We start from the raw sequence: 60,948 nt of genomic DNA, 5'->3' as shown, positions 1-60,948 counted from the left end.
AAACCTAAACCGGAAAAAAAAATAAATAAAAATAAATAAATATATATATATATATATATATATATATATATATATATATATATATATATATATATATATATATATATATATATATATATATATATATATTTTTTTAATGAGCTAAAATATAATCGTTACATATATATATATAAAAATAAATAAATATATATTTTATATATATATGAGCTATATATATATTATATATTATATATATCATATATATATTATATTATTATTAAATGAGTATTTTTTTTTTATAATTATAATAAGTTATTCTATAATTACTGTGTTATTTTCAAATAAACACACATGGGTTATTTTCATTTTTTACGTTTATTAATGAAATAATTTTACACAGATAACACTTTGGTAGGAATTACACCGTTTATAACATTGTAACAACTTAAACTACTACTACTTCTTCTTCTTGTCCTCCTCCTCTCTCAAAACAATCACTTATTTCATGGTGTTCATGCATGGGCCGGTTTTCAGAACGAGGGGGAAGGTGTCTTTGCTGATGGTGGTGGGGGGTTTATTGCACAGGGCGTGGTGTCCGTCCAGCCAATCGGAGGCCTTTCCTCGTACAAACGCTGGCCTTTAACCACCGGCTCAGATATAAACAGACTAGAGACAACAAGAACCAAACAAACATCGGCTTACGGCATTGACTTTTAGGCACCATGGCAAACGTGGAGGTATCATCAAGCAATCTGGAGCGCCATGTTGCACGGAGGACCTTTCCTCTTCTCGCCCGCACAAAGGTCTGCCGTAACCTTTTCGGACCCGTGGATCACGAGGAGCTGCAGGGTGAAATGAAACGCAAACTCCAGGAGATCTCCGAGCGAGACCAGAGCCGGTGGAATTTTAACTTTGAGACCAACTCGCCCTTGCCTGGAGATTACGAGTGGGAGGCGATTTCGGAGGACACTATGCCGTTTTTCTACAAGGATACAGTGCAAAATAAGAGAGCGCGCGCCGCGGCGTCTGTTAACGCGACCGGAGACGCGTCCGCCGCCGCCGACTCGCACGGGCTTCCCAGGGCTCCGCCGGTTCAAGAGTCCGAGGACGTCCCGGGACGAGCCGACGAAATCAACCAGGAGAACTTCTCCGGCGCTATGAACTCGCGACCGGCTCGTGCTTCGGGGCTCAGAAACAGGCGAAAGAGGTCGCTCGTCCCGGAGACCCCCAGAAACAGCACGCCGCAGATCACAGGTAAATGCTTTGAAGCTACAAACAAACAAACGCGCCGCGCTCGCGAAACGCGACAAGACTCTAACAGTTTCTGATATTGATTTCCACCAGACTTCTTCCCGAAGAGGAAGAGGAGCCTGGAGTCCAAGCAGGATGAACGTAGCTCGCTCCAAGCCGGCGCGTCCACGGGCGTCGAAGTAACGCCGCGCAAAACAATAAGATGATGGTAAGTGTCCGCTCCTTGTCTGCATCAAGGCGGTGTTATTATCTCTTATTAATGGTAGCAAGCTTTTAAGTGATTTATAACAACGAATGAATTCATTTAAACGCTGCAAAGCTGTTGTTCATCTGCTAATTGCGTCGTTTTCTTTGCTTTTTCAGATGTTTGCACTCCAAGCAGCAGTCCACCTGTGTTTATCTGCAGAGCGGATGAAGAAAACAAGTGGACAAGACTTTTACTCTCGACTCATGTAGCAATAATGGCTCCGCCAACAGAGACTTTGTTGCAGTGTTACAATGTCTAAACGGTGCAATTTTATATTTCTTTTGTTTTAACTGTTGTAGGGGGCTAGGCCACACCGCTCCGAATAGACCGGAGCGGCGCCTGTTTGTTTTATTATTTTTTTAAATATACTAACTTATTTTATTTATGTTCCTAATAGTCGGTTCCTCTTTATTATTTACAGCTATTGTTATTGTTTTTTTATGATTTCGGCCATATTTTATGCTGTGTTTTATTTAAGTTTTCGTTCGCAACAACATGCAAGAGTGTTCCTGAGCCGTGTTTGTCGAAATATATTCCGTAGCTCGCGCTGTACCTTTGAATCAAAGTGTAAATTAAATTATATTTTTGATAACCCCCTCGTGTTCACGTGTGTTCCTGTGAAAGCCGTGCGCGTCGTTCCCGGATCACGGGATGTGGGTAAACGGCAAGGGGAAGAAGAAAAAAAAAATGCGTGCCCTTCACTTTTGAGGCGTCAACATTTTGCCCGTGACAAAAAGAGTAAAGTTTGGCCTCTAAACAGGAGGGACTCAGCTGTTCCGCCCTCAGTGTTTGTGGGGAGGGATATGCGGGCAGCTGCGTGCTATAGGGAGGATTTAAATGCCATTTTCTTTCCATAATGAAGGAGGCAGGTGCCCTTGGAACCCCGCTTTGTCCACATAAGACCTTCATTTTCAGCACCCTCTCAGCTATCCCGCTAATGAAACACTTACCAAGACTCGAACAAAATGGGCTCCTTCTATTTACACGCCAACCACCTGCCTCCCCTCCCCCTTACCTACACACTATCTGTGAATAACATTTACTATAGATACCACCACACGCCAGATCTTTATAATGTCATTGAGACAGGGGAGAAGCTAAAGGGAAAAGAAAGAGAACAAAAAAAAAAGGGGACGGACAAAATAGCGGCCAAAATTAAATATAATGGTGGGCAAGAAAGGTAAACCGCAACCAAAATATTAAGGCTAAAATGTAGTCGGCCTGTCCGGGTTTGCCCGATTCGTTTTAATTCGACCGTAGACTTTATTTAGAGTGTATTGTAATACGCAGATCTCGTTGATTAAATCTCAAATGACGAAAAAAAAATGCAGCAGCAATCGAAGTAAAAATAAAAATTATTCGTAATAAACTTTGATAATAAACTCGGAGAGGAGCGGGGCGGGCAGCGTTCACACTAGAGGAAGCGTTCGTCTTATTCGTTGGATTTTTACGCAAAATCGAGAAGCTTCGGGGTTTTCGAGAAATCAAATTTCATCTGGAAAAAAAATGCATATTACAAAAATAAATAAACGCTCGTCAGTTGATCGTACGCGTTTGCCCCTTTTTAACTCGCGTCGTTCACGTTTGGTGTAGGTGAAGAGTGCCAGTGTTTCGCCAGATATAGCCTTTCTCTAAAGAAGTTTCCCATTTCCATGACCATCTGGCACCAAAAAAGGCGAAATGGAACAAAGGCCGCTAAAGGCGTAAGGCGAAGCGAGTGCCATCGCATTCACCTGCAAATGAGGCTTTGTGCTCTCACAGAAGCACTCGGTGCTCACAAATCCTGTTTGCTTTTGTTTCTAGTCCGTATCTAGTCGTGTGCGAGAAAACAGAGATACTCCAGTCCGTCATGCCAGCCACTGGCTGTCATTCAAGTGAAGAAACGAGTAACGTTTAGAGACGGGGAACGCAATTGCAGAAAGATCGTTTGGGCCACACTTGATTTAAATGTAAACGTAATTAACTAGAACAGTAATGCAATAAAAAATAATTTCATTAAGTAGCTATTGTGTACACCAAAATATCCCAAATGGGGTCTTCTTGATGTAATAGCTTCTGTGGGAACAGGTGTAGGCCTGATGTGAGATTTGGTTAATAATGGCCAAGGAGTGAAATAATTATATTAATCCGAACGAATTTTGAATCTTTTAAATATTAGGCCCATATATGTTCGCGTAAACAGCCTACGTCTAGCGGACACGCAAATATTATCAGCCCAAACCACTCCGCTTCATATTTATCAATGAAAAACGAGTGTTTTAATAAACGTAATCGTGTTACTTGTAATGCGAGGAACCCCCCAGGGTTTATCTGCACCTCATTATTTGAGCTTTTACACTAAAATCATTATGTCCAGATTGACAGGGTTTCCAATATGTTCCGTTATAGCTCGGCTGGGTTTCCTGACCAGATGGATTACCTCCTCAGGCTCATGGGACCTCGACTTTTATCAGCAAATCCCACAGAGACGCATTCATTCAGCCCGCGCAGTCTGTACATCATTAAATGAAGTTAAGAGTTCAATTCGAACCCTTTCATTCGGACCAAAACATAATTTAAACCGCGCTCGTTTATTTGGCTAAGAACTAACGCGAGATGTTGCGCAACGGCGGAGAGAAAAACTTCTGAGTTCAAAAAAATCTGCGCTGGTAGTGAATCAAATAATTATTGTAATCACATCAGGCTTTTTTCGTACCGGTTTTATCCAAAAACTAAACTGATTAAAAAACAAAATCTAATGAACTAAACAAATAACGTAATAAAAAAGATAAATCATATCTAACAATTAATGCTGCTATCCATTTATTTTTCTTCCTATAACAGGGACATCGCTTTCCCAACGTCTCCGCCCTTTTTTGACGCACACATTTGCAGCAAAACCATCAAACCATTCATTCCTGTGTTGTAGCCCTCTTTATTTCAGAGCTGTTTCTCTTTCACCAATAAAACCCATAAAACTAGCGGAGGCACTGGCAAGCTGTGTCTTCAAGGCTGGATACACCTCTATGGGTTCACTAGCTTGAATTAATGGCATTTGGTCCCAAAGTTTGCTCAGCGGTCCCAGAGACAGTGACAGCAGTACGTCCTTTTAAACGAATAACAAAGGCTTATCATTTATCTGGCGGCATATGGGCCAGACCCCCTCTGTTGCAGGCCTGCTCTCTGTGGTGTCTGCCAATACTGTTGTCCTGTTGATTCCATTGTTGACATAGTTGTCCTGCCATGAGGAGGTATAGACTAAGGCGTAGCAGGCACTTGTTTTATCCCTCAACCCGTTCGAGGCCGTTTAATTCCATTTATAAGCCAGATATGTTATATCTGCTTTGGTTTTATTGACTGGAGAGTAAGTCGGCGCAAGTGGTTAAACGGGAAGCTGGCATCCTGGTTTGCTTCTTCAGCATTCCCGACATGCAACCCTAAGCCTCCTAGAACAGTAGCGAGATAATAAAGACAAAATTGTCCTGCTTTCCAGGAATGCGCATGCGACGGAATGTCTGATTTGTTGCACATATTACAGGTGACAATGGCCCATACGAGAAGCTGTGCGCGGACAAAGGCAGAGTGGACAGCCGTGTTCCTGCCCAGGATAAGGTCAGAGGGTGCGCATGTAGTCATCCCCATAGCAACAAAGCCCCTCACCCCTGAGAGCAAATGTATTGTCATGAGATCAGAGGTCACGGTGCTCCCCATATGGTCGTGTGCTGCATAAGTCATTGATCTGTCGGGATGCTCTAAAGGAATTCTGAAAGTGTCACTGAAAGACTTTTAGAAAAAAGACAACAACTGCTCCCGAATGCCATAAATGCCTCCACACCAGCATAAATAGCCAGCATTCTGGCCCGATGGCGAAGGAAAAGAGCGGGAAGCCCACACACTTGTGTTTGAACAGCCAAGATGTTTGACCTCAACCAAACACGGCGGAAATTAAAACGCTGCAAACATGAGAAAGAAAAGGCAAAGGCGTTTATTCAGGGTAGGGCTTTTTTGACACAGCACTTCATGGAAATCACAGTTTGGATTTCACTGGAGAATCGAACCAGTGGCGTTTGTGGGATACAGTTTTTATTTTTGCGAAAACTAGCACTTTCATATTAGTAAATGAGCATAAATAAAAAGCCGGAGATTGTACGCGGCTGAAGTTGAACAGTATTCACAAATTTGTGCATTAGTGATCCAGAGCAAGGAGCGCGCATTTTGTTCCTGTCGACAGAAATAAATTAAAAACATTCAGCAATTCATAACTCTCCAAAAGAAGGTCACAATGTTCACATGAGCACTCTTAAAAATAAAGGTTCTTTTTAAGAAACCATGGAAACTTTACACAACACAAAAATGTCTATATAGTTAAAAAAAAAAAGTTATTAAAATATTCTTCACACTAAGAAAATAGTTCTGTTGACTGAAAGGTTCTTTAGGGAACCCACTAGGTTCTTCTATGGCACCACTTTTTAGGAACTTAATTGAACAGAAGTATTCGAACACTCACAAAAACTTGAATAACTAAATAAACTATCAAAAATTCTAAATCCTACTTAAACAATAAAATTCAAAAAAATGGTATATATGTCTCATAGCTTCAAAGGAATTCAACCGTCTGAAAAAATACAAAGATAAACAGGATTAGTCAGACAAGAAGATATCTTGAACCCGATCTCTTAAATTCATTCGGGCTGAAACTGACCCAGTATCAGGCACTCTGTGGTTTAGTGCTGCTTTAGCAACTCAGCTGTCCTCATGAATAACAGTTGGTGTGGACAGTTGCTCGGAGCTGGTCAGGCTGTCCTGTCTGCTCGGCAGTGACAGGCTGAAGGTGGCTGATTGGCGGTTAAAGCTGCCGCGCAGTTCCTTCCCTCTGGCCAGGTCTCCTCGTCTCTCCCTCGCCAACATGAGGTTGAGAGACTCCGCGATGCTGTTCAGAGTCCTGTCCATGTGTGTGATCTGTGGGGAAACGAGTGTGTGGCCTCAGCGCATCTTTAAAAACTGTGTCTAAAATAACGTCGTCACAGCGTCTGTGTAAATAACGTCAAACTGTCAATACGAGCTGTAAAACACCAGTGACTGATAAAAGATCCCATCTGTATAAACAGACCAGAAAAGGTAATGAATCCATTCTTTTATATGTCGTAAATGGGATTAAAGTTTGATCAAGTAGGTGATGATGAATAGGCGAAACGTGACTAGATTAGGCCAAACTCATTTCTTAAAAGTGAATTGAGTAGAAACTATCATCTAGTCAGGACTAAAGTTACTCAAAATGAAAGTGTTGGCCCATTTTGATGATACCATAAGTCATATTTGCACCGAGAGGAATTATTGAAATAGAGCCACAAGTAACACTGGTTTAAATGTGAAATTTTGAAGCAGAAAGACTAAAAATAGTATTTTGCACTGTGGTAATCTTTGTTTTATTTGATATAATATGTTTTTAGAGCAGTTTATGTTACTGTCTATGTGCATAAAAAACACCAATGGGGATTCTTGTTAAATATTTAAAAGGATTTATGTTGGGGAGGAAGAAAACTGTCAGAGAAATACTTGTTATTCTTCTTTTTACAGTCGGTGAGCCAAATGTCATGAGGTTCTTTCCCTTGGGTTGAGGCTAAGTGACGTGTGGAGCCAGTGCTGTCTACACCCCATTAGAAATAACCAGACGAGTGTCTCCGTGCTGAACCACAGTTTACACAATGATAGTGGCACCACAGTCACATACAAACACATGCACACATGCACAAACACACAGAGTGCGGCAGGAGATTTGAGCATGTAAACATATACAGCCGTTCCCCATATAGAGACGTGAATGCAAACATACACACTGCTAACCAAAGAGAAAAACACGCTCTTGAGTTGAACCTTAAAAAGAAAATTTAAATTCGGTCATCATTTATTCACGCTCATACAAGTCAAATACAAGTTCACTCTTACTAGTAAATATAAATATAAAACATCTAACTATTCTCAGTTGAATATTGTAAATGTAAGCTTTACATTTAATGGTAGTCTGAATAAACAGATTAAGGCCTGGTTTCACAGACAAGCCTTAATTTGAGATTTCTAATCATCCTGAAAGAATTCTGGGAAAAAAAGTGTCATGGTTTCCACTGGTTTCAATATTGATAATTATAAGAAATGTTCTTTGTTCATTGCATAATGGCTGCTGAACCTTATATATTATTTAAAAAAATTAAAATTATTTTAAATTGTAATATTTCACAGTATATTTACTGTATTTTCAATTTAAACCTTTAAACATTTGTGGTTAACGTTTTGTTTTAAACAGTAGTGTATAAGATTAAATGAAAAAAGGAACATTAAGAAGAGGATTGTTTTTTACATGTGAAGAGAGTTCAGACAGAGTGTAAGAAGACGACTGTGTCAGCAACGCAGTAATGAGTTACTTCAGATGGGTGTTTGCATAAATATTAAGGCTATTTGTTCCTGTTTATGCCAGACACTGCCTGCTTCCTGTTTACCTCAGAATTATGGGAAGAAGAATGACACTGTAAGGGGCAGGGTATCCTGTTCACAGACTCTACAACTGCTGACACATTTTAAACAGTTCTTTAGAGAATAAAAGTTAAAGACGACGTGTTTGACATTTGTCTACTCGCTGCATCAATCGATAGTATTGCCAGGAATGTGCTTAACATTACAAAAGCGTGCGAAAGTCATCTGCTTCTTACTTTAAAAAAAAAAATTTAAATAAACAAATGAAAGTCATCTCTTCCTGAAGATATGTCAATTATTAAACCCGTAAAAAAATTAAAATTCCTCGTACAATATTTTTGTACTAATTCAGTAAAGAATTTAAAACGTGCCGAAAAGGGCTTTTTTTTCAGACATTTCATTAAACGAGTCAATGCGCCGCTTTCTCAAACATCTGCGAAAGACAAAGGGGGAGACAGAGAGTGAGTGAGTATGAGAAAGAGAGATCATGTGAACAAGTGCGTACGCTGTTTTGAGTTCGTGTCTGGGATGAGAGCTGTTTGTAAAAGGATTTATGGCTGGAGTGGCAAATGAACAGGAGCAGAGTGAGTGTTTGTAGAGCTCCTGAATCCCCATCATTCTGAGAGGCCAGCAGACCTCTCACTTTTACACACACACACACACACACACACACACACACACACACACACGCATAAGCCAGAAAGCTGTTCTTTTTAGAGTCTTAACACTCTTATCAGCACACATCACTCACAGAGAATGTTTGAGAAGTCTTCAGAAAGTGATGTTTGACTGAAGGCAGAGAAAGAGAGAGGCTCCTTCTGCCTCCAGGTTAAGGCTTGATGAATGAAGCTTACGGATCCTTATCAGTAGAGTACTTGCTGAACCGTGCGCATTTGCTAATAAACTAAAGAACTGAAACTTTCTGTTGTTACACTGATGAGCAACCTCTTGGAAATGCCAGGTTTCTGATTTTTTTGCTTAGTAAAACTCAATGGCATGCGTTATTAACCGAAGAGATATTTCAAATACCGGACTCCTCAATAGTTAAAAAGTTTTTTCCCTGTGTATTTCACAACGCAAACACGCTATAAATGTCCAGTAATATTCAAGGGCCTACCTTCTCTTCCATCCTGTTGAGTCTGGAGCCAATAGTGTTTAGGCCTTTGTCTTTCATGCGCTCTAAAAGGAGACAAAAAACGGTGCCAAGAAAAACATCATAAAACGCTTCATAAACACAAATGTGCACTAAGGCTACAAGTCAACAATAAACAGCAACATTAAGAGCAACGAAGGGGTCAAACTGTAGCAAAACAATGTGTGGGGTTGAGGAATGAGAGAGAGTGAGAGAGGGTAATGAATGACCTAGCTTTACCTGAACTTGTCTGGAAGAGGGACAGCTTCCCTAAGGACTGATCCAGTCTGTCAGGGCCAAGTATGCAGTATGGAAAATGTTGACGTACACAAATGGCAGATGAAATGTGAGAGGAACAGTGACAGGGATGGACGTACTCTAAACGTCTCAGCTTTATTTACGCAAAGGTCACGAAACAGTCATTCATTTTGCTATTATACTTATACAATCCATGCATAGCGATGTTAAAAGTAAACACTTTTCCCAAAACACGCTTAACTGCTGCTAAGTGATTTAAAGTGAGTCCTCGTCCCACCTTCTCTGTAGCTCCTTGATGCGCACCATGAGGTTGAGATGACCCTGTGAATACTGCTCAATGACATCCCTCACATCGTACGGCTTACGTGCTTGCTGCAAAGACAGCCAAAATGATATCATATTTGAATTGCAATGAAATAGTAATGGTACACTACTGCTCCAGGGGGGTCTGTACATTTTTTATGTTATTAGATAAAGACTATACACATACAAATTATTTAATGAATAGTTAAATAGCACGCTCAGCATTTACTTGAAAAAGAAATCTTTATATCTTTTTTCTACTCTCACTTTTCTATGATTAATGCCTCCTTTTGAACTCATACTGATTGCTAGAATGCATTTGTACTTTTCTATTTAGGTCTATTTAAGCGAATCCTCTTGAAAAAATGTAAAAAATCCTAAATTTCTACATTTTAAACTTAAAATCTTGATAGGGTCTTGCCTAGGGCCCTACTGGTTGAAACTTGAAAAAATGATTAATTAAATCATCATCAGGGTGAACTCTTTTTACTTCACGAAACCAGCCTAAAAAAAAAATCTAACCTGCCCAGAGGGGAAATATTTCTTTTTGATTGTCAACTTTGAGGAAACCGATTCACATCAGCTGACACCAAATGTACCTGATCAAACACTTAATCATCGCTCTCAGAGCATATCGCGCTCAGGTGGTGATGCTTGTGTCTATTTAAATTTATTTGAGCTTCCTGACTAACACGGGGGAAAATGTGTGAAGCTCCACGTTTGCTACAGGACTTAAGCTCGGTTTGATTAACGTCAGTGAAATAACCAAACATTCACACATCTCCGGCACAAATTACACAATTCGGGAGACGCTCAAACCGTTCAAAAGAAGGTAAACGCTGTCATGACATCAGACACGGCAAATCTAGCCAGCAGCATCTGTCAAACACTCAAAGTGTGTGTACTGTGTCGCAAGAGTGTGTGAGAGGAGGGGAGAAGGGCTTGGAGAAAATAAGGGGATTGAGAGATGACTGGGGCTAGCGGGTCAAATGAAAGGCTGGCGAGAGGATGGGAGGGCGAAGAGAGAGGACAAACAAAGTGCAGTAACGAGTATCAAGCGTCACACAATCGCACAAAAGAGGAGAAAGTGTGTAGGACAGCTATTAAGGTAATCCTCTGACATTAGAATGTATTTTTGAGGGCTCAGGGAGAGCATCTGCTGTTGAATGAGTCCCAACTCAAGACCTTCCCTTCTATACGTTTCAAAAGACACCTTATTCGCTGCTTACACTGAAATTCAATAAGGAGGGCTGGTTATTGGAAACGTGAATTTAAAAGCCACTGGCAATTATCATCAAATGCACCACAAAATCGCATAATATCTCTCATACTACAATCAAGTAAAACAAACCTGCATGTCTGCCCATATTATCCCTCTAATGTCATGCTGGTTTGATCAGATTTTGGCTGTGTTGGAACACGGAAAGAAGGAAATCTTACCTGGAACTTCTTTTTGGCCACAAAGTAGAACATTCTCTGGATCACACGAATGGCAGCTCGATGGGAATCCCTCAACCTGTGTGTTCACGTGTCATGATTAATACTGAGAGGGAGACTCTCATTTTGAGCCCGTATTAAACAGATAGTTCACACAAAATTAAAACGGTGTCATTTTAAACATGTATGACTTTCTCTTTCAACTGTGCAACACAAAGATCATTTGATAAACGGCTGATTTTTCCCTCACAGTGAAAGCCAGTGATGTTTTGGACCCCACTGACACTCTTCAAAATATAGTTTTTTTGCTCCACAGAAGAGGTAAAGTCATGCAGGTCTAGAACGACATGAAGGTGAGTCAGTAAGATACATTTTTGATGAACTGTCATTTAAAGCGGCAGCTCACGCTAATATTCTAATTCTGCTGTTAATTACTCATGTTGTTCAAAACCTGCTTTTATTTCCCTGAAAGCACATCAAAGAGTGACATTGAAGAGAACAAATTGTTGAACAAAATCATTTATTTTGTTACCTTCATAAAGTAAAGGCTGAACCAGTGATATCACATGAGCTTACTACCTTTATGGGCCTTGATATGGTGGTTGCATAGCTGTCTATGCAGTGTCAGAAACCTCTCTGATTTCATCAAAACATCTTAATTTGTTTTTCGAAGATGAATGAAGGTTTGGAATGACTTGAGGGTGAGTAATTAATGACAGAGCTTTCATTTTTTGGATGCACTTTCCCTTTAAGTCTTCAGATTATTGAGGAATTCTAGAAAATGAAAACTGTATTTCCTATGTAGATGTTTTATCTATGCTCATAAATGTGGCATGTGACATTATGGGTGTATATTTCACCTCTAACAAACTAGGCACATTCACATTTTCAATATCATTTGCAAAACAATCCTATCAGCCTCCAGCAGGCCCTTCGGGTTCAGCCCAAAGCCACTCCAGATGCTGTTTATGTGATCAGGACTTTTGCAAGTGACCATTGAGCATAGGGTCACGAGCAGGACACAGTGTCTAAGAGAAAATACAAGGCTCTCCCTGCTTTTCAAAAACCGCAGCGCTGAGATTTGGTGGGGGGGAAGGGCGCTGACTCCCAGGAGACCCAAGGTTATCTAGAGGAACAGGACACTGTCTTAAAGAAAGACGAAGTATGAGAGGTACACTTTCCCTTGCAAGTTGGCTCCCGCGTGGCGCTCTGTATGGGATACGTGCCTGTATCATGTTTGCATGCTAAGGCTCGTGTCTGTTGCATGTCACTTTGACAAAAGATGGAGCGCACTCACACAAGTTTCTTTAAAATGCATTAGCAGTAGACTGGCTGCAGGCTATCAAGCCTCATTGACTTAATGGACATGGCTTGCTGACAGTTTCTGGTTTCTCCCTGGCTGCGGGCTACAGGGAAATTAGGGATAAGGCATATGCCGTGCTCCAGGCAACTGCCAATTTACTGCTCTTTGGTGCCATACTCTAGACTTCAAGCAACATCCCTCTGGGTTATATTGCCAGTGGTTAAATAGCAAGCCTTCATAGCTTTGGGCATTATCATATCCACAGCAATGCAAATGCCTGTTAAGTTAGAATTAAACTTGGAGGAAAGGAGGTAATGGAAACTTCAGATAACAACTTGGTACTTGCTATAACACAGTTGATGATCTATTTCCATGTGTACATATGTTTGGAAATAGCTACTTATTATAATTATTACAAATTAAAATAACGGAACAATTATAAAAAAAAAAAAATAGAAGTTTGTAGTTGGACTGTAACCAACATTTTTGATTTTGCAAATACATACTATTGATTTTTTACTGCTTTTTCTTTACTCTCCAGTCCAACGTATCTATCTTAAAATTACATAAATAGCATTAAAATAAAAATTTTGTAAAGAAATTAGCATTGGCACAACATATTTGTTGAATTTGAACAGTTTATTTCTAGTCAATAAATATTAAATTATTGAGCTTAAATATAACAACCATGAAAGGTCTCTCATGTTATTATTTATTGATGAAAAATGCAGTAAAATACATTAACACTGTGAAATATTATAACTCATATAACTAAAATGATTGTAATGATTGGTGTCACCTTCAGAAATCATTGCATGTGCTGATTTGAAGCTCAAGAAACATGAACGAATCAAAAGAACATTTACTACATTAATAGTTTGTACAATTCTTTACCATCACGTTTGATCAGTTTAATGCACCCTCGCAGAATAAAAGCGATTTATTTTTAAAACCAGTTCACCAGACTTTTTAACAGTGGTGTATAAAGTCATATTTATACACACAAAAAGAGGTTTGCGTCATGTCAAGCGCTCAATGACTGAATGAGCAATAAAAGGTTCATGGTACGATGATCAATCTGACATGCATCTCAGAGATCAATATGCTAGGAAGATCACGTTTTGGTGGACCTTTTTTTTTTTTTAAACTTACAGAAGCCAAATTGATAAGCTCAGGTTGGTATTTGCACAGAGTTCTGGAATCATACCTCCCTGGGTGTTTGCCATTCCAATGGAGCATGCGAATATGACAGAGAGAGAGAGAGAGAGGGTGGGGGACTCAAGAGATAGAACATGGGAACCACCCCATCTGTCTCTGAGGCAGTGCCACTTCCTCTCTCCAGTCATGGTTACCAGCATAGCAACGCTGGTCTCATGACCTCAGCAGGGTCACCATCTGCCTCTAGTGCTGGCACAAAGCCTGGCTAATGGCGAACACTGGTGGAGACGTACGCAAAGGGAGAAAGACTCCCACTGGGACAGAGAGAGAAAGAAAGAAAGCAAAAGATGGAGAGAGACGGACAGATAGGGAGAGAAAGAGAAAAGGAGGCGATCATATGAGGTCTTCTTTCTGCCAAATGCAGGCTGCAAATCTCTCTTCCGTTCCCATTCTCTCTTTTTTTTGTTTTGTTTTGGGATTCTGCTAAACAATAGCAGCCAGATGTGAAAGAAACTGCATATCCACTGGAGGGCCACAGATTACTGGAACACGCACGAAGATGTTTGTCTAGACAGCATTCACACTGCACTGTGTACTTTAATGTACTAACATTGTGTTTGTTACAAAATAATACCACAACAAGCAAGACATAATCGCCACTTGCTGTGAGAAAAATGTCAAAGGGATAATTCACAAAAAAAAATAAAAAAAATAATCCTGTCATCACTTGATGTCGCTTTAAAGTTTATATCAAAAAATATAAATGAGAAAGACACTCAGAATTGCAAGCTTTGAATGTGCAGTGCTAGCTTTTTTATTAATCTAGTTAGTTATGTAGTTTTTTTATTCTATCTAAAAATAAAAGTTATAGTTGTGAGATATAAAGTCATCATATCACATACATTTTTTCTGCTTTACTTTGTATAAGAAGTAAAAAAATAAACAGCATGTAAATAAAAAAATAACATACATTTTGCTATCACTTACCAGTCTTATCGATTTAACATATACAAAAAAGCAATAATGAACTTTTTTTTTTCTTTTTTTTTTACTTTTTAATGGTACTTTAAACTGTTATATTAATGAAGCTACACAACAGTTAACTGATAATAAATCAACATATTCAGCTTTGCATTACAGGAATAAATTATATATAAACTATATATAATTTTTTTTATCCTTTATTTTGGATCAAATGCTGCCTTGATGAGCATAAGAAACTCAAGCAAGCAAAACCCAAACCAAACCAAAACAAAAATAAACACAATGTAAACATAGAGTTCAAAGAAAACTTTGTGATGTTCAGCACATTAGAGAAATATCTGAACCTCAAACTTTTTTGAGGTTGACAGATGGTTAATTTTTGAATGAATTTTTGAATGAACTTTTGGAAACCCTTGGTTTACATGTTAATGTAGAGATGCCAAATGAAATCTATTATGAACTAAAGATCCATTTTCATCAAAAGCTGAAGATCTGAGTTTGCGTGCTCGTACATGTAAATAGCGAGTGATGTCTTACTTGTGACAAAGACATAATTGCACCAAATAAAGATCAAAGAAGTGCGTCATGGGACAGGAAATAAACACGCCATTAGTACCATCAACACATCAGGCCAAAGGCTCAAACTCCCCACCTCCAATTATCTCTAAAGGGGTGTGTTCAACAACATTTGGTCTGAGGAGGTGATCTCAGCTTGGCCCCATAATGACATCCACCCTTCTGTGCGTCTACTAACCCTCATTAGTGGAGGCTAGATGAGAGAACACCTGATCGCAGGTCAGCCACCGCTCCTTAGGCTACATGTGCAGCAATTTTGTATTGATCAGTGCGCAGAACTGATTCGATTCAGAGGGGAATGAGAGGCTTAAGAGAGATGTAGACACATCACTGACCAAATTAGTTATCATATAAACAGCATAAAAACAAGTGAATTCGCAAAGGTGCTAGAAATTCAGGGGCATTTTTATTATTTTGATTGTTTGTATGTTTAAGTTAGGAAAGCTGGGCCTGTTATTTGACCTCCCTCTGCTAATCTGAGTGTAATCAAATGTAGATAAACAGGAAACAAAACAATCACCGGGCTTCTCTCTAATCTTATCACTGGAAAGCATCCATGTACACACACACAAACACCGTCTTTCACACCAATACGGCCTCAGCGGTACTGCAAAAGACAAACCCAATGCTAAAAGAGCATGCTAAATTACAGAAGGATAACGATAAATTTATGTCCAGCACTTAAACAGTTTATTTACACAGAAAGAGATTTACCTACTGCATACATTTTCCTAAGCCGCTGTGTAACGTTTTAATAATTATGTTCGCAGTTGTACTTTACATTTTTTTACAATAAATTGTACTTGATTTACTTTTTTTGGCAAAAGCTTTTATCCACTTATTAAAGGGATTGATGAGTTTATTCAGCAAGGGTCCATTAAATTGATTTAAAAGTGACAGTACAGATTTTACATTGTTGCAAAAACATTTTATTTTTACTTTAGAATAGGGACTGATTCTCACTATTAACTAGTTGCTTATTAGCATGTCTATTATTGTTGGCTGTTTTTTAGTACTTAAAAAGTACATATTCTGCATGACCATATTCAACGTCACTAATCCACTTAACAACTAACAGCAAATTATGAGTTTATTAAAGCCGAAGTTGTAGTTAATGGTTTGTTAATATTGAGAATTGGAATGAAAATAAAGTGTGACCCGGCTTTCTATTCATTAAAGAATCTTGAATAAATATATCATCATTTTATTGATATTACTTGATTTATCAAGATATTACTTGGAAAAAAACACTTTTAATATTGACAATAATAAAAAGTGTGTCTTTAACAGCAAATCAGCATATTTAAATTATTTCTTAAAGATCATGCCTCACTGAAGACTGAACGAAAGACTGTAGAAGATTCAGCTTTACGATCAAAGAAATCAATTATAATTTTTAAATATATTATAACAAAAAATTTGCAAATTTTATTATTTTACTGTATTTCTGATCAAATAAGTGCAGCCCTGGTGAGCATAAGAGACTTCTAAAAATATAAACTTAAACTTTTGATTGGTTTGTGTGATCGTAAATATGCAGATTTTCACTGACTTGATTTTAAAAAACAGCCAATAAAACTTCAAGCCCATGATATAACTTACAACTCAATCATCCCAAAGGAGCAACCCTCATACTCAAACCCTCCCTAATGTTTTGTTACGTCATATGATGAATCACAAACACATGTCAATTACCACAATGTCCCCCACAGAGGCCATGTGCACTCTTGTGACTCGTCTCAGTGAGTCAAAGGATGAAGACCTTTGTGTGGCGGTGTTGCGCCACAGGCTGCAGGATCGTGGCACTATGGCACTAAAAGGCTCATGGGGGCCCTGTGTGTCTAAGAATAGCTCAGTGGAAGAGGAGGGGAATAGCGCTCTGATTAGCCGCGGTCTGAGAATCACAAGGTTTAGAGGGCTGTGCTGCGCGGTACAGGACATTATCCCAAATATCAGCTCCGTCTTCCCCTTCAAGCTCAAATACCTCAATGACATTTTAATAAGTGGTCAGCTGAGATAAGGGCCACTGAGGCAGTAATGACTGATAATAGCTGACCAAAAGCTGGACGTTATCCGCTGGGGTAAAGGGTGGAGTCTGGGCCGCTGGCTAGAAGCCATCTCACACACACACACACACACACACACATATGTGCGCACAAAGACGTGCGGGCGCAAGATGCTCGCACACACACGCAGCAGGGGTCCTTCTGGCTTCAGCCAAGCAAAGATCTCTTTCATCCCGAGCATCAAAGCGCCAGGCGAATACGGAGAGTATTAAATGTCCTTATGAGGAGTGACACACAGCGAAGCAGCATTCACTTTGACATTGAGTCCTCCGCTGTTATACACCATGACTAAATAGCTTATGTCCCAAACTTGTGGCCTCATATGATCCTAAACATTACAGCAGCAAAGAAACTGACAGCGTTCATTTCAACATAAGTTCTTATACATCACCAGGGGCCTCTGAGCCTTTTGTCATATCGTGTTGCCAGCTAACAAAGTCACTAACTTCACGGGCCGTCCTAAAGAAACCTGATATGGCACAATGATATTATTTTCACAAAGTGAAACGGAAATATTGGTGCTCGGAGACAACAAATGTATTGTTAAGGAGGCAAATGCATTATGTGGGAATATTTGAATCGAAAAAGCTGATTAAAAAAGATAAACAAATTCTGTCATCATTTATTTTCCTTTGTGTCATTCCTGTATGACTTTTATTATTCTGCAGAACATAATAGAGGATAATTTGAATAGCTTTTTTTCCCTTCATACAGTAAGTCAATCGGGTCCGAAACAACACTGACCACACTGACCACATTGACCTTATATATATATATATATATATATATATATATATATATATATATATATATATGATATATATGTGTGTGTGTGTGTGTGTGTGTAATAAATGTGTGTTCATTTAGAAGTCACTTTTATTCAAACAGCCTACAAATGATTCATCAAGTGATGCTAGCAATACAAGATTAAGAACACTGTTCAGAACATGACAAGCTTAGGATGTAAGAAATAGTGAGCAGAAATCATTAAATTGAATAATAATAAGAAAAAGAAGATTTTTATTTTATTGCCAGCAGGATGCAATTAGGCCCGATGAGTTTTCAGCCATTTCTTTAATGCTGTCATGGACTCGTCTGTAAGGAGACAGGTCAGGTTTAGAACAATAAGAGAGTGAGTAATTGATGACAGAATTTTTCCATCAGCTTTTCATAATGTCCAATTTAAAAAAGCAGTGCTGCTGGCAACCGCTGCTCGCAGGAATTTGTCCGATTAGTTGTCAAGTTCACCGTGTGCAGTGTTCTGTTACAAACTTCTACAGAGAGTCTTGCTGGGCTTTTGGTCTGACAGCAAATGAGAGAATCATCTGGGATGTGTTCTTTCTTGCTGAGCAACTCTCCCTCTCTCTCTGTCTGTCTTTCACTGCTTGGCTGACTCTCGCTCCATGTCCCTCGTTAGCTCTAACACACTGTAACGAAACACAATTACTGTTAAGGGGGGAAGAAAAGGGGCCGTGACGGGCAAGATAAAGAAACTTGTGCTGGCAAGCCGCGCTGAAGAGGCATTAGTGAGCCAATGTTTCTGTCCCATTCAGCACGCCTCACACTCCAAATCACACAGGCATACTCCCATCACACACACTATACTCGCTTCTAACAGTCTGTGTGTGGGAAATATTTCATATAGCTCCCTGTTGAATCAGAAATACTATTAGGAACGCGGTCACCCTCAAAAATAAATCGCTTAGTGTTGTGTTCGGCTCTTAGGAAAATATGTATATATTGCTCTCGTACTTTAAAATTATTTCTGTGAAATTACGAGCATGAAGATTATTGCTCTGGAAGACAAGAGTGTTTCTAACAAAAGTCACTGTTGCGCTCTTTAGCCCAGAAGCCCATTACGACTAGGGCCGCTTGTCAATCAGACTATTGTTGGCGTGTGTAGAGCCGCAGACAATGGCTCTTTGTCTCTGCACCAGTGTAGACGGCCTGGCTTGGCCTCCGCCACTAGAAGTCCTTCTCTGTTTACTGAGAATAAATCAATCTTTTCAGCTCGGGTCTCCTTTGGTAAACCTCACACCACAGCCCTACAAGACTGAAACAGCAGATACGTGCGAGTACAAACGGGCACTTTCAGACGCACCTGCGTTTGCTTTGATTTCATCTTTATATACTTGTGTCGCTCTGGACAGGAGTTTATTTTCTTTGATCGAGGCAGCTGCGAAAGACACCTTTGTATCTGATGTGAAGTCACAACAATGACTGCTTTAAAAAAAAAATGGTTTAGTCAATACAAACCATTAAAAATGGTTATTAACACTATCTCCGAATGACGAGAGTCGTTATTTACGCATCACAACCAATCCGAAATTTAGTATTAAGAGTGTGTAGGTAGTGATGATATCCTCCAGTGTGTGTTTTAGGAGCGCAGCGGTCAGAAAGATGTTTCTGTGGCATTGTTCTTTCCCCACCCCCCAATGCAGACGAACTGTTTCAGCTGCAGGCACGAGGAGGCTTTTGTGCCTCTCCCACCTCTTGAGTTAACAGCCTGGGTCAAAGGTCAGAGCAGGACAAATGTCCTAAGGGAGCGGAGAGGAGCAGACAGGAGCGAAGAGGAGAAGAGATCTTGTTAGATGAGAAAAGATGAGCAGAGAGGAGAAGAGACATTGTGGTTCTGGTCTTTTTGAGTCCCCACCCTGCTCTGCTGGGCATAAACAAATAAACATGTACACACACCCACACCGAGCAGGAGGAGAGAGAGAGAGAGAGAGAGAGAGAGAGAGAGAGAGAGAGAGAGAGAGAGAGAGAGAGAGAGAGAAAAGACAGGGAGAGAGCAGCCAGCTGTTGCCATTGCATCTCAGTGTGAGGCGAATGAAAGCTCATTAAACTTCAAAGATCAAATGAAAGCTTGTAGTGACAAGGCTCCTTTGTAGAGGAGATGCAATATGTCTCCTAAGAATGAGGATTTAGAAAGGAATCATACTTGAGACTTTAGAAAAAATGATACCTACCTAATTAAAATTCAAATCTCTTTTAAGTTGCTTTGGTGGAATCCACCTACATTTTTCCAGATGATTACATTAATCTCAGCGTATAAGGCACATGTAATGGTATCAATTCTGACTCTGAGATTAATATTCTAGCTATTTCGGCTACAGCTTTAGCTCCATCAAGGTCAATGTAAATAGACACAAACTGTGAAAAATCATGTGCAACTGCAGTTGTTCGCTGATTGTGTATCAAAGCGATGCTTTTTCTCAGTTTGACCTCCCACATCACCCCGTAAATATAATACACGTTTAAAGCAGCAATAGTATGATTTTGCCAAGAGTGTGTACACTTTAGAGAAACTCTGGCTTTGAAGTGCAAGCAGAAGGGTTTGGCCTACAAAAACACCTCCACTGCCCTCTTGTGGTTTCTCAAAATAAATAAAGTTCAAGCTGAACACCTTTTGTATTTTCAGATAATCAGGTAATAGAGGGCTATGGTTAGACACTCTAGAGTGGAGGACCCCATCGCTAATGGAAAGGGGCTCTCTGGATAATCTAATGGGCTGTATACCCCCAACAGTGACATGGTTCATTAGATTATTCAGAGACGGGAGCGCTCCATTGCCTGCGTAAGTAAATGGTTTGCAGTATACACAGTCCCTGCACTGTTCCACATGCTGAACAGCTAATGGGCCAAAGAGATTCTGATAATGACCTCCTCTCAGGCAAAACACAGCCTGCAAAATAACCACTCTTTCACGGGAACGCTTTGGGGCCCAGAAACATACACCCTGCACTTCTTCTCCTAGCCATGTTTTCACTTGAGCTGGGTGGGCTCGGAAAGCTGAGATGTGTTCCAGCAGAGATAGAGCAGATGTGTTAAAAGAGTTTTAAAGATTCGAGCCGAGAATCCAGCGACTGCAGAGATTAGCGGGATGATTAGATCTCATTTGCATTTACAGAGGCAATATTGTGAGTGTGAACTGCAGGGGTGTGCTAACTCTGAAACCATCAATCTAACACTTTTTTAATTGCCTATCCACAAGATAGCGCATGACGTGCCATCCATGACTTCTGAAAGATTATAAGCAGCTGAAACTTTCTGAAACTTGAATAACTGACTGTCTGCTGTCTGCGGTTGGCATACAGACAAGGTTTAAATTATGCTAAAAATGGTATGTTCTTACTCACTGAGACACATGAGTGACTGGAACGAGCGAAATCTCTCGCTCCAGCTCGGTTTCCATATCATCTGTGATGCTGCTGCTTCTCTGGAGCGTGGGCCGAGGCTGTATTTCCAAAATGCCAGGCTTTTTCCCTAAAGACACATAAAAACACAGACATCATTTTAGACTGAAATGGCTTTGCATTTTATTTCTTAATTTTCAACAAGCCAGCAAAGTTTTGTTACCCACCTGGTGATGTAGAGAACTGGAAAGAGGATAGAGAGTTCCAGGACGGCACCCGCTCTGTGAGGAGAGAGATCAAGCTCAATGCTTTTTTTTTTTTTTTTTTTTTTTTAAATGGCACATTTCAAATCGAATGATGCGTGTTCACTGTCTGTAATATGAAGGTTTACATACACAAAATGGCATGTGCTTCTGTTAAAGTGTCAGTGTCATTATAAATTTATCTGTGAAAAAAAAAAACTATCAAAAAGACAGGCATAGGGAACGGTAGTTAGCGAGTGAGTACAGACGCACAGACACTAACTGGAGCTCACCACATCTTCTGTGTGCGTTTGCCCCTTCTGAGAAAGGAGCAGGGAAATAAAAGATATCAGAGGAGAGATGCTTCAAGAGCATGAAAGATGAAAAACAGAAGAGCGAGCTGTATCTTAGTTTATTGCTGGTAATACCTGACTGTTGAATACTGCACACTGTATCTGGTCCACCGTCCTTCCCTTCATCTAAGGAGTCATAGGTTATGGAAGGTATGGTGGGAGAGCTTAATCCATCATCCCTGTCATTACTCTTCATTTTCTTCTTCATCTTCACCTGCCCAGAGGAAAAAAAAAACACATCTAAGCACATCTAAACCAGACATGGACTTTTATATAATTATTTCACCAAATAAGTGAGGATACTGGCTCTCACAAGTATACGAAAAGGTGGAACCATTAAAAAAATAAATAAATAAAAATATAAAATAAAAAATATATATATATATATAAAATCTGAAATAAAGACGAAGTAAAATGAAATCATAAACGGAAGCAACAACTTACTACTAAAAATGTACTAAAGTACTAAAATTGGTTAATCTGAAAAAAAAAAAATCTATTATAGCTTAAAAACACAAATAACTACTATAACAAATTAAAATGAAAATTAAACTAAAAATGTAAAATAAAGCTCATTCAAATGATAAATACATTTATCCGTGGAAACTAGTCATTTAGTCATTTAGATAGATTTTTTTTTATAAGATGCTTTCCACTGATGTATGGTTTTTAGGATAGGACAAAATAATAAACTAAATGAACGAAAAACTAAACGAAAAAAAAGTCCTTATCAATGCATATTACTAGTTTTAAATATTTATGATAGGAAATCTATTAATACTTAATGCCCTAAAGATTTTTTGGCTTAAAAGAAAAATCAATAGTTTTGACCCATGCTATCTATTGTTGGCTGTTGCTACAAATATACCCCCGTGACCTATGACTTATATGGTTTTCTAGAATTTTATTAATTTTATATAGATTATACTATACTACTAATTATAAAAATTAACTACTTATTTCATTTTTGTAAATTGTTGTATTAAGTCTGTTCGGTCTGTGCATACATGTTCAAATAGGTTGGTAGCCTACCTTTAATTTAGGGCTGGACACTGAACTGCTCATGTTCCTTTTCACAAATAACTTATAGGTGGCAGAATCACGATTTTCTAAGGCAAAACACCTCCAGGATGCCTTCAGCATGAGAACAGAAGAAACAGATCGACTCTGGAAATCACGACCGACAAACAACAAGCAATATCACATCTATAGGTACCAGTCAGGCACACCTGTATCAGGCATGCAGCTGCAGGAATTTGCCTGTTGAAATGTTTTTGTCTCTGTTTCTGCTGCACCTTCAGAGCAAAACCGGAGCCTAGGATTCCCTGTGGGGAAATACTATTATTCTTCTCATACACTGGCCTGCTGTGCGGGGAACAATTGCTCTGGCTATTAAATCTCTGTAACTTACAGCAGGGAGGGCAAAAAAGGAGATGGCAAAGACAGAGAAACATGATGCAATGGTCTTCCCTATCCAAGTCTGAGGGACCTTGTCTCCGTAGCCAATAGTGGTTACTGTCACCTGAGCATATGTACAGAAAAGACATTGACATGCAACACCCATTACTCAACACGATCCAGTTCATTGATGTATGCCTTCAATTATCCATGTAATAGCCATTGTGTCAATGAAAGGTATGGGTGGGGATCTACATACCACACCCCACCACAGAGCATCAGCATAGCTGCTAAACTCTGTGAAACCTCTGTCATCTACGGCATCCTTCTCCGCCAGGTACACGAAATAGGAAGAGAAGATGAGCCCAAGGAATCCGATATAAAGAGTTGTGATCAGTTCCTAGAAAAAGGATACACCGTTACACTCTACAGTGTTAAAAATGACCATTCTTAGTGTTGGGTAGAGATTCAGTTTGATTCCAGTTTATTTGGGTGTGTTTCAGTTATAGTGTTTATTTTTTTAAATAACATTTCATTATTAAAAAAAAAGCTAATACTGTAAATTACAGTAGGGTAATGTTTCATGGGGATTCATTCGAAATTATTTATTAAAAGAATTGGCTCAAGCAAGTTATTTGTTTTTAGATTCTGGCTGTACTTTTTGGTTTTTTGTGAGTCCCGCTGCTGTTGAGAAGCGGTGTACTGATGCTGATGCTGAATTAGATTTTAAACTATTAACAAGGCACAGGTCACCTTCAACAGAATGCTGTTACATTTACAAGAGACAAACTCTTTACAAATATATATTTTTAAGCAGCTACTGATAACTTACAGAGTAAGCAGGCTTTTATGAATCAGCATTAGGAATGTTTCAAATGAAAATCGTTAATATTAATATTTAACCCAGACTAATCTGGCATTAATCTCCTGTTGGTCCTAAGAACTTCTCATTTAAGAGTTTAAAATCTAACTGATTATATTTTTATAACTGAATATATATATATATATATATATATATATATATATATATATATATATATATATATAAAATGTCATTATTATTTTTTAATCATGTACATTTAAAACACTATTTAAATACCGAATATAAAATACTTCTAAAATGTTCTAACTGCACTGCATGTTCCTTTATTCTCCTCTTTAAAAAAACCACTGACAATTCACAGAAATTGGCCATTTTTTTTCTTTTGCTGTTGGTCTGCTGAGTGCCTCCACAGAAATAATCCGCTTAAAGCATTCTTTAAGTTCTTTACCAACATCCATGAATCTGTTGGGATTTGAAAAATAAAAAAAACTAACAAACAAATGCTTCACCTGCCGATGAATAAAGACTACCGATCCAAGCAGTCTCCAGGTTCCTCCCTGTCGATCCACATGCAGCATTCGCAGGATTTGAAGGAAGCGGACTCCTCTGTAAACAACATCATGTCATGACTTTAAAACAATGTAAACAAATTACATCTAAATGTCATTAATCCTGCTCCACATGGGACAAGACCCCTGGACTTGTTATTATGATATTAACCTTACCTGACAGTAGAGGTGGCAAATACCTGACCTTTAGAGCCAAATATCAACACAACAATGGAGGCCACCACAACGATCATGTCTAGAACAGGAAACACATGTAGACAGATCAATAAAAACAACCAGAAAACTAAAAGAGGCTCTTTTGAAAATGAATTTACAAGCTCACCGATAACAGAAATGGGCTTCCGGGCAAAGCGTAGCCTGCCCTGAATTCCCACATATTTACTCCGACATCCGGCTGACCACAGGCGTACCACATACTCCACTCCAAAGAACAATACCAGCACTAATTCCTGCAGAATGAAAGAGACAGACGCACTTACACAAAAGAGCGCTAAATGCATATATTAGTGATATTATGCGCTTATGACGATGAGAAATGATTGTAACTGAGACTTAATGTGAGATTTACTAGAACATAACAATGTAAGTATAAAGAGCTAATTGATTCAACAGAGAAATGCCGTGCTACAATATAACTCTGTAAGTACAGGGAGGTAATTTATTTGAGCAATGAGACGTCTGCTTTGAGAATGGGTTTAACAATACAGCTTTATTATGTAGAAAATGTGAATGGCTGTCATTGTAGAGCTCTATGGCGATCTAGATATTCCTCATGAGGAATAGTACTGCCTTTTTAAAATATTTATGAGGTATGCCCAGAACAAAATCCTCCACTGTGTGCTGTGCACCTATTGCAACTCAACGCAGCAATCCCATGACCATGATATATAACAACAGCTCAGTAGACAAAGAATCCATTGAATTCGTCGTATTTGTTGTTTGTGTGGGATAAAAGATAATAGCTGAATAAATTATTTGGTCACGCATCATTTGGAACGTAGTTTGCAATTCATAAAGCATATAATACTAATATACATGGGATGCGTGTAGCAGATGCGTATTAACACTGACACAGGGCTGTGTGAAAAACACAGGACGGCTGGTTCATGGTCATGGCCAACAACAGCAGTTGCCCTCGTCTCCTTCTTAAAGAAGAGAAAACAAAAGAAGGCTGAGAGTCTGCTGAGCGCAGGCCCTTTGAGAGCTGCGAGGAACCAGACATGTATGAGTTATGAGGCTGGCCGTGAAGCCCTCTGTCACATAAGCAGTCTGGAGAGCTGGATCCGGGTCTGAGAAGAGGCTAAGAAGGAGCTTGGTCAGCTGCCTAGGGACGGCTGCTGGCACAAAGCCGGAGAGTTCGCTTGCCTAGCCTGTCTAAAGCTCCTCCAAAAATGAAATGAAATTGCAGGCACAGCCCTAGCCTGTGGGAACAGACAGAACATGAGGTGTGAAACAACACACAGTAGCAGAAAAGTGAGCTGGACCAGCTGAGGTCACGGCAGAGGAGAGAGCCTGCAAAGCAACTGAAAGTAGGCCGACTCACTATTTGTCAAGTTACACGCCAGTTAGATATTTTTAGGTGCATTTCGGAAAATTACAATCATACTTCATTATTCATTTATTCGATAAATGATAGAAGAAAGAGCTAAAGTTATGTTTTCTTAATGTTTCAAAATAGCATAAAATATTCAAAATATTTCAGAATAGTCTTTTCGAACTCTCTAATTAGACGTCCGATTAGAAGTTCTCACTCCATGCTGCTGCTACTCGCTATCTAATTAAATCTAGGCTTGTGATCACACTGACCAGCTGGCATTCGAAAGGTCTGGGTGGACGGCCAGTGGGCGACAGAGGCCATGGGATCAGTTTTGAGGGGGGGTTTGGTGTAGGGTGAGAGGAAACAGGACCCCAGATGCAAGGGCCTCTCTCAGTTACCATGGCGATGAGATATCTCATCCAAAACGCAGCTGGAATGCGGTCGCCAGGGTGAGCAGAGGAAGGGTTCACTGTAATAACAGCAAGGGCCAGCTGACCCTTGTCCTCAATCTTACAAGATTACATTAAATATTAAAAATGGACTTATTATGAGCTCGTGACTTGGCATCGAGTGGCTTCTTTTGCCTTAGCCTTTCATGCTCTCGCCAAAGTAAACACTTGAAGTCTGATAATAAACAAAGCCCGGTGGCATTAACTAACCCTTCACACTCTTGAAAAGAAAGACACAATCCAAATAAGCTACTGGTGTGGCATTATGAAGGCTTTTAAGCAATTAGTTTGGAATCAATGGGTTTTATAGGGATGGTTAGATCAAAAATGCTATTCTGGAGAACGTGTGATGAAAGAACTTTAATCATACAGGTTTGGAAGGACATGAGGGCGAGTAAATGGTGACACAATTTCCACACTTGGGAGAAATATTTCGCTTTAACCCCTCTGACTGAAAAGCCTCACATTAAAACGTTTTTGAGAAGATACACAGATTTATCTGCATTTCCCAGCAGTCCTTTACATCCTGTCACACACAATAGAACGACATTTGCTGCTGTGGGGGAGGGTAACCGATGAAGTGTTTTATCACTGCAAATTGGATGAAGGCGATTTGTCCTAACACCTCAAACACCACCAGCTTTAGAAACGAATATTTAAAAACTCCAGGGGTTAGGAAGTGCTTTCACTTCATAACGGCGAATATCACTTCAGGCAATTAATCACATCACATCCCTAATCGCTGCAGAACATCTTTTAGAGAGCTACAGAAAAATGCAAGGGTAATGTTTAGTTTCTATTAGCTGCATGAATCACAAAAAGCCTAAAAGCTCCTTTGACCCAGGGTTAAAACATTACCACAGATTGCTCAAATACAGCAATAAATGCTCATTGCACATTCATGGTGGTTTCAAATAGGAAACATTTCATCATTATATAGGCTTTTGTTCATTTACAGTTATATTAGCCATTCACGGGGGGCCTCGGTTAACACAAGGCCCTCACTGACAAAGACAGCGACATCTGTGTTCTGTCCAATTAGGGGAGGGTTCTATCTGTAGCTGATAATTGCCTGGAAAAGGGGTTAACACCTCGTGGCGGGACTACTGTCCTCACAACACCTCGAGACAGAGCTTCATGATGTGTTATCACACTTAGCATATGGAGGAAGTTCGACGACAGCCATGACGCTTCACATGGGAAGCACGTGAGAGGTGAGATCACAACCCTTGGGTGTGGGATTTTGCGAGGCACGCGGTGTCGGGACAGTGCGGTGTCCTGCGTGACTTTCGAGCGCCCGTGTGACTTCTGCCGCCTGGCGCTGTTACGCAGGTAATGATCGACCTCTGAGGCATCACCCCAGAAGTGTGACACACACAATGGTCTTTTTTCGCTCACAGAATAGACTCAGTTAATAAGTGTCAGTGGCATGTGTGTGGCTGTAAGTAGTGCTAATGTGCAGTAGCTCTCCCTGCTCACGGTGAAACAATGTCATGCTAATATGGATTAAGAGGGCCTATCAAGACTATTAGAGGCTGACACCGGTAAAAGAGTTGAACAATTGATCTAAGTTAATGATTAATCTGCACTTAGTAAGATTTGCCTGATAAGCTTTAGCTTCATTTGCATAAGCACTTACTCAAAGTAAAAAAGAAAAGAAAATGTGGGGATCTAAAAACATGAGATCTGCTAAACCGGTAGGATTAATAATATGGTGTATGGTGTCTATTAATTCTTTTCGAAAATATGTTAATTGATTTTTAATTAATTAGTGATTTTTATTCCGGGACACTTTCCTGATATGAAGGAGAACGAAGAAGAAAAGTCTCATTACAAGAACAGAATTTCTTGTAAAATTTCATCATTATTTAACAGGGAAGAAATATTTCAACAAAACTGATCCATTGCCTATTAATATTAAAACAAATTTTGGTCACCATGTGGTCCAATCTACAAGCATGGGTCAAAAATCAACAAATCTCTAAAAATATCACAAAATTTGACCTTTTATGAGTGAGAGAGTACAAAATTAACTTTTTTCTTAGCTAGACCATCAGCACAGTTTATGCCCCACAATAAATATTAATATTTAATATTTATAAAGTAAATAACATTCTAATCATCGAAGTGTATATACAAATACAATTTTTTACTTTTTTTAACAAATCAACATATACACTGGCACGTGTTTCACAACATGGATACAAAGACATTCAAAGATCTAAGAATATATTTTCTTTTTTACATTTATTTATTTATGTTATTTCTTAATCATGGATACTCTTATACGTCTGTGACCCATAAACATTTAAGCGTTGTAAAGAACTTTTGATCGTGGCTTAGCGAGCAGTTTGAACGTCATGAAAAGATGTAGAAAGGGGCAAGTGTGCTTTTGTTTGCCTCAACAGCTGTGAGACGCAATGTAGAGGGCCGTGCCTCATTAAAATAGGGTGTGAACTGGGTGGGGGGTAGGGATGACATGGTGGCTGGGTCTAAATAAGGGTTTCAGCCCCTAAAACAAGGGTTCTACTTCCTGTGAGAACACCCTTCTCCCTCAAGTTAGTATCCACCCATGCTAAAAGTACGCTATTTGATTTTTGATAGTTACCCTTAACACACAATAGATAGCACCTGTTGTAAGCTTGGTTAAGCTCAGAGCTGCTGTAAGAAAGCTAATCCAAAAGGGCCTTTTCTGCACCAAGCCCTAGATTGTGGATTTAACTTGCGATGCGAGGCATCAGCTAATGAACACAGCGCATAGATTTAATCCCATTAGCCGGCGGTCGGATTGACCTCTGACATGCAGTCACTAGTTATAATCTCCAACCCTCCTTTTTTCCTTTTTCTGCCAGCCTTAGACAATTGATTCTCTTTTGTCTCCGTTCTTCGACCTGTAAACAGGCAGCGTAAGCTTGCAAACACGCATATTGCATGCCGGGGAGTATTGACTAATCTAGACATATGGCATTGAGGCTTTGGACCTTTGACACAAAAGCTAGCTATTGTTTTTGAATCTGGTATTGATTATGTTCATATTTAACACAGCCCCTGTCAGGGAGGAAATGCTTCGACGAGCGCATTAATTACTTGACAGTCTGTGATCTGAATATTGATCAAAACAAAGCCTCAGATGCGCTAACAAGGCCTGAAGCAATTAATGCTTAGCAGAAACGCTGCCATGGATTATTGAACAAAGTAAACAGAATGATTTAAGAGTGCCAGCTCAAGCTGCCGTTCTAGACAACAGAACACCTTCATCTTCTGTGAACCGAGCCAGCTCCTCCAACGGAGACTTTGTGGTGTCAGTTACAATGCTGAGGGTATTACCAGGCCTTAAATTCATCAAGACAGTGGTTCTCAAAATGAAAAGTGTTAAAACGAATGCCCACGTTCTCAAATCGTATTCACTTTGGCACATTTAACTGTGCCGTGTGCCCTAGCTCATATTCCCTTTCTCCTCGTGTTGTCTGGCCTGTTTTGAAGGCAGAGAAGAGAAAGATCAGTAAATAACAACTTTTCCTAACAACATAGGACTTCAAAGTCCTGGAATACAGGGCACAGATTTATTTTTTATATATTTTTAGGCTTTTAGATTGACAGTTACAGTCTTCCCAGCTACTGTTACTGTGATCAACTCAAAACAATAATAATAATAATAAGTAATTGATGACCCTTTAACGTTCCTTGTATGATAAATTACATGAGTGTTTCTTTTTCCTACATTAGATGTGGGCAAAAATCATTCTAGTTTCAAGAAGGGAGCAACCAAAAATGTAAAGCTACTGCATCAAATGAGATGAAAAGTGACGAACTGCTGCCCTCTGCTGGAAGAGGTCGATGGCAGCAGACTCTCTGGAGAACGAGCAATATCTAAATAAAGGCAATATATAAATAAAAACGCATGCAAATGTGAATATTATCAATACCATCTTCAATAGCTGCTTTTGGGTCCAACGCTGTAAATCCAGATTAGTTGATGATTCCTGTGCGTTATGCCTATTTTCTACAATTATCCAAGGTCATCATCACCAGGTATTATATATTGTATTAGGCAGCAAAATTATTTAGATTCATTTGACAATATTACACACTGTAAGTCTAAAGCATTGAGACTCACCACCCAGAAGAGTGTTTTATTAGCCAGAGTCTGATACTCATCAATGGTGGACAGCACACTGAGGATCAGGCAAGAAAGCACAATGAGGAATCTGTAGACATAAAAAGAAGACGTCACGTCATCATTTATAACTATAATAACACGTCTCTTACTGGTGATCACAAGTAAATTATCAATGTAATGTTTACATAACCAAGAAAAAAACAACTGGACATTTTGAACGTTCAGAGAAATGATTAAAAATTCATAGAAAATATATTTGTTAGCTGGAATCAGCCTGAATATATTCGTTTAAGGAAATGCATCTTTTCTCATAGGCCTTTTGATTGACTAAATTATTCTATTTTAAGAAATCTGATTTTTTATTCTTTTTTTTTTTTTTTTGAGAGAGAGAGAGGGGAAAAAACAAACAAAATTGCATGTGTTGTAAAGGGTACAGATTGATTTCTAAGTCCCTGTAACACATCACTGCAAGGTCATCGTGTGCACGCAGTCGAAACCAAACAGAGGCTTTGTTGTAACTCCTGAGACAAAAGAAAAAGATCTTCTTTTGGTGAGAAAAGATTGTTTGCTCACAGGCAGCCATGTGATCAATCTGAACAAATCCTAAGTAACCGGTCTAACAGCATATAAAGAAGAATGCAAAAAACAGCTTTTTGGTATATAAATACCTTATTGATTAATTAGGAACTAAATCAATCTTGTAATTAAAAATGTACGTTAATATAATCTGATACACAGCAACAACAGCACAGTATTCAGTACACGCTTTGTTAATTTGTAAATGCTATTTTTCAGTGTTTGTTTTTTGGGATGACGCTTAACCCATTACAACAGCTTCATCAGCTCAATAATTCATCAGTCTGACTGAATTAACAATAAAAATGAAACACCAAGAGGTATGAAACCCAGCTGCCACAGACAAACAGTGCCCAGCTGTTGCCTGTCATCACAAATTCAGAGGGAGGGGCCAGAAATGTAAGTAAACATACAAACATAACCTTGGGGTAAGATGGCTGCCTGACAAATATCTATATTATTATGTAATCATTATTGCTGAATGACCTTGAACCAGCCGCGAGCAGTCTGTGGGAGAAGTTACATGTCAATAAACACGCCGCAGGCTACCGTGCAATGCGACGAATAATGGATCTACCAATCCACGGCGGTTAGTCGGTGGATGATAAACGCAGCAAACGACTGTGTTGCTTACAGCAATTAGAGGTAAGATCAACAGAAAATAATCAGAGCAATGAGAAGCAGTGTTCTGACGAGTGGAGATAAACAGAATCAAATATGCAGCATGCTATTTTAACTATTCATACCTGCAGAAACCGAAAAAATTTGTAGCATTTAATAGAGTGAAAAAGGAAAGTCTGGGGAAGCAATGCATCAGAAAGAATCAATTGACGTGTGTGCAAACTGAGCTAAAGACAACCACAGAGTCAACCACAGTCGCCGCTGAATCCCACGAACCAAAACTGGGTGCATCCGTAATTAACGGCAAGCAAAGCGAATACGCATAATCATTTTTAACCAGAAAAGTCAAATTTGCCAACGCTAACGTAGAGTTTGACACGGAGAGACAGGCAAGCAAGCAGATGGTAGATAGACGTCAAGATTGATACCCATAGATAGATAGATAGATAGATAGACACAGACAAACAGAAAGATACGTACATAGACAGACGGAGACAGAGACAGAGATTCTTGAAGTGCTAAACACTAACTGAATCCTACAGTGTGATTAAATCGGTCGCTTCTACCTTTCTTCTACATTTCTCTGTTGTGCTTAGTAAAGGCCGCGTGACATCGAGGGACATTTCACTCACTTATACCGCTGGCCAGATAACAATAACAATGAACGGCACACAATTACTAGTTTTTCCAACAGCATGTGCACATGCACGCAAACAAGGGTCACGCTTTGATAAGTGCCTTTCGTTCTCCCATGGCTTTGCAGGCTTTGAAGCGGCGATAAGCCTGTGCACATTCTTGGCTAACGCAGCCTTCCTCCTACACTCACACCACAGAAGAACGCTTCCGTATTCAGGCGAGACTCTTCAATTTCCTGCTGCAGTTAACAGTGTGGTCAAGTGGTCGACTACCGCTCAAGGCCCTGGGCTAGAAATGCAACAGGTGGGGGATGAATTATGCACTGAGGAGCCCAGAGAGCCCAATTGTGCCCTTAAGCGATGCAATTAACCTCAATTTTCTCTATAGGGACCATCACAATATTAGTACACCATAAATCACTTTGAATAAAATGCATGTGCTACATGACAAGCCACCAGTTAATTACAGACTAACCTCCAACCCTCGGCCTCATGCTCATCATTCTAGCAAACGCATTAAACCAAGTATCAGTCAAACGATCCACGATTAGGGAAGCCGTTAACGGTTTCTACAAGACGACGACGCCTCACAGTCAGATTCCCATGTTCTCGTGGCATCTCTGCCCAACAGCACTGAGTCACAGGGTTACCAAACCCACGGGGCCCCTGCTGAACAGAGTCACCTCTGCAGCCAAGTTTAGCCGCCCGCTATCACCTCCTCTGCCGCTCGAGATACCATGAAAGGTCTAATCAGTCCAGTCATTTTGAGAATTACAAAACAACTACTTTATGCCGAAAAGCATCCTTTTAGGTTGCTTTCATTGCATTAAAGATGATCTCAGATCAAGTACTAGACACTGTAAGCGATAGCAATCATTTTTGTTCACTTGCTATTCCAAAATTTGCAGAATATCAAATAACGCCTCTCAAGGCAGCTTTTCAGAAATCAATCAATTTTCAGATTTTTTTTTTTTTTTTACTTTCTGCTTTTACTTTTTTTGGGAAGTGTAGTGGAGATAAAAATGCGAGGCTTAGCAAAAGGATTGGGGTAAGGACGTAACAGCTTTTTATGCTTTTTCTGTGCACGGGCCCACAATTCTGACTTATTAAAATCAAACCAACAAGCATTGTAGGTTGGTTGGATTGATGCATGTTTTGAGTTTACATAAAATAGTTAATTTCCATTTTTTTCCCCAGTGTATCAGTTAATACAACGGTTGTTTAATATTTAAAACACTTACGGAAAATGAAAACGTCCGCGAATTCTATGCAGAGCTCAATAATAAATGACATACATTGCAATAAATTAATTATTCATTGTTTGTAAGATAACTTAATTTCTCGATGCTGAAAGGCTGCACTAAAGAGAAGGTTATTTCGCGCAGAATGAAAAGTGACCTTGAACAATCATCTTGCATAACGCCGTGCTCTTATCAAACATTGATTAAAGCAGTGCCTCTTGCAACAATAACCCATTTTTTAAAATATATAATTCTGAATAGGAAAACACGATTGTGCTGTACACCGTTTCTCGTTCTCAAAAGCAATCGGAATTAAATACTCACACTGTAAAATGATACACAAAGCATTTCCAACCCGAAGGTCTCTCCAAAAAATTGTACACACGTCCTTGAAAGTAGGATCTAGAGAGAGTGGGACGGGTGGCGCTGTACACGGACACGCGGGGATGGAGGTGAGATGCCTGGCGTTGAGTGATCACTGCCGGCTCCGCGGACGCCGAGGGACTACTGCCGAACCACACGCTGTCATTTCGCACGTGCGGAGCTTCACTCATCTCCAGTTCTGAAGGTCCAATAGTCCACGAAGTCTCCGTCGCTGTGCTGTGAGGTGGGGAGGTCATGCTGCTACTGAGGAGAGGCTTTCGCGGATGATCTCTCACCCGGTTCAGAACTACACCAACTTTTTGTGTGATGACAACTTGGCTAATCCCGTGCTACGCCTGCGCTCAGAAAAAGTAAAAGGCACTTTTTTGGCATTGCTTCATTGGCGTTTCGGGATGAACGGCAGCGCCTGAGAGTAAGGTGCAGCTGGCGGGACAGGAGGCGGCATGACTGCATCAGCAGCGGCACTTGACTGTGTCTGCGTGAAACTACACGCATAAATACTAATAACTCAACCGTGAGTGACGTACCAGGAAGCACACAGCCACATGCCATTGCCACCAAAGGTAAATCATGAAATGAATTGTATCAGATAAATGTTTAATGTGAATAAATATATCAGCTATTTTTGTATTGAATAGTGCAAATAAAGGGCAAACCTGGGGAGTGAAAACTTTTGACATCCATCTTTGCACACTGAGGACGACTTCAGGGACTCGTGCAACTGTTACCATGCTATAGTTTGAGAATGATGCCACAAACCGGCACGAACCGAAACAACGTTTAATGGATTTATGCACTATGCGATGGAGAAAGACATAGACAAATAGTATAAAACAAAAGAGCGACAACTTTGTGGACTCACAGCAGGCAGTAGCAGACTTCTTGCATTCGAGCAGTTGTCTGTATAAAGTCAAAATATTTCTGGTATTACTGGAATAAATGAGAATCAGCTAACCATAATACCAAAATAAACAGTAAACCCTAAGTGTAAGACCATTTTTCTAGAGAAATAAAACTGTTAGGGAGTATTTGTGTTTGCTAAAAGGTGAAGGTGCCGTTTCATTCAGCATGACCTTGAATTGGTGCCTCACCTTGAGGACTCAGGAAGGTATTGATTCACTGAGACGCAGGTTTCAAATACTGTCATGTGGCAAGTGATGACAGATACTGTTGTCAAGTAGATATTAAGATAGGCCATAGTGAGATGTAGGTAGAGATCATCTGAACATAGTGTAGCTTATCCTCAAATACTTTCAGCACAGCAGACAATAACCTGACTTGCTCAGGTCAGATAAATTTATGATTTAGTTCCAGCTGATGCTATAAAGAATTCTCTGTGGTTCCCTTCACAATTAACAAAGAATGACTGTGGAGAATCGTCTGTATTGGTGTTTCTTGCTGTGCCATGAAAAAAGAGAGAGACCTACATTTTGTGTAGGAGAAATCTCTTTGACTTGATAGACTTTTTTGCTGAACCTTGAGTCTTGCACCAAACACAGTCTAATCTCTGAAAAGCCATGTATTTGTAGGATTATCTTTAGATGCATTGTTTTTAAGGTTTACCTGAATGCATTAAAAGTGATGCAAGGATTGACTTTTGATTTATTTAAGCGCATTTACGTTTGCAGCCCCTTAAAATTAATAAATAAAGATCATTCTGAATTTGGCATGAACTTGTTTATAAAAGATTCAGCTGCAGTGTCTTACAATATACAGCAGAGAGCAGCATTTTCACTGACCTTTCCTCCCTCCCTTGTCAAAACAGCAAAACATTAAAAGATCTCATAATTCATCAGATCTCCTACTGGTTTGACAAAGCTCAGTTTGAGCTGATACCTAGCAGCTCAAAGTGGCATCACTGAAACCATCATATGAAAAATCTATCAAGAAACAAAGCAGATCCTAAATGCTATTGTAAAAATGCAGCCTTCATGAATACTTTCTGTAAGTAACGGGAAGAAATGGACATTAATAAATGGGTTACTCACATATCGCATGCTCTTTGCAGCTACGGGTTCCAGATGGTTTTATTTCTGTAATGAAAAGAAAAATTATTCACCTTTTGCTAAAATGCTGCAAGAGTAACCTGTTTCTGCTCATTTTTAGAAGTGCTTATATGACTTGCATTTGACAGCACTTTGAAAAATCCAACCACATATAATGTTATTTGTCAAACGTGGTATGCTCCTTGCTGTGAAGAAATCACTTCATGAGCCTTGCCAGCACAAGCTTCTTCTCAGAAGTTCTTAGCACAACTGGTTTCAATGCGTCTCAGCAGCAGGAGCTTTTCCCCAATTTGTTACATTCAGAAATTTTTGTAGGTACTTTTCCTGACCTACTTTTTGACCCGAAGGACAGAACTTTAGTGATCATAGCTAGAATGGTAATGCAAGTCCCTTTGACTTCAACGCAACCTAAAAGCTTTAATTAGACCCATCTTCCAGTTGGATCCTCCACAGAGCCCTCTAATGGAGGTAAACGGAGATGTTGGATCTAAATGGCAGAATATGGATCTGTAATGATCCATTTTGCTTGTGAGACAGGGAAGAATGACTATTTTTTTGTCTTTTATGTGGTTTGTTTTGATGTTTGGAGCAGATGCTAGTGCTACCTGCGGCTCCCTGCTGAAGAAAAGAGCTGGCTGGTGAAATGTCATGAACGCTTTCTTTATATGGTGGATTTAATGCAATGCTTTTGAGCACCAACCATACAATGAACTGTATCATAAAGCACCTATTGGGGTGCCTATTGATTGAGCCCTGCAGAGCTCAAATTCATTATAACTGGAGTGGCTTTTGATAACGTTTTGTATGTGTTGCCTAGAAAAGTGCTTCTCTCTCTCTAACCGAGTAGACTCTGTCGATTCTCAGAAACCTGAAATTAACCATTGCCAACCCTCAAGCGCAGTTACCTCGCTTCAACTCCATCACACCCTGAGGGATTAAACCCCTCGCTTTGCACGACTTTGTTAGCGTGGGTGTGTGTGGATGTTCTGCGGGAGTCTAAGGTAGAGCGGGGCTGCGCTGAGCTCCTGCTTAGTGAAGTGAGAAGAAGGAAAAAAAAAAAATCACTGGATATTTTTATCCACAGTGCTGGATTTAAACAACTGGAATGGGCTGGAAGTGAATGTTGAGTGTCTTCATGAGATAAAGAGGGTTTGTTATAGCTGATGCATGCCCCAGAGTATCTTTGATCGAGCCGGTGGGTTACCAACAGATATTCTGTCCTGGGAAGAACAAGTATATTTGCTTGGGAATTCACTGGTGTCTGCCTTTTATGCCTAAAATCATTGATCTTCAATGCATTTCATGTCAAGCATGTCAGCGATTGGCTGGGATGAAGTCCCTGGGGCGGTCCGTGAAGCTGTACAAAACCTTGAACAGGTACTGATTGAAAAGAGAGGATTCACTGCTGACATCAGGAATACTAATGCGGTTCAAGGTTTTTTTAACACCTGAGATGAATTGGAACAGAATAGCTCTTCAGTGCGCCCTTGCTTGTCTATCTCCTCGTAGAGTGTAAGTGCTTTCACCTCTCCTCACCTCTGAAATGTTGTCGAGGCAATATACATCCAGACTAATGGCTTATAAACGCTCTTTTATCGGCAAGTCACCATGTTCGAAAAAAGTGTACGTCGGGGGAAAAAAAGCACAAAAGATGGTGACAAGTGAGTGACTGGAAAGAAGTTGCATGGTGTCTCAGGCCATTGCAGAAAATTCAATTAAATAAAATGTAATGCAAATGAGTACTTTTTTTTCTGTGAATCCATTACAGACAGTGTTTAGTACCTCTGGCAGTAAAATGCTTTTTTCTTTTTTTTTTTTTAAATGTTATAACATATAATGCATTAGACAAAGTTTTACTGGCAGTAGGTAATGGCATAGCTAATAGCATGAAACGATGAACAAAAGTTTTTTTCAGCCAAAATTTTTGCATGATAAAAAACTAAATATGACCTCATGTCGTGTCAAACGTGTTTACACACTGACTCTGAATGTTTCGTCCATTATAAAAAATTTGGATTAGGTTCGACTTTTTTGCATCTGCAGAAAGTGATTTGATAGGAAAGGATGACAAATATGGAAAAATAATATAGTTTAGTATAGTTAATATAGTTAATAAACTTTAATATATATGTATATTCATTTGTCTCTGTATATCATCTGGATTAATATTAATTTATATTACCAAATTAATACATAATAATGCATATGTAATACTTTAAATTGTTTAACTTAAGCCCATGTCTTATAAAATAAATATAAATAATTAATATAAAAAAATGACAATACCATTATGAACAATTATAAATAATAATATGAACAATGAACAATAGTGCATTCATAAATTAACATTAATTCAGATTAATAAATTCAGCGAATATAAATTCATTGTACCCATTAATTAATTCCAAGAAATTCAACCATTTTTAAGCCTAATTGTTTGTTGTAATTGTACTTTGTTAACTAATCCCAAGAAATTGTACCTTATTGTGAAGTGTTATCTTTTAACTGTTCACATCAATAAATAAACAATCTAAACAGATTCATTTTGCTCTAAACCTGCTGCTCTTTTGGTGTGAGGTATCACAGCATGCATATTCTTCGTGTTGCTATGCTTTGGTCCATTTTTAGGCTCAGTCTAAATGGTTTCCAGTATTTGGTTCCATTGATTTTTCTGTCTCAGAGATACTATGTTTAGACCACTGTAAAAGTATCTTGGGTTACTTTATGAGTAAGTGCTCCTTTGGTGATGTTTCACACACACACACACACACACGTACCAGAACACATTTATGTTGACATGACGACGGGGGCTCTTCACCTCCCAAGAGCTAAGAAATGGAAGAGTTCACCATTTTGTGACATCACGCAGTAATGGTTGAAGAGAGGAAAGGATAGGTTGGTGAGTCACTCTTTCCCTCCAAGACACTTTTTATTCCATGCTGTTAAACTAATGGGATCAGCACAGAACTACAGCGACTCTGCTGAATATGCCAGTCTCAGACAGATCAGGGGGTACGGCTCTCAGCTCACGCTACTGTCACAGGCTCCGGCGTGCAATGCCACAAAGTGACTTATGGGTCGACGAATGAAACATCACGTCTCGTGTGGCTGGGGACGGAATTCTTGCAGAGAGGTGATCAATCATCAGATCCATGCAAATGTAGCCTTTGTTTTGTTTATGCCTGAGGAAATTCAAAATAAACAACATGTGATGAATAACAATTAAGAGCTACTTCGGATTCTGTCTGTTGTGACAACATGTGAACTAATCTGCAAAGGTGGAAAACATGGATCCGCACTTCGTTTCCTTCAGAACGAACCGTGAGGAAGGTTAGATACTTTGCCCCAGACTCATGTGAGGAAGTGGCGGAGTAGAGGATGATGACAAAATTGGAGTTGATAATGAAGAATTCCTCATTCCCTCTCCACAGTCTGTATCTTGAAGCACCTTTAGCCGTCGGCTTGTTCCAGCACTCTGCTCTAAGAAGCACTACTGGGAATCCTTCCTGCCTGCTACCATTAGGCTGTACAACGCTGTTTCCTCCTCACATGCTTTCCCACACATTACTCCTAGTAAGGCGTAATGACATTGAACAAGGTCACTTTTTCTCATGCAAGAACCCATTATCATTAACGGATAACGCATTCATATCTCTCACTGCACGTAATGGTATCTCACAGCATTTTCCATCTTGTTTAATTGCCATAGGAGGATGTATATCATATACTGTATATCATATCTTTCCCTCGCTCCGAAAATTCCCGCGGGGATCAATAAAGTACTTTTATTCGTATGCCACAGAAGTAAATCTTTTATTTTAACGAATACGTGTGAGTTTAACAACAACGTCATGCCCAGTTGTCAATTTTTACTTTTTTTTCTGGAGAATCTGTATGAGAAAGTATAGCGTAAAATATTGAAACAATACCACAAGGCTCTGGGGTTATTACAATAGTGATATTCCTTCTGTACAACATTTCTAAAAACATTTGAGATATTTGTCATTCTAGCTTTGTCTATTTTTGCTAAAAAAAACTATGGCAGAATTAAGTGTCTGAATGAATCAGTGTTGGGTACAAATCGGTTATGTGAATGATTCAGTGACTTAAAGCACCATGTTTTTTTTTTCCTTGAACGAATCTGTAATGATTGAATTAATTGAATAAACGGTAAAAAAAATCACTTGTCACCACCTACTGGTGTAATGTTGTAACCTGTAGGAAGAAGAAGAAACAAAGCACTTAGACAGATAAGATACATCTCACTTTAATAAGACACATGATAAATCAGTTTTTTTTAAATGATTAGCATGAAAACCAGCAGCTGCTTAAAAAGGATTATTTTTTGCCACTTCTGAGAGGGGTGGAAAGACGTGATCCTGTTTCAAGTGCAAGAGCTAAGCCATGAATCTGATGTCTAGATAAGTTGCCATCAAGGTGATCTTGTGATAAGGGCAAGAAGTGACATTTAGCACATGACAGAGTTTGTCATGCTCATTGGCCTTCTGTAGACCTCATTTGAACGTGCCTCTGAAGGTAACTAGACACATTTAGATTGAAAACATGCCTCTGTTCTTCCCCATCCTAAGCCATGTACGGTTTTCTGTATAGCTTACAAGAGAGGAGACGTGTGGCACATTTACAAAATATCTTTCTGTGTTAATTTTTGATAATAAAAAACCCAGAGTGGCACGCTAATGATAATGAGTGAATAGACAGAGTGTGCTCTGTGATGCCCTTTTGCATTCTACACCAGGAAGCCAAAGTGAGCCTGTTCTGATGAATACCAGATGAGCTTTGGCATCTTTCAGCATGCAGGCCACTTTAATTAATGCATAAAATGCTCTCTAGTGGTAAATGCAAATTATTTTTGGCAAACAATTTGCATCGCAAACTCTGTGTTTTCCTATTGTTCTGTTTATTAGAGAGCGTCAATTATGTCGCTAAAGCCCTAAATGGAGGAAATGACAGATCAACGGAGAAAGGAAACCCCAGAGTAAACATAACAAGGGCTGCACTGTTCGTTGAAACCACGATATGTGGCAGCAAACAGTCTCCAGTGCGTTGTGGGTCTCAATCCGAAAGATTCACTGTGAGATATGCCAAAGTAGAGCAGATGAACCTGTCAACAACCTGCGGAAAACCGAAGGAGAATGGTGCAAATTTCGGCGGACAGACCCTGAGTTGTGTCAGCCTGTATAACAACTTCCCACTGACAAAGCTATGTCATGTCACAGATAATGAGAAGAAGATATTCATGGCATTCTGCCTGGGATCACAATCATTGCTTAGAAGGCTTAACTATTGAGAAGCATGAAATGATGTAGGGTTCGGGTCTTCGAGGATTGACATGGACTAAAATAACACGGTTAGAGAGTCTGAGGGAGACAAAGACTAACAAAAGACAAGTGTCTTTGCTTAGAGGCACAAGAGAGGATTAATGCGGCTTGAAATTTAAAGTCTACTTTTAGAAGGACACACAAAACCTTTACCTGCGTGCCTGTGAAATTAGACCAAAAGATTGTGCCACGCAGGAAAAGAAAGTAATAAGCACAGACAAGAACGAAAATGTGCCTGTTTCATGTGCGCCACTATTTAAAAGGGCATTTGAAGTTGAAGCGTGTCATTTTTTTGACAGTGTTAAAATAAATGTTCTTTCCTAGCTTAAAACACAGAGACAGCCTGGCTATAAGTAAATCATCTGTAGGTTGAGTTCACCTGAAATCTATCATAAAGCATAGCTCTGGTTATGCGCTATGTACCAGCTTGCTTCAACCAATGCCTTGAGTTTGGTTCAGGGCTCTCTGTTTGGATGAACAATGGCAGACATGTTTTAGAAAGCCAGTTTGAAAAGAATTATTTTTGCACTTCTGTTGAATTTAAAGCTGCCTATTCTCTGTCTCTGACAAATGACAGACTAAAAGTCACTCGTTTTGAGTTAGTAGGAGCTGCATGGAGTTCTGTACATATGCTAATGTCAAATTTTCCGATGCGTTTTGAGCTTCGGTTGCCGTGAAATATTTTAAATGACCTTTGGTGGCTACAGACCATATGCAACAAATGATTAGTGCGAGGTGAGAATTACCAACATTTTTACCAAGCTCCTCACTAAGGTTGTGCATGACTGTATTATACTAATTTGTGCGTTATGATAAAAGGAAATGCTGAATTTAATATGTCAAATAGTTCAGCATATCAGGCAATTCAAAGCCATGTTGTGTTTGCTTAAATGTACTCAATGAATCCTAGTTAAACAACCTTTTGATTACAAACCTTGAGTTTTTACAGCACATAGCTATTTGTTGGGGCGAAAGACACATGTGCACGGTGCATGACGAATATAAATAATATTTTGTATTTGCATTCGACTTATACCGAGGTAAAAAGAGCAACTCAGATCGTTCCAATAATCCATTCAAATGAAAAACAAATAACTCGGTTTCGTCACGAACACTGTATTGCTTGAGTAATTCCAGCGAAAGGGGATTTGATAAAAACCAACAACACGTTTTTCTGCTCTTGTGACTTTCAGTCTGGACTGTGATCCATTTCTCATCGCCATCCGCACAGCAGTGTGAGTGATGAATATGTCTCTCTCAGACTCTCCAGCACCACGGGGTACAATCACTGTCCTCCTTTTCAGCCTGTTACTTTTCACAAGCCTGCAAACAACACTCACGCAATCGCGGCGTAATTAAGCGCAGCTCGGAGCCCTGCTCTTCTTTCAGCATCTGTATCATAGCACAGTAGAAGAAGGTTGGCCCGTGCCTCTTTTCTGTTCAGCTGTCCCTGCGGTGACATCTGCTGCAGTGGAAAAGGCAGAGCGTCTGGTCCCCGCTCTGCTGGAGGACTCTCATTACTGACACCATACTGCCGCTATGCCTGGAGGCTGCGTGAGCTATGGAGGCCCCTGTGCTCTCTTTTCCCCCCTGTTCTTCGCTCCCCTCGCTCCCTCTCACCATCCGCACAGAGGGGGCTGTGTCATCCGTGATGCACCGCTCAGCGCCATCGCTTCAGGGCAGAGCCGGAAAACAATGGCGAAGCCTGACAATCAAGTCAAAGACCCCGCGATTGCTGTTGGTTTGCGAACGTAAACAAGAGACCCTCAATACTTAGCAGTGGTAATTACGTCTGTCATCTTTCTGTGCACTGTTTAAAACCTCAACCAGGGTGAGCTGCTCCCCCAGGCTGACCTCTGACAAACATAGTTTGGCACCAGTAGAGAGTAATGCTCCCAGACAGCTGTTTCCTCCTTTTCAGGGTTTATGCTTTTCCTGCAAGAGCGATGCTCGACGACAGCGTACACGCTTTACATGGAATGAATTAGCTAGAAGTCGAATCTGAACTCTAACAGACTGCCTATTTAATAGGAGTGCAGATGCGGAACCTAGATAAACAAACGTTTATATCAGATAGATGGGTGAATAATAGATAAGCCATTTAATATTAAACGACTTCAACTGGGCTAGAAATTATTTTGCCACGGTATTGCTTTGGCAGGGCCTCTGGAGTGATGCCATGATTCTCTCGCTATTAACTCATAATTGTCTGTCAAAATAAGCTGTGTAGTTTTTCAGCTATTTAGAGCCACAATGAATATTAATAGCAATATAAATGCAAGCTATATGTTGGGGCCTGTATGATTTTGCAATCTTTTTGGAAAATCGTCTCAACAAAGCTGCATTTATTTGAAGAAAAATATATACGTAATTATAATTTATTAATTCGTAATTTAATAATTCCTTTGTAATTGTCAAAGCAGCATTTTCAGCAGCCTTTAGAAATCATTCTAGTATCTCTTATTATTATCAGTGTTGAAAACCATGATACATTTTTGGCTTATTTAATGAATATAAAGTGCAGCATTTACTTAAAACAGAAATGTGCATCAATGAATAAAAGTGGCCTATTAATTTCCTTTCATTTTTTTTTTTACTTTTTTTTTGCCAAGATTTACTTCTTATCATGGTGGATTTTAGTAATAATAATAAAATAAATATTTCTACATTGCAGTTTCTACAGTAATGCCCTCACCCAGCTGGCCTCACTTTAATTATTGAGAGTATTAAATGGTGTGCCCAAGGGGATTGCGCTTGATTCATTATTATGCTGGCCACACATTGTATTATTTGGCACTGTGTGACTTTTGACTCTTTCACTCTTTTGGAGTGATGTCTGTTTTCTCCTTTTCCCGTTTCTGAAAGTACGGACATATTTGCAGTCCCGCGAGTGGCTACTTGTATACTTACCACCCGCCAAGAACCAGATGTTTCACCTTGTCAGATCCGAGCTTTCCCTTATGCCAAGCCATCTCTAATGCGGGATGTCACCTTTTGAAATTGAACGTTTGGACTTAGCTGCCACGATTTCAATTGAACTTACACTAGATTAATTGCATGGACAATCCCCGTGGAGCAACTTAGCTATAAGTGCTTTTCTCAAGGACGTATTGACGGCGGAGATGGATTGTGATGTCAGTAACCCTCCAGTTGCTGGCTCCCTCCCATCACCCAGCAGGAGAGATCTGTTTACCAGTCCAGATTCCTAGGCTACGGCCATCTCTATCGTTCCCTTTATTAATGTTACCTGAAAGTAGAGTTCTTTAAATCCATACACCTGAGAATGTGCACATGTGAGTGATGAGACTCATGCAAATCAGCCGCTCCTGCCAAACCCCTTGTGAAAACACGGGAAAAACTGATCTACCATGACAAACAACTCTAGTCAGTTCTTGGCTGTTTCCTTGAACTGTTGGAACTCCCACACTGCAGGCCAATCATTATCTATTACATGACTTATGAAATGCAACTAGGACACTGCTGCATATTTGGACTTCAGCCCTTCAGCCCAAATAAAATCCAATCTCCAAAGAATTACTTAAAACATCCATTAACAGAATTTCGTACTAATTTTTTAATGTACATTTTCCACTACTGCTTAACAGAACTGGGACTTTTCACCATATCACTTTTCTTTTTCTTCTGTGTTCCAGACAAACTGTCAGTGGTAACACTTTAATTGACGCTTTTATTTAACGCATTTCTCTTTCTGCAGGTTCTGACAGTAGGTGAAAAAATGCTTGGTTTGAGACTTGTTATTTATTAAGTTGTTTACTCAAATACCGATGCTTTCAGGAACAACAAATGTGTTGGTCCTTTAAGTCACTGAATCACTCTCTCAATTCACTCCTTTGTTGCTGAAAACCGTTTAATCTTCTGTGCATTTGTTTGAAAAAAAAGGGTTTGCTGTGGTAAAATAGACAAAGTAATGGCAATATTGTGTCTAAAATGTGAGTTACTTACTGTTCTTATTTATGGACTGTTATCACCTGTTGTGTGAAAGCAATATCACACTCAAATTTGTGCTGTAGATATGAATATGAGCTGTAATTACTTGCAACCTTGTTCTTTCACAGATGATATTCAGAACAACAGCAGTAGCGCTCAAGGGATATTGCTGAAACATTTTATTCTTTTTGTTACAATATAAATATCTGCGTGTGTGTGTCTATTGCCATGTCCTTTAAATGCATCAGTATTAAAACACCAAATACGTATTAATGAACAAATTTTCTATGAATACGTAGCATAAAATTTCTTCTTTGGCAGGCTTCCTAAGCAACACCCTAAAACTAACAAATTCTCTTATGTAAAGCACCTGTAGCTCGGTGCAAAATTATATTATTTACCAAGGACATGATGACATCTCTTATTCAGAACAGCATCTCTTATTCTTTGGCATTTAAGTAAAAAAAAAAAAAAAAAAAAAAAATGAGTAGGCAATTTGATTAATGTCTATACAGAAGTCTCTAATGGAACCTCTTAGATATTGAAAAAAAAAAACACTTCATCCCTCAAGGGCGAGAAAAAAATTCTAGAATGAAGAAACTGTAAAACTTACTAACAAGACCAGAATCAATGGCCTAATTACAGGGAACGTAGTGCATTTGTTAAAGTTTGATTCCATGTATGCAACTGTGAATAAATCAATCAGAAATCATGACTCTAATACATCTTTACAGGAAACTTACTGTATGTGATAGGGGTTACTTAAAAGAAGTTACTGAAAACAGAATGGAATTAAATGAAATGAATCAATAAACACTGGCAACTGTTCACCAGAAGCTGCATGCATAAAGCATAAATGTGCCTTTTTGAGTCAAGTCTCATTTATTTGTACATTGCCGCGTACAAGACAGCAGCTTCACGGTTTTAAAGAGTAAAAACCATCGAATCATTTGAACTTCGTCAAATCTGAGGCAAACTCTAATTCTGCTCTAAAAAGACAGTGGTTTTATTATTCAGCTCCAGTCGGTTCAGCGTTGATTCAGTTCGGCTCAATGGCAGTGTTGCAAAATTCATCAATTATGAAACAAATTTGATTCAGCTATGGAAAAAGGGAACCCAAACTCAACGACGTAACAGAAATGCACAGTGAATGAAAAAGCGAACGAACACAGGGTGATTTACGATTCCAGGCTGCATCGCAAGTCAGATTTATGGATTGATTTTATTCAAAAACTGTGCGTCCAGCTCCTTCTGCTTTGTTATACATCATGCTGGCATTAGGTGAGAAAATGGAAACAAGTATCTATTCATCTATTCAGCGTAAAAACCTAAACCAGTTAAATATGACATTCCATAGATGCTTTTCACATGAAACGACTTAAGCTCATTTCAATTTGTTTTAAAGTGCCTCGCTGAAAGGTACAATAAGATACTTAGTAGAGCTTGCCAGCTTACAGGTTGCTCCTACATACCCTCACGAGACTATGTTATAGCACCAGCGAGTTCGGTTTTTGCCCCATGGTTCTTTTTAATTGGATATTTTATCCGACATGCACAGATGAGCTACTTCATTTATCAGCTGACACACACAGATGTAATGGCATAATCCCTGGAAGACACCACTTACCAAGCCATACACCCCACTCTGAAGCATGTAATCTCTCTCGAGGAGGAAAGGGTTCCTTCTTGCCAACATATTATTAGCAGGAGAAAGCTTCATTTGGGGAAAGCAGAAGGGAGCTAGGCATTAGGAGAAGCGTGCTGATGTGGCTGTCATTGCTTGGTGGTGCTTGCGATGTCTGCATCTGGGAGCTTTCACGAAAATGTGCTCGTGTAACCGGCGATGGGAGTGACAGGTCTAATGAAAATAGGACAACATGCATGGAAACAACCCAGTGCTCACAGCGTGCGCGAATCGCGGTGGGGTGGGGGGCTGAATTGAAATCTAAATTAGGGGAGACGGACATCCCTGAAGGATGCGTTGATAGAGTTGCTATGAGTGTGTGAAAAAGAAAGCCTGGGAGGACATTTTTTGAAGGGGACATATGGCTGATTCACTTAAATCCCACACACTGGTTTTTACACAGCGTGGGTGAGGCCTGAACTTGTCACTGCAGGAGCAACCCACAGTGGGAAGAGAGGAAAATCAATATTTGCTCTCGGCAACCATGTCTCCGGCCCGACTCTTAGCATGTTCCGAAAGGACCTTTACAGTCCTCCACTATCCTTGAGATCTTTCGAATACGCTGGCTGAAGGACTGCGACTTTTATCATTGTAGTTGTGCGATATATTCAGGTTTAGCATTTCATCTAATATTAACACAGATGTATTGCTGCATAGCTACGTCATTTGAAGTTAGTTATGTAACCCTAATCTTATAACATATAGTTTTGAAATTGGACACTTGGTCGTTGGAAATGTTTGAATTTTCTTCCCTTTTGCTACGCTTTAGTCTCATATGCTTGCCAAGGCTGCAAAACACAAGAACAAATAGTAATATTGTGAAATATTAATGTAACTAAACAAATGTCATTTATTCTTGTAATGGCAAATCTGAATTTTCAGCATCGTTAATCAATCTTCACTGTGACATGATCCTTCAGAAATAATTCTATTTTGAAACATTTATTATTATCAGAGATCATTTTATAAATGAATCTAAAATACAGTAAACCCGTGTATAATGTTACAAAAGATTTAATAATAATATTAACGTACTATTTCACATTATTACTGCTTTTTTACTAATACAGTCTCAGTGAGTATAAGAGACTTATTTAAAACCTTACACACACACATACACACACACACACACACACACACAGACACATGAATATTACATGTAGTGTAAATGTATTTAATGCAGCCGTTTCTCATTTTTTAATCTGAGAATACGATTGCTTTACGCTGCCTCATTCAGAATACACTGCTGTTTGATTTGTTGTATGCTGGGATATGTAGCTTTTCCAGGAGCTTATCATGTGACAGACGGGATGCTTTTGATGCAAGATGCTTCATAATGAGGGATGCAGTCAAAAGACAGGAGCTGTCACAAGCGTAGCTGCTAGAAAAAGGCAAAGGAAAAAAACAACAACAACAAAAAACCCTTTCCCTCCGGAGAAGTCGCTTCTAACACTGCTTTGTGTGATTTTGTGAGGCTATCTAAAATGGTTGATGGAACTTTGTGTTGTCTCTCACCGCCTGAAAAGCACTGGTGACCTTTCATTCATACAGCATGATGACTACCGAAGCCCCTTTTCATAAGCAGGGATGTACCTTTGCTGGCAAAACTCCCATTTTCCAAATGCATTCCTTTTGTACCAGTATATTTTCTTGCTCACAGGCTGATTGGTGGCAGGTAATCAGGCCGTTCGCATTGGTCCCAGAGCTGCTAATATTGCTGACCACTAATGCTTTATTTTAAAGTTTCAAGTGGCAGAATAAAAACAAAGGCAGGAAAGGTTAATGCATTCAATTTTCTTACATTGTCCATTTTAAGGGGAGTGTGTGTGTGCGGGGGTTTACTCATCTCGCACTCACCTCTACGGCCCATTTGCATTAAAATACAATGGACTGTTAAACAGTTTCATTATTATACAAATGAAATCGGGTCCACAACAAATTATCGGAATCCAGATAGTACTGGATATACAATACAGTCCCGTTGAACAATCTCAGTGGACTGTGTGTGTTTCATTTAGCTCTCAGTAACAGACTGTCAGTGCATTTGTGCAGTTCTTATTTCTTTTACAGAAAAAATATAAAATGTAAACACCATAAACGGTTGCTTTAAAGACGCCGTAGTCTTTAGGACATGGATATTAATATACACAAACAAAAAAAACAAGTTCTCGTTTTAATCTTTTATTTTAATCTTAATGCTTCAACAGTAAATTCAGAGCAACTGCAATGTTCTCATTATGTGAAAATATTAAATATTGCTATACAATTATGCCATTTAAAGGTGCAATAATGTGTCAGGATATGGATATCCTGTTAAGATAAGAGAATATGCCTGCTTCAGCTGTTCAAAGCAATAACGTCTTTTGAATTAATTATATTTGTGCTTTAAATCCTTGAACCAGTCATTCCGTGGCAGTTCCACAAACATTTTGAGGGAATGCTCCCTGATTTTTGTCAGCAGAAATCTTAATGCTTCAGCAGTAAATCTTCAGAGCAACTGCAACAATTCCGGCTGACTCGATAGACCAATTTAGCATCTACAACAACACAATCAACTGCAACAGCGACAACAACGTATCACACCGAATTTGTGATAATATTGTAAATACTTGTTATTCGTGTGAAGTCACAGATTCTTTGCTTCTGACTCTTTTCTTTTTAATCTATTTTCTTTCAGCTGGTGTAATAGTGTTATAATAGAGCATAATTGGTTGCGCTGGCTGCATGGAGAAAACCAGCTCGACTTATTACCAGACAGCCAATCATAACTCGTGCATTTCACAATATCATGTATTCATAAATAAAACAATTAAACCATTTTTTTTGTGGTGTGCTCAGCTGGCATTGCTGGTGAACTATTAATATGATTTTAATATGAAAAGTCATAATTAATAGTGCTACCTTTAACAAGTGTTAACTATTCTAAAGTGTTACCCATATAGTATATATATTTTTTTTTGTGATGATCCTCTAGAATTGTATATATATATATATATATATATATATATATATATATATATATATATATATATATATATATAAGGGAACTAAAATGCTGATCATATATGTAAAAACTATCACATATAGTTCTAATTAAACTATAACAGTGAAGCTTTTATCGTTAAAAGGGTTGAAGTGCAAGTGGCACCAGTTTTGTGGAATGACCCATAATTTTACATGAACATAAACATTCTGAAACGAATCATTAAGAGTGACACCGCAAATTATCCAGCATAGTACAACAACAGAACCACATATTAATTTGTGCCACAGTACATTATAGAAACCTAAATGCAAATACAGTGCTGTTGGCATTATAAAATTACAGTTAATCTGTAAATGTATAAAATAAACAGTTTTTTTTCTGTGCTTGTCTGTGTTCCGGCAAACCATAAGAGTAGGTGAGAGCAGGGAGAAATGTAACACTTTTTGCTAATTTATTCATAATCTATTTAGCCTCAGACATTTTGACATATTAACAGCCATTACCCTTTAAATTTAAAGGCTATTAAATTAAATATAGATTAATTTGAACCTAATACTATAATTCTAACCACTGTAATTGTGTGTGATAAATGTAATAGTAAATGGAAAAGGTCTTTAATGTGATTAGTTATATTTTATCTGTACATACCCATGTTGGTCAATACACAACACAGGCTTATTTTAATAATAACAAGGACACCTGCTGCGTGTTTACTACAGTATATGTAAACACACAGCAAGACAGTATGGAAATATATGTTTTAATTCAATTCAAACCTCAAAGAGACTATTTATGTAAATGGATAACAACAGAATTAGTTACCCCTCATCCATAGTGTAATATAAACAGTTATGTCAAATGTATGCTTCATGTGCCTTATTTCCACTGAAATGTACAAGCTTGATGGCCCTGCCTTGAACTAAACATATAGTTTCTGAATATCATTTGTAGCGCTTGGAATAATAGAGCAGATCTATGGCCACAGGAGATCTACAAAGTGCCTCTGAGCTGTGTGCAATATCCCCCTTGGAAATTACAGTGCATAGACTGCCTTTAATTGTGTGTTTTACTTCATTTTAAACTCCAGCTGAGAGGATCTCCAGCACCCTCGCTGCTCTAATTAGTGTACAGTGAATAATAATTTACTGTTAATTAAAAAAAAACATTCATTCTGGGTTTTCCTCCCTTTTTCTCTTCGGTTATTCTTAACATTCCTGTTGACAAGCGGCAAAAGATCATGAAAAACAACTCAGTAATGTGTTCAGTTCTGTCTTTTTTTTAATTCTGTGTGCAGTGTACAGACTTTGTAAAATTGTACCATTTATTTTATTTTGCTTCTTATGATAAAACCAAACCACCACGTTTTTGAATGCACACGTGGCTATTTTGACCTTGAAGGCTTCAGCCTGCTTTCAGCTATTTTAGTTGTAGAAAAATAATATGTTATGCTGCTTGATGTTGCAAATTGGTACGTTATCATATCAATTTATTATCATAATCATAAACAGACTAGTTAGTAGCACAATATAATGTATAATTTGAAGAATCCTTTCCATATTTATGTTTCACAGGTGTTTTACCAGTATTTAGAATTTTTCATTTCATTGCAATGCGTTTTAGAGGTAACAGAGATGTCCGTAAAATGAATGGATAATGTGGTGCGTAATGAGCTGCCAGTACTATTTTACGGAGGTATTTTTTACAGTGGGCTTTTGTCAGAAGTTCACTGTATGATTTTTTCTGTCACAGTTGCTCACAAGCAATTTTTTTCCCCATCAAAAGAATGTGTCAATCATTGACGCTCGTATGGTTGCACCTAGCTTCATGTGAGAGGAATTATGAGCAGAGTCCCTTCAGAACACCTTCAGAGTTTCCCGTAATTTTTACGTTCGATTTGACGAGTGTGTAGACTATTTCCAAATCACACACAACTACATTCCATACAGGCCACCAGCACACTATACAGAATAGGATAAAATCATTTGAACATTTTTATTTTCTTTAGCCTCGTTTTTTTTCCGTCTGAAGCTAGCAGCATGTCTACTGGCTTGCTATACAATATGGTCTTGCCATGTACCGATTACTCAGACATGATTATCAGGTTAACTTATAACATGTGCAAGGGTTCCTCATGAGAGTCCAAACTTGCACAATGCCAATAAAACACAACATATTTGAAATGTAATTATGTAACAACCGACCAGTCATAAGACTTGATGTGCCATTATGTCTGACAAAGAAACAGAGTGACCAGGTTTTAAGTGCTGTAATCAGGTCCCCTTTGCATCTACAAACCAAGGAAACATGAAAAAGATTAACCCATTAACTTTCTTTTGGTAAGCTTTTTTTTGCAAGCATTTGAAAAAAGGAGAGCGTCTGATCTCAATCCCCTAGTGATGTTGAAAAAAGGATCTCATTACAATATGAATGCACCTTCATCTGTACATTTTTTGCAAGCGATTGCCATGGTGAACGTTTGAGCAAAACCTAATTGTTCTGTCTTTAGCTGCACTGACCAGTACAGAGTCCCAGCCTAAGAGGAGCCAACAGAGCGGTGGATTTATTGATTTATTTACTGTATATTGATGCTGCTGCCACACAGATCTAAAATAAATATGCACTTAATTTTCTTGCTGTTTACTTTCACAGTCATAACCGACTGTTTTGTAACTTATACGTGTTTTTAACATAACCTGTGTGTGAATGAGAACCCTTTAAACTAATATGGTTTCAGATTTTTTTTAGCAGGTACGAGCTGTAATGCGCTTTTTGTACATGCTGTAATTAATCGTGTTGCAGTGCATGTTTGTCATGTATACACCAACCAAACATTCTCAAATTTCATAAGACAATGTGAAGTGGAATGTTAAATTCCCTGTCTTGTTCATAAATTGGTTGAAAACTACATACAGTAGCTCCTGTCTGTTCTGGTTTCGTTCTTACAGACATGAAATGGCTAAAAGAAAAAAAAAGACATTGAGCATTGCTCTTAACAGTCAGACTGGACAGATGAATTTGCATTTGTGGACTGATCTGGATCTGCGGTTTGTCTTTTTACATTTAAGCCCCTGCCCCTGGAGAACTCTCTGCGCATCACTACTCAAACTATCATCTGTCATAAATCTCAGAAACCCTGACTATTGCTTTTTGGCATGTTCAGACAGTCCCAACAATAGTGTTGGTGATTGCTCTTGAGAAAGTCACAGCAGCTGGCATTTTGGTATGGTAGTCCTTCTAATCATACCCAAGCTGGCATCAGAGGCCTGTCATCTCCGTATGCAGCACAGACACAGCTGGCAGCACCTATCAGAGAGGAAAAGCATATGAATTACTTGATTACTTACTGCTGTTAGCCACATGGGAGCGGTTCCATTAATTCATATTTCGCCTCCTCACTTAGTACTCTGCGATGGTTAAACACCACTTCAGCATGTTGATGGTTGGCAGTATCTCACCCTGTAATCTAATATAAGAGCCAATGTGCCACCTGTCTCCACTGGTCAAACGGGATGAAAACTGTTCTGCACTCAAGAACGTAAGCGTACTGAAAGTGCATTTGATGGAAATTATGCCCAGTGCATTACTGTGGAATGAGCGGTGCGATGCTAAATCTCTGTTGCGGCTAGGTGACATCAGGGCTTCCCACTGCGACAATACGATAATCTAAAAATCGAAGGAGTGTGTGTGTATCCTTGTGCGGGTGTACAGATATCATCTCGTGATAATGGTGTTAGTTAATCACATCTGTAGAGTGTGTTTTTTGCACACAACTGTGAACATAGTGCAGACTGTGATGGGCGATTCGCAACTAAATAACTCTGACGATCCTGTTTTGTTCGAAGAGTCAAAATTCGCAAAAAAGTCGTAAACTCATCTTTTAATGTTCAAATTCCAGTGAGAAGTAAACGTGCCATCTTTGTCTTAATTTTCGCATCTACAAATTATTAATTATGAAACATATTTCAACTACATATTAAATAAACTGCAAAAATGTATGTAAACTATCACAGCAATGCCAAAATGCTTGAATTATTCATGAACGATTAGGTAAGACTTACAGTAAGATCCAACTCATAAACATTACATTAATTAATATGAACCGTTTGAATCAGACTCACTGACTCTCTGAATCATTACTGATACCCTGCTCACAAACACATCATTTTACTGACAAGTGCTGTACACAGTAGACCAAAAACAACAAACTGGGGCGTCTGACCAATCAGAGCAAAGTAGAGAGTCTTACGGAAATGAGGGGTTAGAGAGACTTAGACCTGCTTTGAACAAATCGTTTGAGAATCCCTGGAAAATGAGGTGATATTAAACACATATTTGGGTAAAATATTTTTTTCACAATTTTCACCTTGAATGCAGGGGACCCCCAAAACAATATTAGGAGCCTTAAAAATGGCATAATAAGGGCACTTTAACAATTTTACACAGAGAGTGATGACTGGTAGTTGAAATAAAGCGGAAATGACTAGTTAGTAATTGGGCTATCAAAATAAAGTGTTACATATTCTTAAAATGTATTCTCTGCTACATTGACAGATTTTGTCTCTTAAGGTGTTCCTATATTATGGTGTGATGTATTATGTAAAGCGAATGTACAAGGAATAGCGAGCACATGTGGTGAGCCTGTGAGACCCTGATGAGTGCCATCCTCCTCCATCACACAGACGCTTTGTGTCATTGGCTCTCAGCAGTGGCCAATCTGCCTGTAATTACTCTCCTCTGCTGCAGGGCTCTCTTCCTGCTTCACCATGGCTAAACTGATTAGTAATCTAAGAGCTAAGTTTGATCGGTGGAGCTAATTGAAAAGAAATGATCACTCGTTATTATTGAGCACAACAGCTGTATAGAGAGTTTACACTGGGGGCTTAGCTCTAAAAGACACCAAACAGTGCAACTTCCAGTATGTGACTCATAGGTAATGCCTCAAGAAAAGTAACGCCATTGTGTCTTTATGTTATTTAAGAGATGGCGGCTCCTGGCTGTTTGCGAACATTACAGAATTACTCCACTTGATCCCAGCAGAGCAGCTGCATTACAAATAAAACTATTCTGTGAGTGAGCCGTTCTCCTCTCTGCTTTATGCATGAAGAACAAGACCACAATGCCAGAATAATTCACTCTCCATATATCTACTCTTTCCAAGGTTGATTTATTCTGTTAGCTGCTCAAAGAAGTGAATAGCGACAGAAATCATACCGTCATTCCTTAATCTATATGTTTTGCCTGAGCTTTATCTGATATTATGTCTTTATAATAGTTCACTCTAATTATGCACCTCACGCAGCATTCCTTCTATAGTTTATTATGTTTTCTTGATATGTAGTAAACACTTTATGGTAGCTTGCAATGTTTTACAGTATTTATGCTGTTGCTTGGTGACTGCATGCCAACAGTTAAACAGACTGAAAAATAAGAAATGCCTAATTCAGAATGACCTTGACCAACACCTCCATATTTGGTGAATGCATATTTTTGATAGCCTGAGTTAAATGGCAAACGGTTTTTATATATATTAAACGGTAAAAATGTTTAATTTTAGAATGAGCTTTTTTCTGTAATCTTTAAAGTTTAAGTTCAGACAACTTTGCAATGGTTGCATTTGAACAATCTCCTGCTCGTCTTATTTTTGACCTTCATGCCATCATATGTGACTAATAACCGTTTATATGAATATATCAGTGGCACACATTCACACTTTCAACCACAACATTCTTATGAATAAACTAGACAATTATGTTGGCATTAATGGAATTCTATTGTCATTGGTTTATTTTACTGTCATTAATTCATAGCAGTGCATAAAGAGCTATCATATTGATCACAAGTAAACTATGGAATACCACAAGGCTCAGTAATAGGACCGTTGCAACATGGTGTTGGCTTTCACTTTTATCCTGATGCTACTCAGCCCTATATTTATTTTTGACCCGAGAAAAACTAAATTGTTAAAAGCAAAATTAAAAATGGATGGAACCTATTGAGAAACCTAGGTGAGAAAAACTAAATTGTTAAAAGCAAAATTAAAAATGGATGGAACCTAAGTTGTTAGGAACCTAGGTGTGCATTTTGATAGCCAACTTTCTTTTGAAACCCATGTTTCTATAATGAATGCTTTAATTTGAGAAGGTTACATTTAATCTTATAAGAAATTACATATTCCCACCTCAGGCCCACAGTATTTAATATCATACTTTTTTTCTTCAGCTGTAAATTTTTAAATACAGTATAAGACCAGAGCTTCCCAAAACAATAATACATTGTTACCCCTAAGCTTTACATTTTTAGAGCCATCACAGAACTGCAAAATGTATGCACTTAAGAAGTCGGTACATCACTCTATGTTTTTTGTACTAAATCACACTGAATCACGCATTGAAAAACAGAAATGAATAACCCATGACATTTCCTTTTCAAAACATGTTTTGCACAATACCATTTAACCTTTTTACAATAAAAGAGGTTGAAGTTGAACACAAAATTACCTAATGATGGGGCCTTAACAGCAAATATCATTGCACATTATTCACAGTCAATAGTTCTGTGTCTTTTTGTGCAAAAACTGATCACTGGTGTAAGGTTATAATTTATAGACAACAAAAGGACTAATTCTGCATTTTCTCAGAAAATGTCTATAATATTTTAGAGTAAAATATATTAGGAAAAAACAGCAAGTCTAATAAAAAAGATATATATATATATATAGCCTATATATATATATGCTTCCTCTATCCATATATATATATAACACAGTATATATATATATATATATATATATATATATATATATATATATTTTATATATATATGTGTGTGTCTGTTTCATTGGTAATTTATACACTCTTTTTTGTCAGATAAACAAAGCATGTCATGAACATTATGCGTTTTCACTGATCCAAAACTGCATGTAGCCATCATCCTCTCACTGTGAGCCAGCAGATGAACAAGTTCTTTATAAGTCAGAGGCTAAATACACTCCTCAAGATGAAAGTGGCATAATCTGACATAATTAAAGACTGGGCAGTTCCCTTTCACAGTATAACAGAAACACTTACCTCACAGACGTCACAGCTAATCAGTGTTAGTTTATCCATATAGCCTGTAGGATTAACAAACTGCACGACCATTTTGTGTAACAGTAATCTACAAATTACAGGGGCAGAAAGCTCATTATGATGAATTACAGTCAGACATGCACATTTGTTTTAAAATATGCTGGTGTCTAAGGCTATTAATTCAGTAAATTGAAAAAAATTGCTGCCGATGTAAATAAAATAAAGATTACTGGAATACATTTTGCAGGAAATTTCTGTCTTTCTACTTAAAAAAAAATAGGACATTACTTGCCATTTATTTGTAAACTTTGTAAATAAAAAAAATGGAAAGGGAAAACTGTTTTATAATTAATTGTACACTTTTTTTCCAGAAAATTGTGCTAAAACCTCCAGACGCAAGGCCAAGGAGCCAGAACATATGAATAGCAAAAAGACAAAATAGTACTTAAACCAATCCAACAGAGAATAAGAGAAAAAAGCCTCCTTTTACATTTAAATTAATATTGTAGTTGCAGATAGTTACTAAATATTTTAGCAAACTTTGTATTAACTTGAATAAATCATTTTTGAATAACACAGCCTCTATTACCAGATATTGGCTTTGTTCTTAATGGTCTTACCTCACTAAATATTAATCATCTCTATTCTTTTATTTTTGCCTTTCTTCTCTCTGGCATCTGGATGCTCCACTTCCTCTCTCATTAATGTTCACCACTCCCTCCCTTGCTGTTGTATTTGCTCAGTATTAAAGAGCTGTGCGGGTTGGCCAACTGTTTGTGAGTCATCTCAGTAGAAAAAGGGCAGGAAGAAAATCTTACACAACCATCACTTCTCATTTAAACATGAGGTTTCTGTGCTTAGAATCCAGCTGACACGTTTTCCATTATGCCCCTGTGCAAGATGATAGGTTGTCAGATTGGCCCTATCCTGATATGTGCAGTGGCTTTGTCCCTGGTAACTTTGTCTAAATAAGTGCAGTCAAAAACTAAAGGATCTCCCAATATTTGTGGATTTGTTACATTGTTACAACATGTTATGGATTACTTTAAAAGGCAAATCTGTGGCAAATCTGTGTGTGTGTGTGTGTGTGTGTGTGAGAGAGAGAGAGAGAGAGAAAAAGATATTGGATATTGAGCTCTAAACTACTAAATAAATGCACAACAGTCCATTGTTGTGGAGTAGATCATGTGTATGCATATAAAAATAACAATAAAAATATACTTTTTTTTTTACAATGGTATAGACTGTGCATTTCTGTACAGAGCTATAATATAACTTAAAGATACTATTTTTTCACCCCTACATAGTACTTTTTAAATATTTTTCCCCATTGATTTTTTCCCCCTATATGGTTAAAACTAATGTATTTTGAGTTAATTCAATTAGAAAAGTCAGGCACATATGGACATATAATCTTAGGTTGATTTAACACTTCAAATTCATTCTCACTAACGTCATGATGTCTTCTACCCACTAACGCTGAAATGAGTATTTTCAGAGAAAAGATGTTTTTCAGAAAATGTTGAATAGTAATATGGCATGTGAGGGAGAGTGAAGGTTTTAGCAGTACATTAGCGCAGCATCTCTATCTTCCTGTGCACCTCACCAGCTCTCAAGGTTTAATTTACGGAGCAGAGTAAAATAAATGAGCAAAGACATTGAAGTATAAAAGCTTGTCATTTTAATATGTTTTACAGCCATCCATTGTCCCAAAATCAGCACTGTAAGTGTTTCAAGGGTTGTAGAACACATTTACCTACCGAGTAACACCTGCCTCGTGAGAGTGGTAGAAAATGCATCATAGCATGGCAAATTGACGACATTTTGATGACTAAATCAGTAAAATTGTAAACTTTTCACCAGCAGGTGAATAAAAACAGAGATCTGTCAGATGAAATAGTAGTTTAGTGTGAGTACAACCACAGGTCCAATAGTTTTGTCACATGTTCAGTCAAAGCAAATGGCTTTATATTCAAAGCTACATCTGGCTTTATGATACTATGTAAGGTGTCAAAATTTAAATCGCACCATCAAACCATATTTAATGATTAATACTTGACCTTTGAGATATTAATGATTGTCAAGCCTAATCAATAAATCATTTTAAACAAATTGATCTCTTATAAAGAGTTGGTAATGGACATTTACAGTGATTTAATTAGACCTATACACTTTGCATGTATCTAGATATAGCACATGCACTCCAGTAGGCTCAACAACCTATAACCTCTGATTGGCTGCTTTCAACCACTGTATTGCCCAATGTACATCGAAATAGTTATGTACAGAAAAAAAGACAAGAGGGCGGGTATGAATTCATACCGGTCCTCCAGATTCTGGCTTTCGCACAAATTTCAACAGGACTATGTTTTTCGACACTTACCCGAACAAGTACACAGATTTTTGAAACCCTTAAATGACCTGTCTGCTTCCCCTTTAAGACACAATCCCTGTGTGATTGCTCTGTACAGTCTGTAAAAAAATGTAAAAGGCTTTTTTCCCAGAACACTGTTCTTTTCCCAATTTCGCAATGGGTGCAAGGATTACTCTTTTATTCCTCCCTCATGGTAAGTCTGTTGTCAAGAACACCTATTCACGTAATGCACACACAATGGCGATTAGTCTTTTAAATCATCTTCATACTGATCTTGTGCGATCCCTCAGTTGGGCTGCTTTCTCCATCTACTTTCCGTGGCACATACTCAATCTCAATGTTTGGCTTGGCATTGCCTTTACCTCGGCTCCAGAGGAACAAGAGCACCAGACAGAACAGCACCACCCCTAGGAAAGAGATAAACCCCATGGTGGTAGCGATAATGAGAGTCTTCATATCAAAGGGAAAGGGATCCGTTGCACCAGTTCCATTGGCACCGTTATCATTTGGCTGGTTCGAGATGAAAGCAAAGGTCTTATTGGGCTGATGGGGCCAATTGGGAGAGTAGCTATGAACGTGTAGGTGAGCCAAACGGGTGTCGTTTCCTCCTGCATTGACGGCAATACAGGTGTATGTGCCATTGTCTTGTATCTGGGCATATCTAACCTCGAGGGTGCCGTCTGGTGACACCGACAGGCGGCCAATGCTTTTAGTAGTGATGAATTGCTTTTTTGGAGACTGCCACATAATCATGGGAGCGGGGTCTCCATCTGCTTGGCAAGGAAATTGGACAGTGGTCCCCTCATCCACGAATCTATGAATGGCTTTGTGATCCCGGATCTTGGATTTCTGACAGGTAAAATAATTCGGTGGGAGAACATCCGGGAAGTCTTTGAATTCTTTACCCTGCAAAAACTCTGGCGATTCACAAGATGGCTGCTGGCGGTTGAAGTTAAGTCGCCATCGACGGCGAAAGACCCAGAGGAGACGACAGTCGCATGCCAGGGGGTTGTCGTGAAGAGCCAGTGTCTCCAGGTTGCCGACCGAGTGGAAGGCAGACTCCTCTAAAGTGCTTAGACTATTGCTGGATACATTAAGAACCCGAAGGTAGTTGAGTCCTCTGAAGGAATAAGGCTCAATGCTGACTAGCCGGCCTCCAACCAAGTGAAATGCCTGGAGCCTCAGCAAATTGTGCATTTTGTTACCCTCCACAACCTCGATCGGATTGAATGACAGGTTGAAAAAGCGAAGGTACACCAGGTGCTGAATGGCCTCATAAGGGACGGCAGTGAGATTGCAGTTTGTGATACTCAAGGTTG

General features: G+C 38.8%; 3 protein-coding genes across 6 annotated transcripts in view; 1 reads left to right on the top strand and 2 right to left on the bottom strand.

Moving 5' to 3' along the window:
* The first annotated feature begins 608 nt into the window (after nt 1-608).
* Nucleotides 609-2,071, top strand: cdkn1ca (cyclin-dependent kinase inhibitor 1Ca). Its single transcript, XM_043245559.1, has 3 exons — nt 609-1,233; nt 1,324-1,438; nt 1,594-2,071. The coding sequence occupies exons 1-2, from the start codon at nt 702-704 to the stop codon at nt 1,434-1,436; spliced, it is 645 nt and encodes a 214-aa protein (XP_043101494.1). The 5' UTR covers nt 609-701; the 3' UTR covers nt 1,437-1,438; nt 1,594-2,071.
* Nucleotides 2,072-5,422: 3,351 nt separating this feature from the next.
* kcnq1.1 (potassium voltage-gated channel, KQT-like subfamily, member 1.1) lies at nt 5,423-34,677 on the bottom strand. Of its 3 annotated transcripts, XM_043245539.1 has the most exons (19): nt 34,166-34,677; nt 30,766-30,856; nt 24,985-25,111; nt 24,819-24,897; nt 24,603-24,699; nt 23,530-23,670; nt 23,284-23,394; nt 23,102-23,197; nt 22,905-23,006; nt 21,948-22,086; nt 21,813-21,839; nt 21,505-21,558; nt 21,281-21,407; nt 11,058-11,133; nt 9,592-9,686; nt 9,297-9,343; nt 9,042-9,103; nt 6,159-6,415; nt 5,423-6,071 (listed from the first exon to the last, which is right to left on the bottom strand). In XM_043245539.1, the coding sequence occupies exons 1-18, from the start codon at nt 34,459-34,461 to the stop codon at nt 6,200-6,202; spliced, it is 1,983 nt and encodes a 660-aa protein (XP_043101474.1). In that variant the 5' UTR covers nt 34,462-34,677; the 3' UTR covers nt 5,423-6,071; nt 6,159-6,199. The 3 variants fall into 3 exon arrangements, with proteins under 3 accessions (XP_043101474.1, XP_043101473.1, XP_043101475.1); XM_043245538.1 differs by having other exon boundaries at nt 5,423-6,415; XM_043245540.1 differs by lacking the exon at nt 21,813-21,839 and having other exon boundaries at nt 5,423-6,415.
* A 24,236-nt stretch (nt 34,678-58,913) lies between these two features.
* Nucleotides 58,914-60,948, bottom strand: part of lingo1b (leucine rich repeat and Ig domain containing 1b) — a 12,766-nt gene continuing 10,731 nt past the window's right edge. For both annotated transcript variants that reach the window (XM_043245541.1, XM_043245542.1), the window contains exon 2: nt 58,914-60,948. This exon is cut by the window's right edge. In XM_043245541.1, the coding sequence (XP_043101476.1) occupies nt 59,882-60,948 (1,067 nt within the window). In that variant the 3' untranslated portion in view covers nt 58,914-59,881.

This window comes from Puntigrus tetrazona, chromosome 7 (assembly GCF_018831695.1).
Source record: "Puntigrus tetrazona isolate hp1 chromosome 7, ASM1883169v1, whole genome shotgun sequence".
NCBI lineage: Eukaryota > Metazoa > Chordata > Actinopteri > Cypriniformes > Cyprinidae > Puntigrus > Puntigrus tetrazona.
The sequence above is the reverse complement of the archived record's forward strand: the minus strand, read 5'-3'. Positions and strand labels throughout refer to the sequence as shown.

Coding starts and splice junctions, on each gene's coding strand:
- cdkn1ca (XM_043245559.1), top strand. CDS start 702: ATGGCAAACGTGGAGGTATCATCAAGCAATCTGGAGCGCCATGTTGCA. Junction 1,234..1,323: donor CAGCACGCCGCAGATCACAG/GTAAATGCTTTG, acceptor GATTTCCACCAG/ACTTCTTCCCGAAGAGGAAG.
- kcnq1.1 (XM_043245538.1), bottom strand. CDS start 34,461: ATGACCTCCCCACCTCACAGCACAGCGACGGAGACTTCGTGGACTATT. Junction 25,112..30,765: donor ATAAAACACTCTTCTGGGTG/GTGAGTCTCAAT, acceptor TTCATTCTGCAG/GAATTAGTGCTGGTATTGTT. Junction 21,408..21,504: donor CCAGTTCTCTACATCACCAG/GTGGGTAACAAA, acceptor ATGTGTCTTTAG/GGAAAAAGCCTGGCATTTTG.